Source organism: Microcebus murinus, unplaced genomic scaffold, assembly GCF_040939455.1.
Source record: "Microcebus murinus isolate Inina unplaced genomic scaffold, M.murinus_Inina_mat1.0 scaf027_hap2_Mmur4.0, whole genome shotgun sequence".
NCBI lineage: Eukaryota > Metazoa > Chordata > Mammalia > Primates > Cheirogaleidae > Microcebus > Microcebus murinus.
The window spans coordinates 154,671-225,558 of record NW_027438973.1 but is presented as its reverse complement, the minus strand read 5'-3'; the positions used below and the strand labels follow the sequence as shown (position 1 = coordinate 225,558).

Below are 70,888 nucleotides of genomic sequence, written 5' to 3'. Positions count from 1 at the left end.
CAGCTCCTCATAGTAGGTGAGGCCCAGGGTGGTGACGAGAACATAGGAGTGGCCGGCAGGATCCACTTCCTTCACATCCACGCCAAAGACCATCTGCATGCACTCGGACGCTTTCATAAAGATCTCAGGGAAGTGATCTTGGTAATCATTGAGGACAATATTCAGCATTTCTGCCTTGGTGATCGGATCCTTGAAGCGATACTTGAGGAGCAGGAAATGAACCAAATCAGACATCCTCTCTTCTAGTGCCTCTTGCAGCACGGACGCCGGGTCTGATGGATCCTCAGGAGTACTCTGCCCCTCCTCTTCTTCGCTGCTGGATCCCTCATCGGAGTGGTGCTCTGGACTGGAGGCCGGGTCCGATGGATCCTCAGGAGTGCTCGGCCCCTCCTCTTCTTCGCTGCCGGATTCCTCATCGGAGTGGTGCTCTGGACTGGAGGCCGGGTCTGATGGATCCTCAGGAGTGCTCGGCCCCTCCTCTTCTTCGATGCTGGATCCCTCATCGGAGTGGTGCTCTGGACTGGAGGCCGAGTCTTCTGGATCCTTGTAAGTGCTTGGCCCCTCCTCTTCTTCACTGCTGGATCCCTCATCGGAGTGGTGCTCTGGACTGGAGGCCGGGTCCGATGGATCCTCAGGAGTGCTCGGCCCCTCCTCTTCTTCGATGCTGGATCCCTCATCGGAGTGGTGCTCTGGACTGGAGGCCGAGTCTTCTGGATCCTTGTAAGTGCTTGGCCCCTCCTCTTCTTCACTGCTGGATCCCTCATCGGAGTGGTGCTCTGGACTGGAGGCCGGGTCCGATGGATCCTCAGGAGTGCTCGGCCCCTCCTCTTCTTCGATGCTGGATCCCTCATCGGAGTGGTGCTCTGGACTGGAGGCCGAGTCTTCTGGATCCTTGTAAGTGCTTGGCCCCTCCTCTGCTTCACTGCCGGATCCCTCATCCGAGTCGTACTCTGGACTGGAGGCCAGGCTAGTGGGGGAGGACGAGTCTCCCTCAGGACTCCCGGGAGGACTCGGTGTTTCAGCAGCACCAGCCTCCTCCAGGATGCTGGGGATCACAGTAGTGGAGGTAGCCACCTCCTCCTCCTGAGCCCCGGGAGCTTGTGCACCTACCAGGCCCTGAGCCACCCTTTGGGCCTGAAGGCCTTTCTCAAGACTGCCGCACTGATTTCTTTGATCATCGTGGTGGTGAGGCATGATGGCTCTGGTCAGGTACAGCACACAGGAGTGTGGGCAGGAGATGGGTGATGGAGACACACAGGCCTGAGAAGAGAGGGGGCATGTCAGCGGCCTCAGTGAGAACCACACCCTGGGGACTCTAACAAAGGCCAGTCTACAAGCCTTCTCCTTAGGTGATGCTCTGGGGCCTCCCAGGGCTCCTCTCCTGGTCGGCTTGTCTCCTGAACGTCTCAATGAGGAAGCAATATGGCTCCCAGAGGGCAGCAGGCCGGCAGAGCACGAGGCTCCAGGGCTGACAGTGGGTGGGTGATGGGGTCAGGCACTATTGGGTCCCCTGTGTCCTGGGAAAGGCAGGGCCTCTGGCACACATTCAGGGTGTGCGCCTCTCACCTTGACTCCTGACACTGCCTGGGCCTCGGTGACCTGCTACACTGCTCGGTGACCTGAGGACACTGCCTCAGCCCAAGGTCTCACTGTGGGCTCCTGAAGCCCATGTAAGAGGAAGTGAGTGGCCCAGAGGCTGCAGATACACACACAGTCCTGGTTCCCTCAGTGCTGTCAGGAGCTTAGGCTGGGCTCTCTCGGGTCCCCACTGTCCTGGGGTACATGGGCCCTTTTGTGCTGACTCAGTTTTCTCATCTGTTGCCTCGAGGCCCCTAGACCCCCACCCCTCTAGTGGCCTGCAAACTCTCAGAACAGGAGCTCACATCCCTGATACGGAGCAGAAGGCAGTGAGTGGGCCCCACATCTGGCCACGGCTGCCCAGGGCCTCTGAGACAAGACAGCAGGTGGTGGCCAGATTCAGTGGGGTCCGTATGTCCTCGGGGAGGAAACTGCTTGGTCCTCACCTTGCTGCCTGCCAGGGACTGGGACCCTCCCTCTGCTGACCTGTGTGTAGCCCCCTCAGACCAAGGCCTTCACCTCCCTGACAGATGATCCAGATATGAGAGAGGGGACCTCAGCCTGATAGCTTTGTGCAGGGTTTCCAGGGCTGTCAGCAGGGCCAGGGCATATTTCTGTAGAGCTCCTGGCAGTGTTCTAGGCTGGGGTTAACTTCAGTCCTCACTGGCTAGGGTGCACACATGGGGCCTTGTAGATCCTGGGACTCCTCCCTCTGCTGACAGTCCTTGTCCCTCTGACCCAGGCTGTCACCTCCCTGAGACCCAGGAGACAGGAGGGAGGGTGCAGCACACAAGGACACCCTGTGTGAGGTTTCCCAGGCTCACAGAAAAAGTGGGTTTCCGGGGGGACGGGCCTCGTCTGTCGACAGTGTCCTCAAGGTACTCATATTTACCCCTCACAGGGACTGGACCTTTTCCCATCGGCTGACCTGCAGATGCATCTTGCAGACCAAGGCCACCATCTCCCTGAGAACCCAAGGAGGAAGTGTGGGGCCACGTCTCTCCCCCACAGTCCTGCCCCGGGCCTCCCAGGGCAGAGAGCAGGGGCAGGTTTTCCATGTCTGGGATGGGGGACCGCCGAGTCCTCGCTCTGGACCCTGGGACTGCTCCCTCTGCTGAACTGAGGCCCCACACCTCTGACCAAGGCCGTGCCCTCCCTGACACCACGAAGGCAGAAGCAAAGACACACCGCATCTGGCCACGCTGCCCAGGGCCTCCCAGTGCTGAGGTCCCCCTCTGTACTGGGGGATAAGGTCCTCATTGTCCTCCCTCTGCCTCCTCCCATTGTCCCCTGGCAGGGCCTGGGTCCCCACCCCTGCATCCTAACCCATCAGATTCCCAAGGCTGAATTCGGGAGGCATCTCAGTCTAAAGTCTGTTCAAGGCCTCCCAGGGTCACAGAAGGGACAGGGGTGATTCTATGGGGTCCTCAGTATTGCCTGGGTGCCCCTACACCAGGGCTTCCCCAGACTGACAGCACGGACAGAGCTGGATTATTCGGGGCCCCTCAACCTGCGTGGGGGCCCCCTCAGTCCACCCTCAGCATCTCACCTTGACTTCTAACAGAGCCTGGGCCCTCTCCCCTCAGCTGACCTGGAGTCTCTACCTCAGACCAAGGTCCTTGCCGCTATCAACCCCCTGGAAGGAAGTCGGTGGACGTCACATCTGGCCCCCCTCATCACCCGGGGCTTCCCAGGGCTGACAGCAGGGACAAGGATGGACTGTGGGGCCCCCTATAGGGGTGTAAGGGGGGGCTCTCTGTCCTCCCTTAGGGCAAGACCTTTATGCTGCTGAGTCAGACACCGGTGACACCAGGCTCCGACTCCCAGAGTCCCATAAATCCTAAGGGAGAGGGGCTCAGCCTGACACGTCTGTGCCGCGGTGGTCCACCGCTGGTAGCAGGGGCACAGCTGGAGTATTTGGGGACCCTCTACCTGGGGCGGGGTCCACTCAGTCCACCCTCATCATCTCACCTCACTCCTAACAAAGGCTGGGCCCTCTCCCCTCCGCCAACCTAAAGTCCGAATCTCAGACCAACAACCTTCACCTCCCTCAGGCCCCCCAGTCGGACGTCGGTGGATGTCAGATCCCGCCCCACCCCAACAATCGGGGCTTCCCAGGGCTGACAGTAGAGGTCGAGATGGATTATTTGGGCCCCTCTACATTGGGGTCGGGCCTCCTCAGCCCACCCTCGTCATCTCACCTCACTCCTAACACAGCCTGGGCCTTCTCCTCCCGGTCTACCGGAAGTCTGGACCTCAAAGGCCCTCGCCTCAGTCAGCCCCCTGGCGGACGTCGGTGTATGTCACATCCGGGCCCATACCAGGGGCTTCCCAGGGCTGACAGCCAGGCAAGGATGGACTGTGGGGCCCCCTATCGGGATGTGGCCCAGCCTGGATCCCCCCTCTATGGACCGTAGTCGGCCTGGGTCACACCAGGCTCTGACCCCCAGAGTCCTCTGAGGAATAAGCTGGGGGAGGGGCTCAGCCTGAGGCGTCTGTCGCGGGGGTGGTCCACCGCTGACAGCAGGCGGGGAGCTGGATTATTTGGGGACCCTCTACCTGGGGTGGGGCCTCCTCAGTCCTCCCTCAGCGTCTCACCTCTCTCCTAACAGAACCTCGGCCCTCTCACCTCTGAGCACCTGAAGTCTGGATCTCACACCAAAGGCCTCGCCTCTGTCATCCCCCCAGGCGGAAGTCGGTGGACGTCACATCCTGGGCCCGATATAATGGGTTTCCCAGGGCTGACAGCAGGGGTGGAACGGGATTGGTGGTGGGAGGCCTCAGTCTCCCTCAGGGTCCCGCCCCTGATGCCTGGCAGGGCCGGGGCCCCGCCCTCTCTGGACCTGACAGGGCCTCGGGTCTCACGAGGCTCTGACTCCCGGAGTCACCTGAGGTGGCCGTTGGGGGCAGTGGTCAGGCGGGGGACATGCCGGGTGTCCCAGGGCTGCCAGCAGGAGCCGAGCAGGACCCTGTGGGCCCTCTCTGTGGGGCGTGTGGACCCTCTGTCCTCACTCCTGAGGGTCCTCATCGTGGTTTCCTGCTCTTTGATTAAGTGCCCGGCGAGCGGTCCCTGTCCCCGCCACCCCTGAGCATGGGCTCAGCTGCAGCCCTTGCCGAGAATGTCTGCGGGTCCCAGGCCGGATGTCGGGTGGGGGCTGCAGCGCCCGGGATTGCAGTGGCCTGTGGGACAAGACGGGCACCTTCCCGCCGGGCTCTTCCCCGGCCACACGTATACTTTGAAACCTTGTGTTCTAAAGGATTGATTTTATTTTATTTTATTTTGTATGTATATATGTATGTATGTATGTATGTATTGAGACAGAGTCTCGCTTTGTTGCCCAGGCTAGAGTGAGTGCCCTGGCGTCAGCCTAGCTCACAGCAACCTCAAACTCCTGGGCTCAAGCGATCCTGCTGCCTCAGCCTCCCGAGTAGCGGGAACTACAGGCATGCGCCATCATGGCCGGCCCAGGACTATATTGTTTCTCTATATATTAGTTGGACAATTAATTTCTTTCTATTTTATAGTAGAGACCGGGCTCGCTCTTACTCAGGCTGGTTTGGAACTCCCGACCTCGAGCAATCCGACCGCCTGGGCCTCCCAGAGTGCTAGGATTACAGGCGTGAGCCACCGCGCCGGCCAGGATTTATTTTATATAGGGAAGAAAGCTGAGCAGCTGGGGGCGGGAGGGGATTTAAGGAAGTTCTGCCTTTTCTTTTTTAAGTTATCTGACATTTTTTTTCTTTCGCTCTGTCGCCCCAGGTAGAGTGCAGTGGCGTCGTCATAGCTCACAGCAACCTCAAACTCCTGGGCTCAGGCTATCCTGCCTCAGCCTCCCAAGTAGCAGGGACTACAATCTGGCGCCCACCCCCAACCCCCCACCCCACCCCAGCTAATTTTTTTCTAGTTTTAGTAGAGACGGGGTTCTCTCTCTTGCTCAGGCTGGTCTTGAACACCTGAGTTCAAGCGATCTTTCTCCCTTGGCCTCTCAGAGTGCTAGGATTACAGACGTGAGCCACCGTGCCTGGCCTTAGCATTTTCACCATGAACTCTTTTTACGTTTCTTTCAAAGAATTTTTCTGTATCCATGATGGGATTATATGTTTTTCTCCATGATCTTGTTAACATAGAGAATCACAGTTGAAAGTACTTTTAAATATCAAATTGTACTTTCATTCCTTGGATGCATCTGTTTGCCCACTTAATACACTGCCATGTTGAATTTGCTATTGATTTGTTTAGAATATTTGCTGCTCTGTGAGTGATTCTGGCTTCAGTGTTCTTTTCATGGTGAGGTCCTACTCTGGTATTTGAAAAAGGAATACTAGTCTGGGAAAATAAATTGCACAATTGCCCGTCATTTTTTATAATTTGAAAGGGTTTGCTAAGGATGGCAATGAGTTCTTTCTGCTGATTTGGTAAAAGTGGCCTCCAAAACATCCTTTTCCTGGATCATTTGTAGGTAGGTTGGGCTGAGACTATAGTTTTGGTTTGTAATGCTCAGTTAAAGTGTTTTATTTCTTTATGGATCAATTTGGTCAATCTTTTCCTAAAGTAGAGGCCATTTCCCTTAAGATTTCAAATTTAATGGCATGATATTTATAATAGAAACTTTTTATTACAGAATGTCTCAAACATGTAGGGAATAGTATGATACACCAAACATACCTGATATCTAGTGTCAACAATCTTCACTGCATGGCTAATCTGGGTCCAACGCTACCCCTACCTCCTGCACTTGTCAAATGCTGGAATGATGTAAAGTAACTCAGTAACCTGGGATAGGACCCTGCATCTGATATGTCAGTTGATGGCACAGTGCAGCCAAACTGTGTCTCAGGTAGCCTGTGGCCAAAGGATGGGGCCATACCCAGTACCTGGCTCACAAGACCCTCCAGACCAGCCTCCCTAGACCCCTGCTCTCTGCTCCAGGGCCCTGAGCTACTGCAAGCTTTTGTTCTCTTGTAGACACTTGCTCCTGTAATACTGCTAGTACTCCTTCCCAGACACCCTTGGTCTCTCCCAATGTCCTCTCTGTGAGGCCTGCTACGAGTACCCTTTTTAAAACTGCAATTGCTCCTGTCATCCCGTTGCCAACACTCCTTACTCAGTTCTCTCTCCAGATTCAATTTGTTTCCATAGCATTTACCACCAGGAAAGTCACTTCCAATTTCTGCTTTGTCTCCTCATTCATTGTGTGTCTGCCCCTTCCCCACCCACCAGCATATAAGCTCCACAGAGGCAGGGCATTTGTTCAATGCTGTGTCCTCAGAGCCTAGGGCAGTGCCTGGCACACGGGACATGCTCAGGACTCATTTGTGGAATGAATGAAGGACTGCCAGCTCCAAGGTCCTAGTATTTGGAGCCTCTCTGCACTAAAACCTCGCGGCATTTTCAACTCTCTCAACCACCCAAACAGCCACAGTTTGAACGCTCCCCACCATCCTCCAATTGTTGGAGTCTGGACCATATAAGCAACTGAGTTTAAAGGGGACTCCATAGACCTGCTTTCCCAGGCCCTGTTCTCTGCTCCTGGCCTCCTGGGGAAGTCAACATGGGAGGCCCTCCATACCCACGGCTGGCTGAACACTCTCCCCTCTGAGAAAGCAGCTGCAGCCTTTGCCCTGATGCCCTGGTCCTCTTACCATTGCACTTTGATCCGAAAGTCAACACACTAGTCCTCACAAATCAGAATTCAACAGTCTACACGGCCCTGTTGGGATTGAGGGTTTCCGCCTTCCGGAGTCCATCCAGAGATAGGGAATTGGCAGGCCCTGCTTGATAAAGACTCCTAAGAAGCAAATCAAGGTCTCTGATAAAACAGGAGGTGGTGGGAAAGCCGGCCAACACCAGCTGGAACCAAGATGGCCACGAAGAACGACCTCGGGTTACTCTAACCGTTCATTATACCCTGCTTGTAATGTATTAGAACAGTAAAGGAAACTCTCACCAGTGCCATGACAGTTTACAGATGCCATGGCAGCTCCCAGAAATTACCCTTTATGGTTTAAAAAAGAGGAAGAAGCCTCAGTTCCGGGAAATCTCTACCCCTTTCCCAGGAAACTCATGAACAATCTTCCCTCCACTTAACACAAAATTAAATAGAAGGTACAAAATAAGACCCCAGAAACTCACAAAGTGCTACTCTCTGTTGCTCTGAGAGATAGCCACTGCCCTGTCCATGGGGCAGCCTCCCTTTTTCCCTTACCTTACTTCAATAAACTTGCTTTTGCTTACTCTGTCAGCTTGCTCTTGAATTATTCATTCCCTGTGCAAAGCCAAGAACCCACTTGGCCTTCAGACTGGGCTCCACTTTCCAGTATCAATCCCTGAGACTTCATCACCCCTGCTGCTGTGCCCGCACTTGCCCATACTCTCCTGCAGCTGACGTCAGTCTGCCACTTGGAGCTTTGTCCTTCCTGTCTCTTCACTACATCTTCTCGGGAACCGTGCTGGGGCTCACGTGCAGTTATCCTTATTTGACATTCCCTAGGTAGGAAGACCCCTCAAAGACATTGTGGTTCCGACAGAACTGGCAGCATATGATGTAACCTTCTTAGTGTTTGGTAAATAATGATGATTGCTATGTGAATGACTGACAAATTGCTATGCTTGTGAGGTACTATTCAAATGATCCCCCATGTAATGCCCGGACTGTAATTAAACTAATCACTTTGTTAAGGTGCCTATGAAATTCCTCTTTCTGAAGTTGATTCAGAATGTTTGAGCAAGACAGGACTGTTTTGTCAGCTACCCAAAGAGCCAGCAAGGACCTCGGTGTCCCCAAACAGGAAGTATGAGCAGACTAACGCCTGACGCAGATTGTGCAATCAGTGGTCATTAGGATACTCCCCCAGGTGCCAGAATATCCTAAAACCAAATTAGGATTTGGAAAGAGCCAGGAAGGAGAGGGCTTTGATGTCCCTGAAGGATGTAGGCTATGATGAGGTTGGAGAGGTTTAAGGAGGATCATATGCTACACCCATCCAAACTGCCCTAGGCTGGCCAGGGACACGCGTAGAAGTAGAATGGGCTGCAGGTCAGCTTGAGCCCTGCACCATGTCATGAACCAGACGTTCCCAGGACAGTACCCAAGGTAGACTCCTTCATGGCAATCCAGGATGGAAACAGGGACACTGAGCCACCTTTCCCAGAAAAAAAAAAAAATACGACCAACTTGGAGATTGTCCTGGGGCAGGAAAGGACTGCAGGGCTGCAGCAGCTAGGGCACACGCCCTCCACGGCCTCCCCTGGAGGCATTTCCAGGCCCCAGCAGCCTTCACGGCAGCCTCCTGGGTGGGCACACGCCACTCAGGTATGAACCAATCCTGACCGGGGCAGCGCAGAGCAGACAAGAGCCTCCCCATGCCCAGCCGTGGGAAGGTCCCGCGGTTGTCTGGATGGCCTCAGCCTGCCCCCGGAGGGGCTGGTGGGAGGCCTCTCAGGAGGTTCCTGCTCCCCTGAGAAGCCTCCTTGTTCCAGCACTCATGGCTGAAGCCCTGCTCTGAACTCCAGCCTCCTTGGCAAGGGGCTGACTTCCTGCCTGGCTCTTGCCAGCCCTCCCCTATGGCAGTTACCCCTGGCAGGTGTCCTGTGGTCCTTCCTGAGCCAGTAAGGGCTCCCAGGTCTCCTCTCATTTCTAAGTCCCTGAGCTGGGGCTTGGCATCGGGATAGCAGGGACTGGCGGCAGGGCGCAGGGTGTGTGCAGCCAAGGGAAATCCACAAGACAGCATCAGGGGGCACAGTTAAGGTTGCCCAGCATCCAGACTGAGGGTCAGTCCAAACAAGTCCCGCAGCTACTGACACCCACATGGATGCAGTGGGAGTGCTCATGTCCCGTGGGTACTCTGCTAGGTCCCGCTCGCCCCACCGTGTGCCTGATGGTCAGCCTGCTCAGGGACCTGGCTCGCAGGAGATGAATTGGGCCACCCAGCTAGCTGGGAATACAGGGGACCAGGCCAGGTAGGTATATGAGAGTGCAGGGCCCACACCTGAACATCAACACAGCCTCTGCAGGACTGAACCTCCAGTACCCAGGTCCAAAGGGCAGTTGTAGCATCACCTGGACAATCACACTTGGGCCCTGAGCTGCAAGGGTGCCTTGGAGGTCAAAGCAGGTCTTCCTGGAGACTGGGCTTTCTCGAAGTCCTAAACCTACTGCAAGCTCCACCATGCATCCTTCTCACTGGTTTTATCCTTGGGCCACCGGAGTCTTATTTGTGTGTAGTACTTTCCATCTTGCCATGCTACATACTTCCTTGTAACCTACCCAAAATCTTTTCCTGAATAAACGTTTTGGAAATCATGAGTAAGGCGCTCTCTTTTTCACACTCAACTCCTTAATGTCCTCACCCCATCTTCATGCCTCTCTGAACCCTCAATGCACTTTGAATAGAGCAGAAGCTAAATGGGGCTTCATGAACCACAGCCCACCTGGAGCTCCCAACTTGGAAACTTCTCCATCCTTACACCCTTCCTCCTAGGCCCCGCCTCTACTTGAGGGCATTTGTCTCCACGTCAGATGACGTGCTTAGGAAGCTAATAACTGAAATTCATTAATCTTACCTTATCACCAATTTTGAATGTATGAAACCCTCCAATTAAAAGTCAGAGATTTGGAGAATGTGTTAAAAAACGTTTTGTAACTATATATTGACTACAAGAAATACACATTAGATTCAAAGACACAGACAGGCTGAAAAGTAAGTATATGGCAAAAGGTATTCACATACAATCCATAACCAAAAGAGAGCTGAGGTGGCTGTACCAATATCAGACAATAGATTTTCAAATAAAGGTTGTTACCATAGACAAAGGAAGACATTTTGTAGTGATAAAGTTTCAATCTATCAAGAATACCAAACATTATAAACGTACATGTACCTCATAACACAGCCCCAAAATACACGAAAAAAACACCAACAGAACCGAAGAGAGAAATAGACAATTTAAGGAGAATAACTGGAGAATTTAAATCCTACTTTCAATAAATATATAATGACTATATAGAAGATCAACATGGATATAGAATATTTCCACAACTTGCACCAACCAGAGCTAACCTACAGCTATAGAATAGAACACAACACCTGAAACAGCAGAATATTCCTCTCAAGTACACAGGGAACATTCTCTAAGATAGACAATATGTAAGGCCACATGACAAGTCTCAATAAATTTAAACGGATTGGAATTATACATGGTATTTTCTCTGCTCACAATGGAATGAAATAGAAAATCAACAGCAGAGGTAAATTTCAGAAATTTACAAATTTGTGCAAATTAAACAGCATACCCCTAAGCAGCCAATGGACAAAAGAAAAAGTCACAATGGAAATTAGAAAATACTGTGAGTTAAACAATAATGAGGATATTCATACACACATGCACATGCACACTAGTTTATCACATGTTCCAGTTGCGTTAGCCTCCACTGTTTGTTACAGTTTTAGAAATACATTGTGATGGCCCATATTTTGCCACTTCCTAAGAGCAGATATGCTATGCAATTAACCAAAACCCACTAACGTATGGGCATGCAAGTTGGAATCTCTTCTGAGTTTATAGCTAAACATATCTAAACTAAAACAGACACAAAATCCTAAAGAGTACAGATATATCTGAAGAGGCAAAGTGGCAAGGTCTTGCACAGGAACAATTTCCTCCAAAAAGATGAACAATGGCCACCACTGCCAATTAAAACTGTGTGGATGGTCTACCTTCTGAGGTAGGGAAAGCAATCCTCTTATATATGTGCTTACCAGCGTCAAGCCATAGATTACAAGGCAGCAAGGGCAACTCAATCAGTGACATAAGGTCCCCCTCAAGAAAGGACTTGTTGCACACCTTCAAGGAGTGTGATTAGATGACAGCCTCTTATGTCTTTCAGAGGCTGACTCTATTATATAGCTGAAGTCACAATCTTCCGGTCAATGACTAAGCAATGAGGTTGTAATCAAGGCCACACGCTTCTCAGGGAGGCCACCAGACAATGACTGAATAAATCAAAGGTAAAATGGCCTATAAATTTCCACAAATATTCCTCCTACGGGCAATCTTTGCTTCAGATCTCCCCTTTGGGCTAGCGGAGACTTTGTTAGACCTTCCCAAAAGATGAGAGGGAGAAATTGGGTATATATTGTTGTAAGTTTTTTATACTGCATGTGAAATAATATATTATTTGAAGGCAGATTGTGATTAATTAAAGTTTACATTGTAAACTTTAGGGCAACCACAAAAAATATTTCCAGAAGAGGTATACATAATTAGGCAACCATGAAGATCAAATGGAATAATAAAAAATATTAAGTGCTAACAAAGAAGAAAAAAGAAAAAAAAAATAACAGATGGGACAAATAGAAAACAAATAGGTAGAGAGTAGGTTTTAATTATTTTTGATAATTACATTAAATATAAAAGGGCTAACGATATCAATTCAATGACAAATAAATGCTCGGATTGGATAACAAAGCAAGAACAAAATATATACTTCTGCAAGGTACCTATATCGAATATAAAGACATAAATGGCACAAGAGTAAGTGGTTGAGAAAAGATATGATGCTAACACTCATGAAAGGAAAGCTGGAGTGGGTATATTAAAATCAGACAAGGTAGATTTTAGAGCAAAATATTGTCAGAACTGACACTTATCTCAGCATAGTTTTATCATCTTAAGTAATTTGCTTGGGTTCTTCCATAGTTCATCTGAGAACATGTATGTCAACAAAGTGGATGCTTTGGTGTTCTGCCCACAGTCTGCTTTTGGTACCAGGGTGCACATCTCTCCAGCTTCTGAGATTCGATAGGTCATAAACTGAGAGCTCCAATCTGAATCTATCTCCGAAAATTGCACTTTCTGGAAGGGAACTGACTCAGTCCTTCCCCCAGGGAAGCATCTAATGACTGACCAGTGAGGTAGTACAAAGCCTGGCCCATTTTCCTCCATTCTGGGCAACACTAAAGGTGCATCTCAGCTCTAGAACTCACCAATGGAACGGCCATTGCCACAGTGGAAACTTCTCCCTCCAGCTATTCCTAAAAACAGAAAATCAAATCAAATAAAAAGTAAGTTTAAGGAAGGAAATTAAGAATATAAGTACAGAAATAAAGGACACTACAAAAGTGGAGAAAATTAATAAAACCAAAAGCTGGTTTTGTAAAAGATCAATAAAATTTGTGCTTTAACTAGACTGACCAAGAAAAAAGGCACACATCACTAATATCAGAAATAAAAGAGGGGACATCATTACAGACCCTGCAGAGAATAAAAGGAAAATTGAAAATATTTTGAACAAATTTGTGCCCACAAATTCAAAAACTTATATGAAATGAAAAATTCTCCTGACAGACACGAACTGCCAAAACTCACTCAAAAAGATAGATAACTGATAACCTGAATAGACCCTAACCCTAGCCCTTTATCTACTAAAGAATTTAAATTTGTAGTTAAACACATTGCCATAAAGAAAACTCCAGGTCCAGATGGTTTCAGTGGTGAATTCTACAAAACTTTTAAGGAAACACTAATACCAATTCTACACAAATTCTTCCAGAAAAGTGAAGCTTAAGCAATTATTCCCAACTAACTCTATGAGGCTAGCAGTACTCTGATACCAAATACAGATAAAGGTATTAAAAGAAAACTGTAGACCAATATCCTTCATAAACAGAAATGAAAAAATCCTAGACAGACTGTTAGCCAATCAAATCCAGCAATATATATGTTTCCCTGTTCACTGGGTGGTCAGGCTATGCCACAGACTTAAGTTTGGCCAAGGTTAAAAGGCAGGTAACTGCCACGTAGGGAAGAAACCAGTGCAGTGAACGGAGGTAGCTGAGAACAGACAACATGCACACCAGGCTCAAGTGGCACAGCATTTACTTGCAGCAAGGGGAGAGAGAGTATGCACAAGATCCAGCACCTAGCAATGAGTTTACCATGCCGCCCCCCGTCCCCCGTGGCCAGCAGATTTGTTCTACAGCTGAAAGGGACAGTGTGACAGCATACACCTCATTTCATACTGTAATGGAAGCATGCCAACCCTCCCCTATGTGGGATCTGAAATACAGAAAGACGGATGGCAGCCTGAGGGCCACAGATGCATGCACTTAAGCAGAGCAAAGGAGTATGCATCAAACCTGGAACAAGGAAAGATATTCACCTTCAAGGCAATAATGGCAGCACAGGCTGTGAGAGCTCTTTATCTCCCAGTAAGAAAATACTCCAGGTAGCAGGCCCATCTTTATGCAGCTGAGCAGGTTGGTCAATGGATTGCACATGACTGCCTTTCCCAACAATAGAAAAAGAGAATATTCCGTTATTAAGTGAGATTTATCTCAGAAATTCAATACTGGATCAACACCCACAAATCAAACTCTTAATTAACCATATAAACAGACTAGAGAAAAATGCATTTGATCGTATTCAATATTGCTTCATGACACAAAGTCTCAGAAAACTAGAATTAAAGAACAAATACTTTGACCTGGTATAAGGGCATCACACACACACAAAAACAAAAACAAACAACAAGAATACAACCCTACGGTTTACATCACACTAAATGGTGAAAGATTGGGGAAAAAAGCCAGGGTGTCCATTCTGACCACTCCTACCATCACCTTTGCGGAAATCCAGGCCAATGCAATAAAACAAGAGCAAGAAATAAAAGGCATACAGATAGGAAAGCCAAAAAATAAGGCTATCTCTATTTTTTAGATGTCATTGATGTTTACCTAGAAAATCCCTAGGAATCTAAAAAAAGTCTCCTTGAGTTTAGCAAAGTCACAGGACACAAGGACAATATAGAAAAATCACTTCTCTTTCTATACACTATCATTGCTGCTCAAATTGAAAATTGCAATTAGTGCCATTTACAATAGGACCAAAAAAACCATGAAATTAAATCCTTAGTATAAATCTAACAAAATATGTATGAGATACATATGCTGAAAACTACAAAATACTGATGAGAATAACCAAAGAAGAGATAGGTAAATAGATTAAACATTTTCATACATCCAAAGACTCAATATTATTAAGATGTTAATTGTCCTTACCTTATTCTACATATTCAGCACAATCCCAATCCAGTCCCAGCAGGAGGAAAGCAGTTCAGCAGTTCCTCGAAAAATTAAATGTAGAATAACCATACGATCCCTCAGTTCCACTCCTAGGTATAGACCCAAATAAATTGAAAATAGATAAACAAGTGCATGCACATGCATGTTCATAGGGGCATGGTTTACAACAGCCAAGAGTTGGATACAGCCCCAATGTCCATCAACAGATGAATGGATAAACAAATTGTGGAATATCCATACAGTAGACTATTATTCAGCCATAAAAAGGAATGAAGTACTGATACATGCTATGCATGGTATGAATGAGTCTTGAAAACATTATGTTAAATAAAAGAAGCCAGACACAAAGGTCAAATAGTGTATGATTCTGTTTATATGAAATATCCAGAATAGATAAATCCATAGAAACAGAAAGCAGATTGGGGGTTGCCAGGGGCTGGGGACAGAGAAGGGATGGAGAGAAACTGCTTAATGGGTAAGAATTTTCCATCTGGCGTGATAAGAATGTTTTGGAACTAGGTAGAGGTGGTGGTTGCACAACTAAATACCGTTGAATTGCACACTTTAAAGTGGTTAACTTTATGTTATGTAAATTTTACACCAATAAATTATTTTTTTTTAAATCCCAGCAAGAAGTTTTTGTAGAAATTAAAAAGTTGATTCCAAAATGTATATAGAGAGGCAAAAGAAATAGAATAGCCAAAACAATTTTGAAAAAGAAGATCAATATTGGCGGTCTCACACAACCCAATTTCAAGACTTACTCTGTAGCAGAGGCTGGCAATCTTTTTGTGTAAAAGGACAACTAGTTAACATATTTTAGATTTTGCAGGCCATACAGTTTCTGTTGTAATTGCTCAACTCTTCTGTTGTTGTGCAAAAACAGCCATAGACAAAATGTAGATGAATAAGCACCATTGTGCTCCAATAAAGCTTTCTTTACGAAAATAGGTGGCGGACAGGCTCTGGATCATGGGCTGTAGTTTGCCAATTCCTAGTGTTTAGCTATCCAACCAACACAGTGTGGTATTGTCAAAGGGATAGGCACATATCAAATGAACACTCGAGTGTTTATAGCAGCACAATTCACAATTGCAAAGTTGTGGAAACAACCCAAGTGCCCATCAATTCATGAGTGGATTAATAAAATGTGGTATATGTACACCATGGAATACTATTCAGCTTTAAGAAACAATGGTGATATAGCACCTCTTGTATTTTCCTGGATAGAGCTGGAACCCATTCTACTAAGTGAAGTATCTCAAGAATGGAAAAACAAGCACCACATGTACTCACCAGCAAATTGGTATTAACGGATCAACACCTAAGTGGACATATAGGAATAACATTTATCGGGTGTTGGGCAGGTGGGAGGGGGGAGGAGGGGATGGGTATACACAAACACAATGAGTGAGATGTGCAACGTTTGGGGGATGGTCACGCTTGAGGCTCTGACTTGAGGGGGGAGGGGGACATGGGCAATATAAGTAACCATAACACTTGTACCCCCATAATATGCTAAAATAAAAAAATGGGTATTCTAATAGCACATTTCTAATGAGGTTTTTATGAAGATTAAGTAAAGCAATGCTAATGTAGTGGTTATCATAGCACCAAGTATATAGTCAGTGTGCAATAAAAGTTTGCTGTCTTAGCTATCCAAAAAACAAAAAAAAGAAAGAAAGAAAAAGAAAGTCTAGAATATACTCCCCAAGAGTTGCAAATGCAATCCAAATGGTTCTAGAACAATTGGACACCTATATGCAAAAAAAACAAATTAAAAGGAACCTCAAACCATACCTCAAAACAGAAGATAGACTTAATTGTAAAACCCCAAACTATACTATTTGTAGAAGAAAAGACAGGAGAAAATCTTTGAGATCTTGGGTTATGCAGAGATTTCTGTGAACTTTATAAAGTGAATGTGGGATGATTAAAATGTTCTAGAATTAGTGATGATAGTTATAAAACCTTGTGCATATACTGAAAAACACTTGAAGTCCTACATTGTAATAGAGTGAATTTATAGCACGCAAATTATATCTCAATAAGTAAAAACTGCCTGGCATACATGGGATCTTTAATAAATGGCAGGGGTTTTCTATTAATATATTATTTTTACACCATATGCTACCACAGTCTCCTTTGGGAATTACTTGTGTTATCGAAAGTATCTAAGAGCATATGGAGCTCAATAGGACATATAATACCAAATATTGTAGCTTCAGAAATAAAGTTCAATAAAATTTCCCACCTAGATCACCTATTATTGAATTTGCATGTTTGGGAGCCTTCTACAGCTGGATGCAGCTCAAAGTTCCTGGAATTGGAGTTAAGGACCAATTCATTCCCTTCCTCCCACCTGCTTTTCCAACGAAATCACTGTTTTCATTCATTTTACCCCCACCCAAAATCTAGCCTTTGATGACCTGTGGTCTCCACCTCAGACAAAGCCTCATCTCCCCAAGACCCCACTCCTACCCCACTGCAGAAAGGATAGTGTGCCACAACTCTTGCCCCAGAGTTCTCCTAGGGCTGACAATAGGCAACGGCCAGAATCTGGAAGGTCCCCCCTTTTTTAATATTAATAAAAGCTTTATTGAGATATAATTCACATGCCATACAGTTCACTCATTTAAAATGTACAATTCACTGCTTTTTAGTATGTTCATAGAGTTGCACAACCATCACCACAGTCAATTTTAGAGTATTTTCATCACTCCCAAAAGAAGCCTTATAGGCATGGGGCATATAGAACAGAACCATCAAGAACTCCATGCATTGAACCTTGTGTTAGCATTCTCTCTCTGGAAGGCCCCTTTCTATCTGGAGTGTTGAGTTCCTTTTAACTTTACTCTTATAGGGTCCACTCACTTCCAAAGTTACTTAGGCCAGGACTTTTTCTCTCAATGTTCATTAGAGAGATTGTTTCACATATTTGTAATATAGTCAGATTGTTTCGTCATGTTGCCCATTCTTCCCTCGGGTTTTCAGACCTCCTAATTTAGGCGTCACTCGTTGTGCTGTAAAGTGCTGTGCATTTTGACGAATGCATACTGTCATGTCCACCATTACAGTATTGTACAGATAGATTAGTTTCACCACCCTCATTAACCCCCTGTGCTTACCCTATTCAACCTTTCCCCTGTCACCTACCCAGCCCCTGCCAGCAACTGATTTTTTTATTTTACTGTCTCTATAGTGGGGTTTTTGGTTTTGTGTTTTGTTTTGGTTTGTTTTTAGAGACAGGGTCTCACTCTGTTGCCCAGGCTGGAGGATGGAGTGGAGTGCAGTGGTGTCATTATAGCTCACTGCAGCCTCCAACTCGTGGGCTCAAATGATCCTCCTGCCTCAGCCTCCCTACAGGCATGCACCACCATGCCTGGCTCATTTTTGTCTTACTTTTTGTAGAAACGAGGGCTTGCTATGTTTCCCAAGCTGGTCTCAAACTCCTGGCCTCAAGCAATCCTCCTGCCTTGGCCTCTCAAAGTGCTGGGTTTATAGGCCTGAGCCACCACGGCTGGCCTACTGCCTCGATACTTTTGTCTTTTCCAGAATATCCAATACCTGGGAGCATATACTATATAGGCTTTTCAGATTGGCTTCTTTCACTTAACAATAGGCATTGAAGATTCATCCATGTCTTGTGTGGCTTTATAGCCCATTTCTTTTTATTGATGAATAACGTTCCATTATGCAGTTGTACCATAGTTTGTTTATCCATCCACCTATTGAAGAACAACTTACTTGCTTACCGTTTTCTGGTAACTATTAAATAAGCTGCCAAAGCATATGCAAGATTTTTGTGTTGACATAGAATTTAAAATTAGTTGGGTAAAATCCTACGAGTGTGTTTGCTGGATCATGTGGTAAGACTGTGTTTAGTGTTGTAAGAAACTTACAAATTGTCTTCCAATGTGACTATACTATTTGTATTCCCACCAGCAATTAATGAGAGTTCCTGTTGCTCAGTATCCTTGCCAGAAATTGGTATTGTATTTCTTTTATTTCAGATACTCTAAATATGAAATTATTATAGCCACTCCAACTTTCTCTTATTAGTGTTAGCATGTTATATCTTTTCCAACCTGTTTGCATTTAACCTGAGTCTTTATAATTTACAATGAATTTCTTACAGACATCATGTGCTTGAATATTGTTCTTTTTTATTCATTCTGACAATCTCTGTCTTTTAATTGGTGTATTTAGACTACTTACACAAAAAGTGATCAGTAATACAATTGCATTAATATCTACCAGGTGTGAATGTTTCTATACATTTCATGGGTTCTTTTCTCCTCTTCCTTTTCTTCTTCCTCTCATTTTATAGAGCATTTAGTACAATTCGATTCTATATCCTCTCACCATACAAAATAGACCTCTTTTTTAAAAATATTGCTTGTCCTAGAGTTTACAATATATATTTAATATTAATAATTCTACCTTAAAATAACACTATACTGCTGCACATGTAGTATACATGCTTCATAAAAGATTATACTCCACTCCTCCCTTGCGTGGCTTCTAACATTGCTGTCAGATCTGGAGGCAAGATGGCGATTGAGAGACACCACCAGCCAGAGCATCTCTGCAAGAAGGAGAAATTTTCTTTTCTTTTTTTTTTCTTTTTTTTTTTTTTCAGAAACAGCACTTCCCAAAAAGAAGGAGAAATTTTAGATGAAAGAGATAAAAACAAACAGACAGACAAACATAGATCGAATGAGGGACAGAAGGAAGGGTGCCTGAACCTACAGGAGACTCCATGGGAAGAGGTTGCGGGGCAAAACTGCAAGGAAAAGGCATTGGTGGGGATTAAGCCCCGAGAGGGTTGTAGACCAGTGAGAACGGTAGATGGAGCAGTTAAAATTCCCCTCACTTGCATCCCGGACTGTTGGTGGGCTCCCAAGCTACTGGAGAGACCAGCTGAGACAGTAGCCCAGAGACTGCTGCCGCCACCGAGCAGGGAGCTTCTTGCGGCAACAGGCTCTCAGCTCCCCAGGCGCGCCTCTCACCCCACAGACCTGAGCCAGTAGGCAGGCGCCATATGGCTTCTCTACACACAGGGCACCCTTGTCCTCCCTGGGGGGGGGGCTCAACCCCTCAAGTTCCGTCTTGCTTGTCCCCACACAGACATTGGCCCAGACTGCAGGAGCCCCAATTCTGGCCCAGACTGCAGGAGCCACAGGGGTCCGGTGGGTCCCAGGTGCTCTGCGTGACTCCAGAGCCTGGTCCTTCTGGGCAGACTGACTCCCGGAGAAAGGGTTGGAGACGACCCGTGTGCAGACCTTCCTCCACCTAGACCTTTATTTTCCCCTTCCTTTCCCCTACCTGCAGCTGCCGAGAGAGACAACGTAGCCACCACACAGAGGCATCCACAGGGAATGGGGCTCAGACCTCTCCTTTTGGGGTCCTGCAGTGGACTGAAGAGTGCTCAGACTATGAGCTCCCTACATGCTGGCCCTTCCTGGTGCTGCCTACCCAGTGACTCTAGCAGAGCAGGGCAAACTCCAAGGTGGAGGGACATTGAGCCAGCTTGGGCACCCCGTGGGTGACTTGGGACCAGCATTCTTCTCCCTGGCATGGATAGGGATTGCTCTCTGGGGCCAGGGGACAGGCCTACAGGACAGATCTCCTACACCCAGTGTTAGGGACCGACCTTCCACAGCCCCACCGGACAGAAAAGCAGAGACATCGAGGATGTAATTACACAAGAGGAGGTTTATTTTCTGGCTAGCCAGGGTCCAAGCCCTAGAGCACCAACGCAGTGGCCACTCTTGCAGGCAAGGACCCCGATTGGGGTTGCAGCGTGCCTTTTATCCCTATGGTGCATACGCTATGCAGTGGCTGATCACGCGTGGATCATGCATTGACCTTTAACATGATTGGTTGGCTGGTAGCCCCACTATACAGGGGTTCAAACAATGCAAAGTTGGCGCAAACAAGCAAGCAAGCAATGGTTTCCATGGCAAGCAAGCAACAGTTTCCAGCAGCCGGATGTTAGTTCCGGCTTCACTGGGGTGTGGGCCTTGCAGGTATGCAATGTCTCGACCCCTCACATTCCCCCCTTTCTTTAGAAGCTGGTCGAGCACTCTTGCTCGTCTCTTGGGTCTTTTAAAGGTTTTAAGTCTGTGCTACCTGACCAAAGCCTCTGATACTACTGCTGCAACACTAAAAGCTGTACTGTATTAACCCTTTTTTTTTAATAAAGGTTATTATCTTGTTTAATATGCAGGGTCCGAATGTAAAGACTAAGAGCAGAATTACTAGTGGTCCTAATAGCGTTGAGATAAGGGTAGTTAGCTAAGGGGAGCTGTTAAACCAAGATTTAAACCAACCTGCCTGCAGCTCGTTTTCCCGCTTGTGGCGGGCAAGCCCTTTTCTAACTTTAGCCATAGATTTCCTGACAACTCCTGTGTGGTCTGCATGGAAACAGCACTCTTCTCGGAGGGCAGCACATAGTCCCCCCTGTTGAAGGAACACTAGATCTAGCCCCCTCCGATTTTGTAGTACTACTTTGGACAGGGAGGTCAGAGACTTTTCCAGATGGGAGATAGACTCTTCTATTCTTGCAATGTCTTCATCAATGGCTGCTCTCAAGGTGCTGAACCCTCTCTGTTGCATCGCTAGGAAGGAGATACCAGTCCCTGCTCTTATTGCCCCCAAGCCAAAAAGTGTGGCCAGGGTAATGGCTGCAAGGGGTTCTCTTTTTCTCTGGAAAATTAGGTTAGTGACCCCTTGGCCTGCCCTGCTGGTGTATATGGTCTCTACTGTATGGTATATTATTTTAGGGAACACTAACACCATAACACAGTATTTTTTTAGATTTATTAAAAACTGATAGGCTAAGGCAAGGGGTTAAACCGGTTTTGGAGCAAATCCACCATTTACTTGGCCCGGGAATGACCCATTTTTTTTTTTTTGATTGATTTATTACTCTGTTATCCCCGGCACAGAGCTGTGCATGGCTGGGTGGCACTGTTCCCAGGCAGGTCCCCTTGCCAAGAACTGACTGAAAAGTGAGACCAGGGCCTTTACGGTCCCATTGACATGACCTAGGGGAGGCTTCTGTGGAGAGGTTGAAATTGACGGCCATTCCCACTGCTTCGTAGAAGGGAGGCCGTATGTCATAACACAGCCAACAGGCCTCGGTAGCGTTGGGATTGGACCGATTTAGGGCCTCGTATGCAGCTGTCAACATCTTCCACAGAGGATCTCTAAGTTCTACTTCAGGCACCGTGCTTACGGGGCTCCCTAGAGTGAGTGAGTTTGTCCCTAACTTTATCACTGGTTTGGGGTGCGCCGTGGCCGGCCGTGGGTGCAGCACCGGGTTGGGCCCTACTGCCACCGGGAGCGGGGAAACTTTAAGTTTGATAGCTATTAAAGAGCAGAGGTACGGCTTTTGATAGAGGCATACTCTCCATGAGAGTCCTGTTACCCATCGCTTGTCTTTCTTCCCTTCTTTTGTGAATTTTATTTTCACTAGGTTGCAGTTTGCTACGTATTTCTCTTTTGTGCAGGGTTGGATGTAGGACATTTTAATGAGGAAAGGTTGGACCTGCCATTTTTATTTCCCGTCATTTGTGGTGACACAATCCCACTTGGCACAATAATGGTTAACAATTCCCCCACAGCGGTGGTTTTCTTTCGCAGGCCAGAATCCTGGGCATGCGAAGAAACCTGCTCTACTCATGCCTATCCTTTGCTGATAGTTATAGGGCACCACCGATCTACCGGCCGGGAGACCGACCACAAATGGGGGCCTCCGAGGGCCGGGCGCCCCTGGGGGCACACTCACGCTGATGGGGCTTATTTTTTCTAGGTTAAACATAAGGTCTGGCCACCATCCGTTTACGGGGCCTACCCCCGAAGTCACATTCTAGACTTTATGAGTCTCTTGATTGGCAATCTCTCATGTGAGATTATGAGGTTGATGGGGATTGCTATTTATCACGGCTGCCACACTCCTGCCCACAAGCAAAGTAACCCCAAAGCACCCACATAAAAGATATAAAACAAGCCTAGCATGCATCTCTGCGATGGAGTCCAACCTCTAGGTGCTACAGTCCCAAGTCCGACTCCAACTAGTATGACCAGTACTCCAAAGAGGACTGGAGTCACTAAATTCATCTATGCTGGTGTCACTCGGGTCAGCCTGGTCTTTAGGGGGTTCTCTGGATCCACCGTTGCCTTTCACTGGCTCTGGCACTGTTCTTGGTCGCTCTTGCTAGCCGACTTCACGTGGGAGTGGTGTATCCAGGTTGATATTCCATCCACCTTGAGGGCAGTGGGAGTAACAAGGATAACTTGAAAGGGGCCCTTCCATTTAGGCTTGAGGGTTTTGCTGTTATGTCTTTTTACCCATACCCAGTCTCCCGACTGGTGTGGGTGATAAGAATGTTCAGCACTACCCACCCCCAGCTCTGTGGCCTGGTATATGGTGCGGAGGGCCGGCCACACTCGGCTGTGAACACGCTGCAGAGCTTGTACAGCTTGCAACACGTGTTTGGGGTGTTTTGGGAGAGCCTCGGGGCTCACCCTGGGGACCACGGGCGGAGGAGTGCCATACATGATTTCAAAGGGGGTTAAACTTAAATGATAGGGGGTGTTCCGGGCTCGGAACAGGGCGAAGGGAAGGAGGGTCACCCAGTCCCCGCCAGTCTCTAGGGCCAATTTAGTCAGGGTCTCCTTTATTGTTCTGTTCATTTTCTCTACCTGCCCTGAGCTCTGGGGGTTATAGGCACAATGCAGTTTTCCATTGGTCCCCAGAGCCTGGGCCAGTTCCTGACTGACTTGGCTGACAAAAGCAGGTCCATTATCTGATTTTATTTTTTCTGGCAGTCCATACCTAGGAACTATTTTTTTAAAATATTTTTTTGGCTACCGTTAGAGCAGTCTCTTAGTGGGGAAAGCCTCTACTCACCCGGAGAACGTATCCACCATAACTAGCAGATACCGGTACCCATATTTCCCAGGCTTTACTTCTGTAAAATCTACTTCCAAGAACAGCCCTGGCTGCCTCCCCCTTTCCCTCGTACCTGCGTGGGTCCCTTTGACCCTCCCCGGCTGCATGACTTGACAGGCTTGGCAGTCCCGGACGATGTCGCTCGCCACTCGTCCCTGCGACATGAACCTAAGCTGGGCGGTGTTTAATAGTTGTAGCATTTTTTTCTTTCCTAAATGTGTGGTCTGGTATAGGTGCGTTAACAGGTGACGTCCCAAAGTCTCTGGCACTATCAGACGGCGTTCTTCATCTTTTTGCACATTTAGCTGTTTTGTAGCCCAGGCTTCATCTGCGCTGGAGTAGTCTGGCAGAGGAGGTATCTGTCCCATGCCCGGGGGTGGTAGGCTTATATGCAGAATGTGGGGTGGCGCAGCGCCTTCTGCTGCTCTTTTAGCCTTGGCATCTGCCCTTCGATTGCCCCGTGCCCCCAGTGAGTCTCCACCCTGATGTCTAGGGGTGTGGACTACCGCCACTGCCTTTGGCAGCAAGACAGCTTTTAGCAAGTGGAGTATTTCGGGCTTGTGCTTAGTCTCCTTCCCTTCTGCTGTGATGAACCCCCTTTCTCTGTAGAGGGCTCCATGTATGTGCACAGTACCAAAAGCATAGCGGCTGTCAGTATATACTGTCAGCCTCTTCCCTCGGGCCCGACTAAGAGCTTCTGTCAGTGCGATCAATTCTGCCTTTTGGGCAGATGTCCCCTGTGGAAGGCATGCCGCCCAGACAAGTTTGCCTTGATCATCAACTATGGCCGCCCCCGCATACCTGTGTCCATTGCGGACGAAACTGCTCCCGTCCGTGAACCAAGTTAGGTCGCTGCTCGGAAGGGGGCGGTCCTGCAGGTCCTGCCGAGCCATCTGGGTCTCAGCCAAGATCTCGAGGCAGTCGTGTTTAGGCGTGGCAGAATCGGGGTTTAGGACAGTGGGGGTTCGGAACTCAACTCGGGGTGCGTCCAGCAGGAGCCCTTGGTAATGGGTCAGCCTTGCATTTGTGATCTATCGCCCCGGCGGCTGCTTTAGAACTCCTTTTATAGCGTGTGGCATGGTGATTAACAGTCTCTGCCCCAAAGTAAGCTTGTCAGCGTCCTTGACCAACAGGGCTGTGGCTGCGATTATTCGCAGGCACGCAGGCCACCACGCCGCCACTGGATCTAATTTTTTTGACAAGTATGCCACTGGCCTTTTTCAGGGCCCTAGGGCCTGTGTGAGTACGCCCTTAGCTATTCCCCTCTTCTCGTCTATGAACAGGTGAAACTCTTTTGTCAGGGAGTGCTAGGGCCGGGGCTTCCAGCATGGCTGCCCTCAGGGCCTGAAAAGCGTCTTCCATTTGCACAGTCCACTCTCATGCTCGCCCCACCTTACACCCTTCATACAGAGGTCGAGCCTTTTAGTCCTTACACCCCGGTTTTTTCACCGGCAACAGGGGGGTGTTCCAGGCCGACTGGCATTTCCGGAGAATCCCACTGTTCAGGAGTCTCTGAATGTGGGGCGTAATTTCCACTCTGGCTTCCTGGGACATGGGGTACTGTTTGACTCGGGCTGGCTCGGCTCTGGGTTTTAACTCAACGTAAAGAGGCGGCCGGTGTTTTGCCCATCCTGTGCCCCCTGTCTTGGCCCACGCCATGGGAAATTTATAGAGCCATTGTTCCATGCCTTTTTTTCTGCTTTTTATGGGCTGGTACAGTCTATATTCATTTGCCTGTGTCAGGGTCAGGATCTGAGTGACCCGGGGCTGTTGATAGCCTTAAGCTTGGTAAGGATGTCTCTTCCCAGTAGCGGTGTGGGGCACTCAGGGATGACCATAAAGGCGTGACTCACTTGTCCTGAACCCAAATTTAATCTCCACCGTGTGGTCCACCGATATAGTTTAGCTCCTGTATTTATGAGGAAGCTGACTGGGTTCCCCTCTACTTGCAAAGTTACCCTAGGTTCAGGGAGGGGGACTGAACCCCGTCTTCCCTATTCATCTGTCACCTGTCCTGCAATCATGACTTTTTCAGGACCTCTAAGTCTTCGCCCCCCTTTCTTTTGGGGGCACTCTCGGGCCCAATGCCCATGCTCTTTGCAATTGGCACATTGATCCTTGCCTACCCTCTTCCACCGGGGCCTTCTCTCTTTTTTTTTTTTCTGACTTTATCTGCCCCCCTCTTGTGGTGGCTAGCAGGATTTTAGCCATTTCTCTGTTTGCTTTACGTGCCTCTCTAGCTTGGAATTTCCTATCTTCTATCCCGATCCTCTCTAACCTCTCTTTTGGCGTTTCTCTATTGTTATAGACCTTTTCTGCCACTTTTAACAGGTCCTGCAGAGTCTTCTCGCCTAATCTATCTATTTTCTGCACCTTGCGCCTGATGTCTGGGGCTGCCTGATTAACAAACGCCATCATAACAGCGGCTTGCTGTCTTTTATAGTGGGATCTATGGGGTGTACTGCCGGAAGGCCTCTATGATCCTCTCTAAGTATGCTGCCGGGCTCTCCTCCGGCCCCTGATGAACATTTTCTACCTTGGCCAAATTGGTCGGCTTTTGCGCCGCCATACGGAGACCGGCCATCAGAGTCTGGCGGTAGACCCAGAGACGCTCCCTACCTTTAGCCTCATTGTAGTCCCAGGGTGGCCATTCAAGGGGGAAGGTCTGATCAATGGTCTGCGGATTCGTGGCAGGTCTGCCATCTTCACCCGGGGCCAGCTTCCGTGTCTCCCCCTGAATTCTTTCTCTTTCCTCCGTTGTGAAAAGCACCTTAAGTAACTGCTGGCAATCATCTCAGTTGGGCTGGTGAGTAAAAAGAACAGAGTCTAAAATATTAATTAGGTCTCTCGGATTCTTGGAGAAGTTCGAGTTTTGAGATTTCCAATTATAAAGATCACTGGTAGAGGAGGGCCAATATTGGAATGTCTGTGCTCTGTCCTTCCCCAGGGGTCCCACTGCTCTCAGAGGGAGCGCCTTTAAGGGCTCTGGGTCTGGGGCCCGGCCAGTCCGCTGTCTGGTCTCATAGGCCGGCCCTGCTGCCGGTGGTCCCGCGTCCTCCTGGGCCGGGGGAGCTGCAGAGGCTGCCCCGGGGTTATAGGGTGGAGGCGTGTTTCATTCGAGACCTGTCAGGTCTGGGTAGAGATTGGAGCCCGGCAACACTGGTGTCCCAATGGACCTCGGACTCCGTGCCCCCCCCCCTTTCTGACTTCTTTAACTGCCAGAACTTCCGCCTTTTCCCTCGGGGCAGGTAGGGGGGCCTTTAGCCAGGATGGCGGGTCTTGAACCCAGTCTTGCCAGACCACAATATAGGGGATCTGATCAGGGTGTCCGTGGTGGCCAAATACCACCCCTTTTACCTTTTTGATCAAGGAGGCATCAAATGAGCCCTCCCTGGGCCACCCCACTCCAAACGTGGGCCACTCGGCCTCACAAAGGGTAACAAACTTTCCCTTCTTGACCTCTAGGGACAGGTTGTGTGCCCTTGTCCTGACATCCTTAAAATGGCTCACCAGGACGGACAACGGCGTTGTTAGAGCCTGTCCCATGGCTGGTCAATAATAGGCAGATGTGCAAACCAATATTCCGCAGTTGGGGCACTGGGGACAAGGATCTGAATCCCTAGCCTTTCACACTCCCTACGGAGGTAACGGCCATGCCCCTCCCGCACTAGCCACTCCTGGCATGGGCGGCAGGAGATACACTGTGTGCTGCCAGCCCATGCAGGGGAATACTCACCTGGAGGTTCTAGTCACCTCTGCGGATCTTTTCGTGGGTCCCCTGATTCCATGGCCCCAGCCCGAAAACCCATGCAACCCTGATGGGTTCTCGGGCCGAAACCACAGAACCCAGAGACTCCAACAAGCCAACGAGAGATGTCACACTCACTCACACACACACAGAAAGCCGGCGACAAACAAAGCAGACAACAGACAAGTGGACAGTGAGGTAAACAGACAACCTAACCTGGTCCGGACCTACTCCCCGGTCTCCTCCTGACCGAGCCCTTGGCTACAAGGTCAGCTCCAGCTCCTCCTGACCGAGCCCTAGGCTACAAGGTCAGCTCCGGAGTCCCAACGGGGCCAGAGGACGTCTCCGCCTGGCTCCGACCGGCGACTCACCAGCACGTCCGCCTAGGTCCTGTGCCGGTGTCCTGATCCGGGGTCCTGCAAGGGGATTCCGCGTCCCTTGCCCAACACCACACCCGGCTAGTCCGGGGTGGATTTTCACACTCCTCCCTCAGCCCTGAATTCTATCCGGTAGTCTGTGGGGAAGGCAAATCCCGGACGAGCCCCCAAATGTTAGGGACCGACCTTCCACAGCCCCACCGGACAGAAAAGCAGAGACATCGAGGATGTAATTACACAAGAGGAGGTTTATTTTCTGGCTAGCCAGGGTCCAAGCCCTAGAGCACCAACGCAGTGGCCACTCTTGCAGGCAAGGACCCCGATTGGGGTTGCAGCGTGCCTTTTATCCCTATGGTGCATACGCTATGCAGTGGCTGATCACGTGTGGATCATGCATTGACCTTTAACATGATTGGTTGGCTGGTAGCCCCACTATACAGGGGTTCAAACAATGCAAAGTTGGCGCAAACAAGCAAGCAAGCAACGGTTTCCATGGCAAGCAAGCAACAGTTTCCAGCAGCCGGATGTTAGTTCCGGCTTCACTGGGGTGTGGGCCTTGCAGGTATGCAATGTCTCGACCCCTCACACCAGGTCTCCATCACACTGCCTGGGGGCACAGAAGGGACATGTGTGAATTAGTCTCCTCTTGTGGGGAGGTGTGGGTGCCTACAGTGGAAGATCAGGGATGAGAGTGCAGAGTGGGTCCGAGCCGTGTTGCACATGCAGGCCCCCCCTCCCATCCACCACCCTGCCCATGAGAGGGCCATGCTCCCAGCTCAGGCTGGGATCCTGGGCAGGGAGCCTCCCAGACCGCATCACATTGCTGGGGGAAGCTTGTCTGGCTTGAGGTCCTGCCTGCTGGCAGAGGCCCCGGGAGAAAATGCAGAATAGGGGAGGGTGGAAAGGAGCAAGGCCTGTTCCAGACTGCCACATTGTGGGTCTCAGATAAGCCGCCTCCACACCCAGACTTTCTGGTTGAGTGGGGGGCCACTTCAGCCCTTCCCTGGCAGTTTGCCCAGAGGTGGGGAACAGACCTTTGATGCCTGCTTTTGATCCCTGCTAAAAGCATCTGTGGGGCATGAGGGCAGGCTCACCCAACCCAGCCCCATCCATCCTCACTCCCCTACCTGCCCCTGCTGAGGTGAAGCAGAAGGATACACCTGGCAGTTCAAGGGCCCCACCCACCCCTGGAGCATTAGAGTGCTTCTCCTGAGGAACTAGAGCTGGTTGCAGACCCAAAAACAACATTGCAGCTTGTTTCTCCTGGCAAGCACCACCTACTCACAGGGAGGTCAATTTGCATGCCTTTCTACTGCATTTACTGACTCATCATACAGGGTGTGTTGGATTCCACAGAGGTTTTACTAATTTGCAGTCCTGCCAGCAAGGTATAAACATTCATTTCTCTCTGCAGCCATGCCAGCATCTGTGGCTCTTGGACTTTTTAATAAAAGCCATTCTGACTAGGGTAAGCCAATACCTCCTTGTGGTCTTAATTTGCATTTCCCTGATGATTAGTCACATTGAGCGTTTTTTTCATATGTTTATCGGCCATTTGTTCTTCTTCTCTTGAGAAGCTTCTGTTCATGTCTTTTGCCCACTTTTTAATAGGGTTGTTTGTTTTATTCTTGCTGATTTACTTTAGTTCTCTGTAAATTCTGGTTATTAGTGCTTGATTGGATGTGTAGCCTTTACCTTTCCCCGCCCCCTTTTTTTTGAAGAAATAAAACCATCTTCATTTGCAAATGTCATTATTGTATACATAGAAAATTCCAAGAAATTTACTAAAAACAAACAATTAGAACTAACAAACTAGTTCAGCAGTGCTGCAATGTACAGGATCAATATATAAAAATCATTTTAATTTCTATGCATCAGCAACGAACACTCAGAAGTGAAATTAGGAAAATTGTGTTTATATAATAGTAGCATCAAAAAGGATAAAGTGATGAATTTATTACCTTTCCTTTTCATAGGAGTTGGAAGGGGGTGGACCTGATATTTTGATTTTCTTTATATAACACCAAAGAAAGAAAAAGAATTTTGCTGTTTGATAATTTAAAAAAAAATAAAGCTGGAGTGACTATAGTTTGTAAACTTTTTTTTTTTGACTTTGTAAGAAGAAAAATTACCATGTATAAATAGAGACATTATGCAATAATAAAAGAGTCGATTAGCCAAGATGGCATAACCACCCTACCTGTTTATTCACCTGAAAGCAGACCTTCGGAATGCATGAAATCATATCTAATTAGAACTGAAAAGAAAAATAGTTGAATCTCATATTTGGAGATGGCAACACTTCTCTCTGAATAAATGATAGAAGATTTAGACAGGAATTCTGCATGGCTATAGAAGGCCAGGAAGAGCACAATGATCCAACGTGAGGTGATTGGCTTTTACTAAACACTCCACAAAACAGCAGCAGAATATACAAGATGTTCAAGGGTATGTGGAAGAGTTACCAAAATAGACTATAAAGTGACCCACAACAAATTTAAAATAATGAAAATTATACAAAGTATCTTCTTAGATCTATAATGGGATAAAACTAATATATAACAAAGGAGATGTCTGTAAAGTACCCAAATATTTTTAAAACAAACAACACAGCTTTAAGTAATCTATCTTTTAAAAAGTTTTGAGGAAAATTAGAAAAACTTTCAAATGAATAAAAATAGAAATATGGTGTATTAAAATTCATAGGATTCAGTTAAGTACTACTTAGAGCAAATTTTACATCATTAAATGCTTATATTAGAAATTTAAAAAGGACTCAAATCAAAAATCTAAACTTTGATCCTAGATAATAAAAAAATTAATTAAACCTAAGGCAAGCAATGATATTGAAATTTCACACACAAAAAATGATATTGATGGAAACAAAAGCTAGTTCTGCTGGTCGGATGGCAATCTGAGACACTAGAGAAAAAAAGTGTTCTTCAGTAGCAATGGCGTTGAACCCAGCTAGAAGAAGAGGCCACTATGTGCAAGCTGTAATTTGGGATGGCAGCCACACTCTTCATTTCTTGGAGCAGTTTCTGACAAGATCAGACTTGCCTTGAAATACTCTGAAGTTTTAAGTGCCTACTATGTGGCAGATGCTGGCAAATCCTTTAACCCATCTGATGTGAAGGCGATCATGCAAACGTCAGCAGGGAGGGTTCACCTTCCTCGCTCACTGGCATTGTTCTGCACTTCCCTTTGCAAGACCATCGATAATCTCAGGAGGCTGAGGATTTTCTCCTTCCATTGGATGCAGGGGCAAGATCCTAAGCTGTGAGTCTCCGAGCATGCCTGAACGCCTGTACAGGTGCCATCAGGAGCCCTGAAAACCAGTCTTTTCCAGTGGGGCAGGTGCCAGACAGGAGGCAGTGGAGAGCTGGCTAATTATTTTCGCTTCCCAAATTCGAGCCAGCGTGTCCACCAAGGAACCATTTTTCACCTCCTGGGAGGATTCCAGGGCTTTTGAGAATTCAGCTTCAGTAGATGGCCGCTGCCCACCTACCACTTATGAGGGGGTTTGAGTGCTGACCACCTAAAGCAGCCGCTCATTCATCTGTTCCTGTGTTCCGTTCCCGGCTTCAAATGAAAAACTTGTTAAGATGCCACTGCAATTATCCCAGTGGCTTCAGCAGCCCTCTGTCTACCCTCAGGTTACAGCCCCAGGACCAGTAGATTGTGTGCCAGTCTGTCCTGCCAGCCCAGTGGGAAAACAGAGGGTGTGCTGAGGACTCCCAGGGAGGGATGAGCAGGTGTCTAAAAATCACTGTCCTGAGGGAACTCCTCTGTCAAAGGGGTTGTGGCTATCAGAGGGGACAGGAAGGAGGGGGCGCTGTGGGAGAGCCAGGGGGCTTCTGCAGGGGCTAGGGATGCTCTGTGTCACAGGGAGGACAGTGATTCTGTGCAGCCTCCAGAGGAGGCAGCAGGGAGGTTCCAGGGTCAGGAGGGAGGCCACATGGGAGCCACCAGGGGAGGGGCTCTGTGATGTGGGAAAGTGCTGGGGTGGGGTGGGACAGCAATGCTGGGACTGTACTGGGCCCACGTGCCCAGGAAGGAGAGGAGGGCTAGGAATGCAGGAGCATCAACTGTGACAGAGCAGGAGCTTGACACAATGCACCTTGCAGAGTCCCTCTCCAGGAGGCAACCACAGGAAACCCCCGAGGGTGTGTGGTCCTCATTGCCACCTTCTGTAGGCCTGCCTTGGCACCTTGGCCTCAGGGGCCTTCTTCCCGAGCCCCTCCTGAGAGCTGTGATGCAGTGCTGTGAGGAGAAATGGAGTGGAGCCAGGAGGTCTGCCTCTGGCTGGGAGGAGTGGGAACAGTGTGGGGGTGGGGAGGATTCAGGCCAGGCATCTAGTCCCAGCCCTGTCACTTACTAGCGCTGTGATCCTGGAACATGACCAAGCCCTGTGAACATGGGGTTCTTCACCTGTGACACGGTTTCATAAGCCCCATCCAGTGGGACTGTTGCAACGTGCGCAGTGTATGTAAAGCGCCTGGCACAGCGCCTGGCGTGTGCTGGATCTGTAATGATTGGCAGATCCCTGTTACTTCTGGTATTCTTTGATCCCGGACCCTACCACGCCGGGATGTTGTTGTTGCTGTTGTTCTCCAAGATATGTCACAGAATATGCAGCTCCACAGGACAGGGAATTGTTAATTAGCCCCAAAGGAAGTTTCATAAATAATACTCAGTGAGTATTCCCTCCTGGAGGATATACATCAAAATTTGGGGGTGCCCGAAGTCCTCCACAACTGGATACAGCTCAAAGGTCCTGGAATTTGAGTCAAGGAACAACTCCTTCCCTCCCTCCCAGCTGCTTTTCCAGCCCAACTGCTATTTTAATTCATTTTATCACCACCAAAAATCTAGGCCTTTGCTTGATGGGGCTTAGGGACCCTATTTCTGAGGTCATGGGAGGGGAATAGGTGAAGCAATGCTGCCTGAGCAGGAGCCGGAGATAAGAGCAGAAATTAACTGTCTAGTTGGGGGACATTCCAGTGATCTGGGAGTACAGCAAAGCAGACTCGCTCCTTAAAGCCTGAGGGGCGTCATGCCTAAAAAGCCACGGAGCAGCTTGATATGAAAGCCATCCATGGCTGTAAAGGAAGATTGCTAAATGTCAGCCTGGGAGAAGGGACCCAGGCTCCAATTCTTAAAACCCCAGGTTGAGCTCCTTCCCTCCCCTTTTTCAGTAGAACACCTCAGTTAATGGGGAGCTAACCTCCCAATAAGAAGTACTAATCTCTCTGTTCCTCAATCGAATGGGCTAGAGCTGCTGAGTTTAGAGACACCACCTGTACATACCTTAAGGCAGGGATCCTCAAACTTTTTAAACAGGGGGCCAGTTCACTGTCCCTCAGACCGTTGGAGGGCCGGACTATAGTTTAAAAAAAAAACTATGAACAAATTCCTATGCACGCTGCACATATCTTATTTTGAAGTAAAAAACAAACAGGCAAAAACACCTGCATGTGGCCCTCGGGCCGTAATTTGAGGACGCCTGCCTTAAGGCGTAGTTGTGCCTAGTAAGGAGGTATGTGTTCCTAATTCTATAGATAAAAGAGTAATTAGCTAAGACATCTTGAGCCTCTTAGGGAAGACTTGAAACTTCTACACACTGTAACCCACGAGCTTTTCATGTGAAATCATTGTAATCTATAGCATGAAAAAGAGAATAAAAACGTGTGCTAGATTTCAGTCAGTGCCACAGGGCTCACGGGAATGCTGGTGATCCCCTGATCTTCCCCGCACCCTTTCACCTGACTTTTTGTGCCCATGACTTTGTCTCTCCCATCTCTTGCAGCCCATACTGCCCGGAGACCCGGTTATATCAGAGGCGTCGCAAACCCCTGATATTTGCTTACAATTGGCCAAATTACACTTGAGATAACTTAATTAAAATGTCATTTTAATAGAGTCGTCTCTGGTTCTCCCAGCCAGGCAGATGAATACCTTGCCAGTACCCTTCCTGGCCTCACTTCATGGGAGATTCACCCTTATCTCTCAGGAAATCCCTGCAGAGGATGATTATCTAGCACCTGGTTCTTGCACTGTGCTCAGCCACAGTGGGACAAGAGCACGGGACACCTTCCACACCTGCCCCAGGGGGAGATTCCTCTCTGCTTCACTCACCATGCAGAAGGAACTGCTCAGGGCAGTTCTCCCTTCCAGGCTTTGTTCTCAGCCCCTAAGTCAGGAGTCACATGGTCTGAGAGCCCAGCCCTGCCACCACCCAGCTTCATTAAAACCAACTCCCACAGAAGGAACTGCAGTTTCCCAAAGCCCCAAACCGCCCTGGCTCAGAGCATCCACACCCCACTGCTCTCACCAGAAGCACCACCCTTCAACCCTTCCGTCACTAGTTCTTTAGGACTTAGAGGGCATCTCACCACCTTAATTATATGACTGAAGCTCCTAGACTCTCTCATTCTATGGGCAGGGGCGGGTCTGGCTCACCCTAGTGTCTCCGTTAACCCAGGGCCTTCCAAAGAGCAGGTGCTCAATGAATACTTGGGGAACAAATGTGCCAGGGAGCAGGGGCTCTTATTTCTTTATTTTTTTCTTTTATTTATATAAATTTTTAAACTTCAAAATATTATATATGTAGATTAAAATTTCCACTACATTCTCAAATAATCCAATTCACATACACATATATATTTTAGTTGTATAGAAAAACAGATAAAAGGGGTAAGAAGCCAAGAAATAACTGTCTTTAAATTTTATTTCTCTATTTCATAACTCCATATATTTAAATGCAATGTTCTTTCACATTGCCAAGAAAATCCTTATTCCAATGAAATTCCAATTCCACCTTGTTCCAAGCAGAAAAATGTAATGGAAGGTTTCTCCATTTGTTTTACAAAATAACAGACTCTTTACTTTTGATAAGCAAAATGACATGTGTGGTAAATATCATTCACCAACTTAGATGCTGAAGTTAATTAAATCTTCTATGGAACAAAACAAACTTTGTAAAATTCCAAAAGGAAAACAAAGATCAATTTCTAAGTCACCCAAATGTAACGGGAGCACAAAATGTTATGCACTGGTGGTTTCCCCAACCTTCTTGGTCCCTCCACTACCTTAAAGAACTAACCGATCTCTTCAAACACAGAGTAAAGAACAACTAATTTCTCATGGGGCAGGAGAAGCTGCTTGAAGGGGACCTGGATGCGAACTGGCCCTGCCTCCCTCATCAGCCCTGGCTGCAACTCCTGCTCACATCCCTTCTTCCTCATCTCTCAAAGCCTCTTCATACAGGAGTGGGAAGGATCTTGGATCACACCCATTGACCTTGGCCACATACTCCAGGACTTTCAACTTGCTCGTTTCAGCATGGGCCCTGGGACCCCACAGGAACTCATAACATGCAGGATCACTGTTGGCCACCTGCCGGTACTCCAGGTACCCTTCCCGCACCCAATCCTGGGTGACGAGCTTCCGGGGTTCCCCGTACATTACATGCTCCATCCCAGCATGCACCCCCATCACACCCAGCCCCTCCCAGATGACCTCCTCTGGGGCACAATCTCCCTCCAAGAAGATCAAGCCAAGGACAATGATCAGGAGGCCGACCTTGGGAAAGCGCTGGTCATCATTCAGTTCCTCATAGTAGGTAAGGCCCACGGAGGTGACGAGGATGTAGGACTGGCCTGCGGGGTCAACTTCCTTCACGTCGACTCCAAAGACCAGCTGCATGCAGTCGGAAGCTTCTCGGAAGATCTCAGCGAAGTGATCTTGGTAATCCTTGATGACAATATCCAGCATTTCTTCCTTGGTGATCAGCTCCTTGATTCGATACTTGAGGAGCAGGAAATGAATCAAATCAGATATCTTCTCTTCTAGTGCCTCTCGTTGCACGGACGCCGGGTCCTGGGAGCTGCTTGGCCCCTCCTCTTCTTGGTTGCTGGAGCCTTGATTGGAAGCCAGGCCAGTGGGGGAGGAGGAGGCTCCCTGAGGACTTCCAGGAGGACTCGGTGTGGCGGCAGCTGGCACTTCCTCCAGGGTGCCCGGGGTCACAGTAGAGGAGGAGGCAGCCGCCCCCTCCTCCTCAGCCCCGGGAGACTGTGCACCCACCAGGCGCTGTGCCTCTCTTTGGGCCCGAAGGCCTCCCTGAACCCTGCGGTGCTGACTCCTGTGATGGTGGCGGTGGCGGCGAGGCATGATGGCTCTGGGGGGGAAGCAAGCAGGAATGTGGGCAGGAGCTGGGTAATGGGGACCCATAGGCCTGGGGAGAAAGGGACTGTGTAAGTGGCATCAGTGAGAACCACAGCCTGGAGGATCTAACAAAGATCAACCTGCAGGCTTTCTCCTTAGGTGATGCTCTGGGGCCTCCCAGGGCCCCTGTCCTCCTGGAGGGCCTGTCCCCCTAGCACCTGAAGAAGGAAGCAGCAGGCCAGCAGAGGGCAAGGCTCTAGGGCCGACAGTGGGTGGGTGGGGCCGGGCGCTGTGGGGTTCTCTCTGCCTTTGGGTGGATGGTCTCTACTGTGCTCACTAAAGCTCCTCAGCTGTCAACTAGAGGGCGCTAGACCAGACCCCTCTGCTATCCCGAGAAAATCTCAGAATAAAAGCTCACATTCCTGATACAGAGCAGAAGGCAGTGTGGGCCCGAAATCTGGCCCCATCTGCCCTGGGCCTCCCAGAGAGGACAGTACCATTGAGTGGGGTCGATGTGTTCTCGGGGAGGAGCTTGCTCGGTCCTCACCTTGATGCCTGGCAAGGCCTGGGAGGGAGGGTGGACCTGAGGCCACCTCCTTAAACCAAGGCCCTGTCTCCACCAGACACCAGAAGAGGAAGTGAGGGGAGGCCACCCACGCACTGTTCCCTGTGTCTTTCCCAGGCCGACAGGAGGGGCAGGGCAGGGTTGGGTCTTGTGTGTTGGGTGAGTAGGGTCCCCTCAGTCCTGACCCTGACTCCTGGCAGGGCATTGGATCCTGCCTGTGCTGCTGACCTGAGTGCAGCCTGCTCAGACGATGGCCTCCACCTCCCAGAGACCAGTGATCCAGATATGAGAGAGGGGACCTCAGCCTGACAGCCCTGCACAGGCATTTCAGGCTCTCAACAGAGCAGGGGCGGATATCTGTGGGGGCCGGTCTGTGTCTGGGCTGGGGGTGCCTTCAATCCTCCCTCAGGGTGCTCACTTTGACTCTTGGCAGATTCTGGGACCACTGTGTCTGTCGACCAGATGGGGTTGACTGTGTTGACCTGATGCCACCCTGTCAGAACAAGTTACTCACCTCCCTGGGAGCCCCGAAACAAAAGCAAGGAGGTGCCATATCCCATCACCCCTGCGTGGGGTCTCCGGGTCTGACAACAGGGGTTTGGCCCGTCTGTTCTGGCGTGGGGCCTCCCGTAGTCCTCCTCTAGGGGCCTGCCCTCCTCACCCCATCCCGCCTGACATGGGCAGACATCCCCCGTTTAGACCAAGGCCTCATCTTCCTGAGGATTCCCCAACTTCCTGACCTGGCAGAAGTGTACTGGCCACTTAGGGTCACCCCCGATCGGGTCCAGGACAGCTGGAGTTTGCCGGGTCCCTATTATCTGGGCTGGGAGTACCTTCAGTCCTCACCAGGGTGCACACCTCGGGCCTGGCATGTCCTGGGACTCCTCCCTCTGCTGGCTGGCCTCACCCCTCGGACCAAGGTGCTCACCTCCTTGAGACCCCCCACCCCCAGCCACGTGGCAGAAAAGAGCAACGCCACATGCCACCCCTGCCCTGGGCCTCCAGGGCGGAAAACAGGGATGCCAGACTCTGTGCGAGCCCCCTTCTGGGGAGTGCGGAGGTACCTCATGCCTTTAATCTCACCAACTTTCTTCCCGTGATTCACGCCGGACCCTAGACTCCGCCCTCTGCTGACGTCACAACTCCCCTCGGACCAAAGCCCTCCCCTCCCTGCGACCCCGAAGACAGAAGCCACGACGCACCACATCTGGCCACCCTGCCCAGGGTCCAGGTCTCCCTGTGTACTGGAGAGTAAGGTACACACTGTCTTCCCTCTGTGTCTTCCCCTTGACCCCGGCGGGGCCTGGGCCCCCATCCCCTGTTGACCAGCGTCCTCACCCCTCAGATTCCCGAGGCTGAATTCGGGAGGTGTCTCAAGGTGAAATTTGTTCTGGGGCCTCCCGGGGTCACAGCAGGGGCAGGGGCGATTCTATGCGGCCCACCATTCTCCCTCAGCATCTCACCTTGACTCCTAACACAGCCTTGGCCCTCTCCTCTCCGCCGACGTGAAGTCCGCCCCTCAGACCAACAGCCTCGCCTCTGTCAGGCCCCCAGGCGGAAGTCGGTGGACGTCACCTCCGGGCCCCATACCCGGGGCTTCCCAGGGATGACAGCAAGGGTGGAATGGGATTGGTGGTGGGAGGCCTCAGTCTCCCTCAGGGTCCCGCCCCTGATGCCTGGCAGAGCCGGGGCCCCGCCCTCTCGGGACCTGCCAGGGCCTCGGGTCTCACGAGGCTCTGATCTATTTCTTTATAATTCCAGTTCTTCTGCTCATGACTGTTATATACATGTGACTGCTGGTAGTATCTGTTTATGCTTGCAAAAATACGTATGTCATTATTGTGTAATTTTTTAATTCATTTTCAAAAAGTGAAATTTTATTTTTTTATTTCAATAGATTTAGACGGTAAAAGTGTTTTTTGTTTGTTTTTTTTTTTGATGTATGGGTGAACTGTATAGCTGTGAACTCAGGAATTTTAGTGTACCCATCAGCTGAAGTGTGTAAATTGTGCTCAATTGGTAATTTTTGATCCCTCACCCCATCCCCTTTTGAGTCTCCAAAGTCTATTATACCACTCTGCATGACAATGGTATACCCATTGCTTAGCTCCCACTTGAAAATGAGTACGTGTGTTATTTCTTTTTGCACTCTTGAGTTACTTCATTTAGGATAGTGTGTTCCAGTTCCATTCTAGTTGCTGTGCTGCAAAAGAAATTATTTCATTCTTTTATATGGCTGAGTGGCATTCCTTGGTGTGTGTGTGTGTGTGCGCATATGTATGTATATATTTCTCTCTGTGTGTGTATACACACACACACATATATATGTATATATATATGTATATATATATATATATATATATATATCAATATCACATTGTCTTTATCCATGCCTCAGTTGATGGGCACTTAGGTTGATTCCATTGATTTCATACCTATACAATTGTGAATCGTGCTCTGATAAACACATGCGTGGATGTGTATTTTTGATAAAATGACTTAATTCCCCTTGGGTACATAAAACTGTTGGTTCTTTTAGGAATCTCCTTATTGTTTACCATAGAGTTTGTACTAATTTACATTTCCACCAAGAATATATAAGCAGGCCGGGCGCGGTGGCTCACGCCTGTAATCCTAGCACTCTGGGAGGCCGAGGCGGGCAGATTGCTCGAGGTCAGGAGTTCGAAACCAATCTGAGCAAGAGTGAGACCCCCCTCTCTACTATAAATTTAAAAAACGAAATTAATTGGCCAACTAATATATAGAGAAAAAATCTGCCGGGCATGGTGGCGCATGCCTGTAGTCCCAGCTACTCGGGAGGCTGAGGCAGCAGGATTGCTTGAGCCCAGGAGTTTGAGGTTGCTGTGAGCTAGGCTGACGCCAGGGCACTCACTCTAGCCTGGGCAACAAAGCGAGACACTGTCTCAAAACAACAACAACAACAACAAAAAGAATTAAAAAAAAAGAATATATAAGCATTCACTTTTCACCACATCCATGGCAACATCTGTTTTGTTTGTTTTGTTTTACTTTTTAATAATGGCCATTCTGACGGCGTAAGGTGGTATCTCATTGTGGTTCAAAGTTGCATTTCCCTGATGATTAGTGATGTTGAGCATTTTTTCATCTTTCTTGGCCACTTGTTTCTCTTCTTTGGAAGAACATCTGTTCATGTCTTTTGCCCACTTTTTAACAGGGCCATTTGTTTTTTTCTTGCTTATTTATTTGAGTTCCTTGTCAATTCTGGATATTAGTCATTTGTCAGATACATAGTTTGCAAATATTTTTTCACTTTCACTTTCTATTTGCTGTATTGCTTATTTATTTGCTGTGCAGATGCTTTTTAGCTTAAGTCCCATTTATTTCTTCTTGGTTTTGTGGTATTTGCTTTTGGGATCTTAGTCACAAATTCTTTGTCTAGGCCAAGGTCCAGAAGAGTTATTCCTAAGCTTTCTTCTAGAAAGTTCTTCCTGATTAAAGCGTATGACATTGTAAATTTCCAAAAACTTACTCATTTTCTTTAGATTTTCCAGTTTGTGTGTATATGGTTGTTTGGAGTAGTCTTGGATGATCTCTTATATTTCTGTGCTATCAGTTGTGATGTCTCTTTTTTCACTTCTGATTGATCTTATTTCAGTTCTCTCTATTCTCTTCTTGGTCATTCTAGCCAGTGTTGTGTCAATTTGGTTTATCTTTTTATAGAACCAACTTTTTGTTGCATTGATCCTTTGTAGTGTTTTTTGTTGTTGTTTCCATTTTATTTAGTTCTGCTCTGATCTTTTTTATTCCTTACCTTCTCCTAGCTTTGAGTTTATTTTTTGAGTTCCCTGTGGTTTGACATTAAGTTCTTAATTTGTGATCTCTCAGTTTTGTTTTTCTTTTTTTTTTTTTTTATGTAGTCAGTTAGTGCTATGGACTTCCCTCTTAGCACATCTTTTTCTGCAAGATCCCAGCGATTTAGGTAGCTCCTGTTGCCATTATCATTCAATTCAATTGTTTGTGTTTTTAACCTCCACCTTGATTTCATCATCAACCCGAAGCTCATTCAGGAGCAGGTTGTTTAATTTCCACATATATGTGTAGTTTTGAGACTTCTTATTGAAATTGATTCCTGGTTTTTAATCCAGTGTGTTCTGACAAGAAATATGGTATAATTTTGATTTTTTAAAAATTTGCTGTGACTTGTTTCGTGGCCTAACATACATCGTCTATCTTTGAAGATGTGCCATGTACAGATGAGAAGAATATATATTCTAGAGTGCGGAGATAGAATATTCTGTAAATGTCTCTTAGGTCTATTTGTTCGAGAGTCCCATGTAAGTCCAGTGTTTCTTTGTTGATTATCTGCCTTGATGATCTGTCTAGTTTTGTTAGTGACATGTTGAAGTCCCCCGCTATGATAAACTTGCTGTTTATTTCCTTTCTTAGGTCGAGTAGTATTGCTTTTATGAATCTAACAGCTCCAGTGTTAGGTGTGTATATATTTAGGATTGTTACAACTTCTTGTTGAATTGATTCCTTTATCAATGTGTAATGACGGTCTTGGCTTTTTTAATTTTTTTTTTAATGCGGTTCACGTAAAGTCCATTTTATCTAATTTTAAAATAGCTATTCCTGCTCACTTCTGGTTTCCATTTGTGTGGAATATTTTTTCTCCTCTGTTACCTTGAATTTGTGGCTCATTTATGAGTTAAGTGGGTTTCTTGGAGACAGCAGATATTTTATTTTTAATCCATTCCACCAATCAGCATATTGTAAGTGGAACATTTGGAAGGTTTACGTTCAATGTCAATATTGATATGTTAGACACTGTCCCAGAAATCATGTTTATTTGTACCTACTTGCTTTTTATTCTCCCTTGTCTTACTGTTTTATAAGAGCTGTGAGTTTTTACTTTAGCGTGTTTTTGCACAGGTGAGTATCGACTGTTCTTTTCGCTGTGTGGAGCACTTTTAAGCATTTCTTATAGGAGGTTGTAATGGTGAAAAATTCCCTAAGTGTTTGCTAGACTGGGAGAGAGTTTATTTCTCCTTCGTTTATGAAATTTAGTTTTGCCAGATACAAAATTATTGGCTGACAGTTAGTTTGCTTCAGAAGATTAAAGATGAGACCCCAGTCTCTTCTGGCTTGTAAGATTTCTGCTGAGAAGTCTGCAGTTAGTCTGATGGAGTTTCCTTTGTAAATTAGTTGATGCTTTCATCTCACAGCTTTTAGGATTTTCTCTTTCACTTTGACTTTGGCCAGACTGATGTTGATGTGCCTGGGTTATTTCCTATTTGCAGTGAGTCTTCCAGGAGTCCATTGACCTTTTGGTATCTTGAAGTCTAAACCTTGTAGCAAGTCCAGGGACGTTTTCCTCCATTATTCCCTTAAATAGGTTTTCCATGCTTTTTGCTCTTTCTTCTTCTCTCTTGGGAATACCTATGATTTTCATGGTTGGGAGTTTTACATAATCCCATATTTCTCGATATCTTCTTTTCATTTCTCTTGATTTTCTTTCATTTTGAATAACTGCGTTAATTCAAAAGCCTTGTGTTCAAGCTTGGAAAATGCTTTCTTCTGCTTTTTCTACTCTATTGTTAAGAATTTCCACTATATTTTCAAATTCCCTAAATAAGTCTTTCATTTTCAGATATTTTGTTATTTTTTTATATCAGCATATTATGGGGTTACAAATGTTTAGGTTACATGTATTGCCTTTGCCCCACACAAATCACATCTTTAAGCATGTCCATCCCCCAGAAGGTGTGCACTGCAACCATTAGCTATGAATGTACCCCGCCCCCACCCCCGCTCACCTGCCCAACACCCAGTGAATGTTACTACTCTATGTGCACATAAGTATTGATCAATTAATACCAGTTTGATGGTGAGTAGATGTGGTGCTTGTTTTTCCATTCTTGTGATACTTCACTAAGTAGAAAGTGTTCCAGCTCTATCCAGGATAATACAAGAGGTGCTAGATCACCATTGTTTATTGTGGCTGAGTAGAACTCCATGCCATACATATACCACATTTTATTAATCCACTCATGTATTGATGGGCACTTGGGATATTTCCACATCTTTGCAATTATGAATTGTGCTGGTATAAACATTGAAGTGCAGATGTGGAAAGTAATATGGAGATATCTCAAACAACTAAAAGTAGAACTGCTATTTGACCCAGCCTTCCTATTACTGGGCATCTATGCAAAGGATAAAAAGATATTCTGGGTTTTTTTTTCTTTTTTTTTTTTTAATATCTACCTCATTAGTGAATTTTTCATTGGCATCCTGATGTTTGTTTGTTTGTTTGTTTGTTTGTGTTTGTTTTCAGCTTTCTTGTCGATCCCACTGAGCTTGCTTGCAATCCATATTTTGAATTCCACATCTGACATTTCTAAAAATTTCCTTTTGGTTAGAATCCATTCCTGCAAAGCTAGTGTGATCCTTTGGGGGAGTTTCAAAAGGGCCTGCTTTTTCATATTTCCAGAGTTCTTATGCTGGTTCCTTCTCATCTGGAATCACTTTCCTCAGCTGAAAACAAATAACTTTGTGATTCACCTTTTCTCTTCTGCTGGGAATGCTGTGTGTTGCTCAGTATAGGGAGGGACAGGTACACTACCTTTCAGCTCCTGCAGATAGGTGCCCACTATGGTGTTGCTGGCAATTTGGGTCAGCTAGACCTTAGACCCCTAGGAGAATGGTCAGGTGCCAACGGTGGTGGACTAGGTCAGGCAATCTCCAGTTCCCGGGCACCTGGATAACATTCCTGAGTCCTGGGGGACCAGATTGACACCAGGCTGAGAAACTTTTCCTCAAGCATCCCTGGGTTCAGGTGCTGGTTGTGATAGTGATGGGTGAGGTGATCTCCTGCTGCAGAAAAATGCTCGAGCAGAAGAAGGGTGGGCAGGGTGGATGCACTGTGAGCCTGTGACAGAAGGGGTGGGCCCCTATTTATGAGATTGGTAGTAGCAGGTAGCTGTGGGAGGCACAAGCTGCTGATACCTCCCTCTCTCAGTGGTGGAAGCAGTCTTTGTCCTCCAGTGCGCAAAAGTGCCCAGAGTCCCAGCTCCCACCCTGACCCAGCTGAAGCAGAGGGGGTAGAGCCAGCTCAACCCGCTGTGTCGTTGTGTGAAGGGCCCCCAGACTGGCTGTGGGCTGTGGCTAAAATGCTGCAGCAGAGGTGAACGTGTGCTTGTGCCAGAGTCTTGCCTCCAGAGATGGTAGGCTCCTCCCCAAAGAGACAGGAAGCTCAGGGGGAGGGCTGCTAGCCCCACCCTCCCTCAGTGGAGGTGGTAGCTTTTGTCTTGGGACATACTACAGCATGTGCTGCCACTTTTTAGAAGGAAAGGAGTGAGCTCCAAGCTCTGTAGAATCCTGGGTGTGATAGGCCCTCTGTCAGAGGTGAGGCAGCTGCTCACAAGTGCCCTGGCTTAATCGTCCCCTGTGGACCCCTTGCCCATAGCAGATGGACACAGCCATAGCTGTGGGGGAGGTGAGGAGGATAAGGCCCCAAATGGTGGGGAGCTGATGCCCTGGTCCCCATGGTCCTATGTGACCCTCTGGTGTGCTACACTCTCATCTCAGCTGGAAGCAGCCTGTCCTGAATGCCCATCCTCTGGGAGACCCTCAGTTTCTCCGTGACCCACTGGTCCTCCAAGGGTACTGCAGTCTGTGTGGGTGCTGGGGGGTGTTGGCTGTGGATCCAGCAGGGTAGAGACCCAGAGGCTAGATTCTTGTTGAGCCAGCTGTAAAAACACTGCCTGTCTGTGAAGAGAAGGAAATGAACCCCAGCCTGTGTGCATAAACCGGACTCGGTGAGCACAGTCCTGTTTGGGGTGGGAAGAGGGACGGACTCCAGAGGCCTTAGCCAGGGCAAGAGGCTGGATTTGGAGGCTGATGGGAAGGACAGAGTTGAGGACGGTTCAGGAATGTTGGGTTCACATTGCCTAGTGCTCTGTGCTTGTGTTGGGTTTCCATTTTTGTCCTTTTTAAAGATATTCATGACCCTCCAAAGATTTCTTGCATCCCTTCAATTTTCACAAATTTCCCCAGACTTTATTTTGAGCAATTTTGGATTTATAGGAAAACTTCCAAGCTGGCACAGAGAGTGCCCACATACCCCACACACAGTTCCCCGTTATTGATATCGAACATCAGTATGGTACGTGCATTGCGATTAAGGAGCTAATATTGAGAATTATTAACTAAGGTTCACACTTTATTCAGATTGCCTGTTTTTAATGTCTGATGGCCTTTTCTGCTGTTCCAGGATCCCATGCAGGATACGACAGTACATTCAGTTGCCACGTCTTCTTAGGCTGCTCTGGGCTGTGACCGTTTCTCAGAAGTTCCTTGTTTTGATGACCTTGATGGTTTTGAGGAGGACTGTTCAGGTATATTGTAGGATGCCCCTCAGTTGGGATCTGTCTGATGCTTTTCTCATGATTAGACTGAGGTTATTATGGGTTTGGGGGAGGAAGACCACGGAAGTGATGTGCCCCTCTCATCAGGTAATAATATCAAGGGAACCAATAATGAACTTGACTTACCACCGTCGACGCTGACCTCGATCATCTGGCTGAGGTAGTGTCCGTCAGATTTCTACACTGTAAATCCACTCTCTGAGTTCCCCTTTCCACACCGTACTTGAGGAAGGATGTCACTGTGCTCAGACCACACCGAAGGAGTGGTGAGTTGTGCCTCACCTTCTTGAGGGAGGAGTATCCACTTAAATTAGTTTGAATTCTTGTCCAAGTTAAGTTTGTCCATTCTCATTTACTCATTTATCCACTTCTCTCAGTTTGGAATCAAGGATATTTGTTTTATTCTTTTCATTATAACCCAATACTGTTTTATTTAACTTGTTGCTCTAACTGTTTCAACTTTGGCCATTGGGGCGTCCTCTCCATTAGCTCCTATGTCTCTTTGACATACCCTTGAAGTGTTTGTGTGTGTTTGTGTGTGTGTGTGTGTGTGTGTGTGTGTGTGTGTGTTCATGTGCGTCTTACTACGTCCTTACTTTCCAGTACGACAAGGTGTTCCAGGCTCATTTGCATATTTCCTGTCCTAGAATCACCCATTTGTTTTTGGATCCCTGGTTCCTTTTCTTGCAGAATGTTTTTAGAAACCAAGATCTGTGTGCCAGGGGTGCTCATGGCTACTGGGGTGTTATTGCTCCTAGACCCTGTCAGCTGATAGAAAAATAAATATATGCACTTGTACTACCCCCTGTGTGCAGCACATATTTATAAATATTTCTATGTGTAACCACGCATGTCTACATTAGGCTAAACATCTGTTCATACTGAAGACCCTCCTCATTACATGTGCCTCCTCCCCTTGCCTCTAAGTAAACTCCCACTTCAACCCTGAGAAAGCTGCCTCCCAGCATTCACTGTTCATTTTCATACTTATTCACTTCAGGTATACCTGAATAGCAGTATCAGAATTGTTAACTTGGTGGTTGTTAACTTCATGGCAGAATTGTTGGTCAGCAGCCTTATGAGCAAGCATGTGATGGCTGTGTAGTTCCCTGTGCCTTTAGTCTTACAGACTCTACTCACTTCCAAAGCTACTTAGGTCAGCACCTTTTCCCTCATCCATCCACTGAGGTTGTTTCATACTTTTGTAGTGCATTTAGATTCCTCTGGCAGACTCCGTTTCTTCCTGGCATTCCTCTGACTTCCTGCATGATTTTTTAATTAATTAATTAATTTTTTTTTTTTTTAAGACCGAATGTCACTCTGTCACCCCGGTGAGAGTGCAGTGGCATCATCACAGCTCACTGCAACCTCAACGTCCTGGGCTCTAGTGATCCTCCTGCCTCGGCCTCCCGAGTAGCTGGGAGTATAGTTGTGCAGTAGCTAAGTTTTCCATTTTTAGTAGAGATAGGTTCTCACCCTTGCTCATGCTGGTCTCGAACCTCTGAGCTCAAGCAACCCTCCTGCCTCGGCCTCCCAGAGTGCTAGGATTACAAGTGTGAGCCACTGTGCCCTGCCTCTGCATGATATTTTTAAATGTGTGTTTTAAATGTGCATGCATTAAGGTTCACCCTTTGTTCTGTAAAGGTCAGTGGGCTTTGACAAATGCACAATATCAGGTATCCACAATTACAGTGCCATTCAGAATCCTTTCACGGACCTAAAAAATTGCCTGCCCTCATCTACTCAACCCTTCTTCCCTTGCCCATGAAGCCCTGTCAATCACTGATCCTTTTATTATCTCTATACTTTAGCCTTCTGCAGAATGTCATAGAACTGGAATGGTACAGTATATAGCCTTTCAGAATGACGTCATTAATCTCAGTCTCCTTTCTTTTTTCTTGGTCAGTCCAGCTAAAGGTGGGTCGATGTCTTTGACATTTTCAAAGAACAAATTTTGGTTGCATCCATTTCCTCTACTGTATTTTGTTCTATTTCATTTATTCCTTGTCTGTTATTTCCTTCTTTGTGCTTGTTTTGCATTGGTTTGCTCTTTCTAGTTTCTAAATGATGAAAGTTAGGTTATTGATTCGAGAGCTTTCTGCTTTTTTAAGTAGGCGTGTACAGTCCCTATTTCTCAGTGCTGCCGCTGCCGCATCCCATAACTGTTGTTAGGTTGCATTTTTGTTTCTGTTCCTTTCAAAGAATTTTCTAGTTTCTCTTGTGCTCACTCCTCTGACCCGTTGGTTACTGTTATGCACTGAACTCCTAGTGCCCAGTACCTCAGGATGTGAGTGTATTTGGAGAGAGGGCCTTTAAAGAGGTAATGAAGTTTAAATGAGGTCCTTAATCCAATCTGACTGGTGTCCTCATCAACACAGGAGTTTAGGACACATAAAAAGAGACAGCACGGGTGCGTATGCACAGAGGGACGGCCACCATGAGAAGAGGCAGCAAGGGGACAGCCCCTGCAAGCCAAGGAGAGAGGCCTCAGGAGAAAGCAAGCCTACTGGCACCTCAGTCTTAAGAGTTCCCGCCTCCACAAGTGTGAGAAAATAAGTTTCTGATGTTGAAGCTACCCCATCAGTAGTATTTTCTGTGGCAGCCCTAGCAAACTAATTCAATTATTCAGGAATGTGTTGTATAATTTCTGTATTTTTGCAAATTCCCCACATTTCCTTCTGTTATTGGTTTCCAGTTTCATTCCCTTTTGGTCAGAGAGCATACGTCGTATGCGTTCAATCCTTCTGAATCCTTTAAAGTTTACTGAGAGGTGTTGTACGGTGTAACAGATGGAGAAAGAAACATACCCTGGAGAAAGTTCCATGTACGCTTGAGAAGAACATGGATTCTGTTGTTGTTGGGTGGAGTGTTGTATAGATGTCTGTTAGGCCGAGTTGTTTTATTGTGTTGTTCGAGTCTTCTATTCCTGTACTGGTCTTCTGTCTCGTTGTTCTGCCCAGTATTGAAAACGAGGTGAATCTGTCTGCTAGGGCTGCCCTAAGAAAGGACCACAGACTGGGTAGCTTAAACAACAGAAATTGACCTTCTCACAGTTCTGGAGGTGGATAGAACCAGGCGATTCAGTTTCTGATAAGGCCACCCTTCCTGTTTTGCTGACAGCTGCCTTCTCACTGTGTCTTCTCACGTGGCCTCTTGTCTGTGAGAGTGCAGGAAAAGAGAGGTATCTGGTGTGTCTCCTCTGCTTATAAGCACACCAGATGTGTGAGAATGGCCTCCCACCCTTATGACTTCATTTCACCTTCAATGACTCCCTAATGGCTCCAATTCCAAATACAGTCTCACAGGGGGTTAGGACTTTAGCATATGAATGGGGGAGGAGACAAAAATGCAGTCCACAGCAGGGGGGTATTGTAGGATTGTCTCTTTCAATTCTGTCAGTTTTTGCTTAATCCATCTAGTGTTCTGTCAGTGGTTCTCAAGAGATCCCCTTGACCTCCACCAGCTATTGGATCTGGACCAACAGGTGAGGCAGATGTAACCACCCGCCACCAGGGGACAGAGTGGGGCTCCCTGGCTGGTAGATGTAGCCCTGCTTGCACCCCGCACTCAACTCACCCACCTCTACCCACCCCATTCTTGTGGAGATTTGTGAATGGGCCCATTTGCATCACCCTTTCTCCCTGACAGCCAAGGGGTTCTTCCCCTGCCCCCTCCACAGACCCTCTGCAGCCTGTCATCTTCTGTTGGTACACACTTTCTCCGTCTGTGCTCTTCCAGGCTCCCTGGCGCAGTGATTCCACAGCTCCCTGCCCTCATCTGGCAGGCAGCTGGGACACAGCTCCTTTCCAGAATAAGGAGCAGCTGTCATTTAGTGAAGTCTCTGTGCGATGTCATGCTGAGTCCTCATGGCATTTCTGAATGTGGGTATGAAACCAGGCAGCCCCCGAGGGTAGCACGGCAGCAACTGACAGAGGGGTCCTGCACCCGGGCTGAGCTTCGGCCTCGACACTCACTGGGGGGATCTGGGAGCCATCATCACCCAGGACACACCGTGCCTTTGTCCTGAAAGTCCCAGGCTTTGATGGAGAGAGTAAGTGCTCCACATAGTGCCTATGCACGAGAGCAAGAAGGTGTGGGACACATATTGGAAAAGGACCAGTGAGAGAGGTGCATGTGAAAAGGTTGTGCCCTAACCGGCTTAAGTGCTGGCCATCCGGGGAATATTCATTTCTGCCTTCCCCAAAATGCCTGTGAGGTGCCCTGGCTCACCTCCCTTCTAAGGAGCCAAGAGTGCTGGAAATGTGAGCTGGCTAACTCAGATATGCTGGACAGAAGCCCTCCTTTCTCTGGCTAGGAGGGGCTTCTGTCAACCAGCGCACGGGCTGAACATCTCAGAGCCAACTTCTCGCACTGATCTAGGGGTGGCACACCTTCAGCTTCACCTCCTGCCTCCATCCTCTGGTTAAGTACTTACTACTGGTCGCCTCGCTTGTGGGCCTCACCCTCACTCAAGCAGGAAGGTGGAGTCACTGACATCGAACAAGGAGGGTAAGAGTGTAGGGCTTTGAACCTCAGTCAGCAAGCACACACAGGCTGCCTGGAGCACCTTGGTAGATCCCTGAGTCACAGGGCAGTTAGGAAAAGGAAAGGCTGCGCCCCCGCTCCCCAAGTGCTTTCTTCCCAAGAGGTCTGAAGAGCCTACTTTGGGGCATACTCCCTAAGGCGGGCTCAGGGGATTCAGGAGCTTGTGACTGGCTGGTTCCAAGTACCCGTTGGTTCTGCCCATTCACCTGGGGCAGGGGAGGTGGAGATTGGCACATGGCTACCGCGGGGCCTGTCCACAGGGCTTACTGCGAGCCTGGCAATGCATGTCACCCAGGTCTCCTCTCAGCCCCGTGAGTGCCTCTCCCCGCAATGACCGAACGCCAGCACCATCAGGAGGCCAGAGGTGCCGAGGAAGTTGTGGTGCTGCAGGAGAGTAGCTCAGACTAGGGTCGCTCCAGGAGGGAAGAGGCTCTGGGGTCGGCACAGGGCCCCAGTGAGGCAGCTACTGGCCCTGCCTGCCAGGGCCTGGTCTGCGGTGTGTCTCTCTGGCAATACGAGGCCTTCCCTCCGTCGGCCGTTTCTGAGGCTCTCCCCTGTCTACATGCTGTGAGCCTGAACCCAGTGCTCTGTACTTTGTCCTCAGGCCAAAGAACCTGATTGTGTTACGGGAGGGGTGTGTATGTGGAAAAGACCGAGACTGTGGCCTGTACCCAGGGCCACCTGCCAGCGGGTGGAGCTTTGAGTCATTCATTTCAAGGCCTCTCCTCGGGAAGGGTCACAGCAAGGCCAGGTTGGTTTTCTTCCACAGGGAGCTCGCCCACCAGAGTAGCAGGGAGGGTCGGTCCCAACAACCAGCTAAGCCAGGTTTGGTCCAAGGGCTTGACACTGTTCTTCTGCAAACCCGGTTTTAAATTTTAGCTGGTGAATTAAGAATGTGAGAGTTTAAGAATTTGAGACAAAGCTAAGAATTTAAAATTATGAAATGTAGCTAAGAGCAAGGAAACAGGGCGATTCTTTGTCACCTGCAATTTCGCTGCTTCATGAGAGCTGTTAAGACTTTTGAACCTTCAAATCCTGTGTCTTCAAGAGCCCAATCCCTCTCCCAAGCAAAGTGCCTATCATTGGGCCTGATTCTATGACCAGGGTTACCTGAACTGTCAGGCTTACCTGATTTCATGATCACATTTACCTGAACTTCTTGATTGTTGTTTACATTGGGGAGAGGGAGGATGGATTGTTTTCTCTCAGTTCAGTCCTGCCTGGGAAACTGAGTGCATGTGCATAGTATCCAGTGGAAGGATGAGGAAAGGTGAGAGAGGTGGGGACGCAGGTTGCGCTCTTGGGCAGGTCTGTCTCCCATGGACGGCACTGCTGCCCTTTGGGGCTGGCCCGTTCTCTGCGCTGGGGGGTGGTGTCCTGGGCATCGTAGGCTGCTTGGCAGCATACCTGGCTCCTTTCTACCTGTTAGAAACCAGGAGCAACAGCCAGGTCACGGCAGCCAAAAATATCGCTAAGTTCTTTTGAAAAGAAAATAACTCACGATCACATTTTGAAAATCTGCATCTTTCTATATAGATTTACACATAAGCAAGGGCCACAGGGGTGTACATTTTTAGGAAAGAGGTTTGTAAGCAGCAGGATCTCTGCATGATTCAAGATCAGTAGGCATATGTAAGTCCAAGAAAGAGATGAGAAAATTGTACTTCTTGAAAGTTAAGGAGCTCGCAAATGATGAATTTCAGAAAGGTGATTGGCACCCATTAGTTAATGAGCACCAGTTTATAACTGGGCAGGCCGAGACAGGGGGATCCACCTACGGACCATCGCTAGGCTCTGGATTAATCCATGTCCATGTTTTCATTCTCTCATCGACTCTCCCTACTTCTCACAGGACTCTGTCTCTCCACGTGCTGCCAAAGTAGAAATAAAGGCAAGGGATGCCACTGGGTTCTGGTGCATCGGTGTCCGGGCTCTCTCCACGACCTGATTTCGGAGGTCTGTTAGCCTCTATACCCAATTATTTCTACAGGAAGAACATGAAAGTTTATGTCCTGTGATCATTCAGACAAACCACACTTTATAGAGGCTTACAGAAACGACACCATGTGTTCTAAGTTAGACGCCCCAAGTGACCAGACAAAGTTGCTTCGTAAGTGGAAACGTGACATCCTTTAAATGTTGGGCTCCAAGAAAACAAAAAGAATGAAGGAAAAGAGGAGTAGGGTGGGGGGCGAAGGAAAGAAGAAAGAAGCAGTCACCAGACCTAGAACCTGGCATAAGGGTCCAACATAAATCCTGTAACCCAGACACCATCTAGCACCCTGTAGAGTGAAAACCCCAAACCCACAGGACTCGCTGGCAGTGTCTGTCACCTCCACAGCTAACCATTAGGGCAATTTTAGCACATTCACAAGTGAGACTTGATCTCACCTGTATGTAAGGTGAAGATCCTGCTATATAAAGGCACCACTACGACAGGGAATTGTGTCTGGATAGCCAGGAACACGGGGTCACTGTGAACACTCAGCCACCAATGCTCGGTCTTTGTACTTGCCGAGCATTTCAAGGTAATTTTTAATGAGTGGAGGCAGGATGTCTCAGGGGCTTAATAAAACCCAGACCTTGCTTGAGTATCTACTGGGTACCTGCGTTAGGCCCGGGAGGGCTGTTACACTGAAGTCTTTGTCACACACGCAAAAGACATGGGGTGGGGGTGGGGGGGAGTACCTGACTGCAAAGAAAGAAAACCGGCAGAGACCGAGAACACTGTGCAGACAGAAAACTCCTCATTTTCTGATAGGTTTCACTGACCAGCACATGTTCCCACCCAGTGCTTGCCTTTATATAACTGTGGAGGTCGGCATAGTCTGGGTACACCTGGGGCCCTTCGGCAGCTGGCACGTACTCGGAGACACAGCAGCAGTTGGGACAGCAGTGGAACAAAGTCGGGGGACGAGGGAACATGGCCACGGAGGCAGCAGGCCCAGCAGCCATGACGGGCACAGGCACCCAGGCATGGTGGGACGGCAGCAGTCCAGGAAATGGGAGCTGTGCGGAGTGCACGGGGACGATCTAGGAGGCACGGCCTGTAAGGGTTCATCCGGGTGGAAGGTACGGCAAAACAGACAAAGAGGAACTCTGCAGGCACAGTGACATCTGCCGCTGTGGTGACACGCGCCTGGACGCCCTCTGGCTGCTCTTCAGCCCTCGGGCTACTGGAGGTCGTCATTCCTCAAGGGGGTTGCTGGCGGAGCAGACTCGCTCCTGATTTGCCTAGTGGGGCCGTCAGGGTCTTGGTTCTTTGGTACCTCCTGGCTGTCCTCATTCAGACGTGTTCGATCTTCTAGGTGCTCGGTGGTTGGGGGTGCCAGAGGGGATTCTGTGGCTTCTGGCTTGCTCTCCCTCTGCCTTAATGCAGATGTAATGCCCACTCTTCTCTCCATCCTCCCAGTGAGGTGAGGGAGTCTCTTATGAAGTAGAGATTGCAGTAGCACTGTAACTGCGGTTCAAAGTTTAAAAAGAATAGGAAACTCCATGTGACAAGTTAACTGCCACTACCCACGATCTAGGCCCCGGTGCAGTAGAACTCTAGTGGCTCTGGGACACAAGGTTAAGTCCCAAAAGGAAGTTGTGGACCCGTTTTACATCTTCAACATGCATCAATTTGTGACGAGCATTTCACCCTTGGAAAATGCCTAAAAATGGCAAATTTGGAAGTGTACACGGCCAAGGGAAAGGGACTTTGAAGTTGCAGCCTGGGAGTGAAGAAGATTCTGGGCGTCTCTAATGGAGTGTCAGCTGGAAACAGAATAAACCCCTGGCTGGGAGACCAGGGCACTGGCTCTTCCACACCAGGGGCCCGAGGACCAAGGCAAGCAGGCATGTCTATGCCACCTTCGGCAGGCTCCCTTAAGTGCCCTCGGTTTAGCTCTTCTCCAGATGGCAACTAGGGGGACGCTGATATTTTAACACCAACAGATGCCCACGCCTACCTCTGTTACAGATTAAAGCACTATGGAGTCATGGGGACACATCACCTGCCAGGTGACATTCTTTTTCTCCAGAGGAGGAGGGCATGCAGATCGAGTGACTGAACAGCCCTGATACACGGCCTGGCACCATTCTCAGCCCTTTCCCCATGTGACTTCTTACTGAGTTAATGTCACCACGACCCAGAGGGGGAAGCAGGCACAGGAATGGCTCCGTACCCCACCCCAGGTCACCCAATTTTCATGAGGCAGTCCTGGGACTTTCCCCCGACCTGACCCCAGAGCCCACTGCCGTAGGCCTTCATGAGGTTTCTCATCTGCTTCCTCGCTCACGACACAGACTTGGTCTTTCTTCAGTGAAAAAGTTGGCAAGGCAGAGGGAAGTGTGAATGTCCTGACACCTTTTGCTGAAGCTGTAGAGGTTTAGCTGGCGGAGAGGCTCTCCATACCATCTGTTTCAAACCCTTTGTTGGGGCCATTCCTTTCCAGCATTTCCTTTTGAAACGGCTTTTCACTGATCCCTACACCAGTGCCACCGTCATCCCACCCAAACTGATTGCTGTGGACGACCCTCCACAGCTTTTGTTGGAAGGGGAGGGAGAGGAGAATCCGTCTCCCATTGATGGGGTGTCATAGACAGGGCACGGTCGTCTCAACAAAGGCTCTTGGGCCAGAGCTCAGAAAGCAGTTTCTTCAAGCAGCAGCCTGATGTCAGGGCACCCAGTGGACGTCCGGTCGTCCCAGGCACAGGACGGCTCTGCTGGATGGCGGTCCTTCTCTGCATACCTTGGGGGAGCCCTTGCTTCTGGAGGAAAAGGCACCGCTGGGAGCTGTGCCCCCGGCGCTACTTTCATCACATCTCGCCAGAAGTGATGCTCGTCCTTTGGTCACGTCAGCCCGGGAGTGTGGCGCAGCCAGCAGCACCCCTGGTAATAACGCAGCTCCGGGCATTGCAGAGGGGCTCAGGCTGCTTGGGGTGACGTCACAACACACCCAGCGCATGATCGAATAAAGGGCCAGGCCAGGCCAGGCCAGAAGAGTGACCTGTCAGCGTGTGAACTTTCTGGTCCACGCAGAGTCATTTCGATGGGAAAGATGACGTTGGTACACACTAGTGTTTCCGGTGACCTGCTGTACCGTAGGTGCAGATCGTGAACTGTCTCCTTGGCGACGTGTCCTAGAGGTCTTGGGGCCAGGCAGAACCACAGTACAGCACTGCCTAAAGACGTCAGGGCCCACTCTTGGGGACGCTGGCCCACACCCCACAGCATAGGATTGATGCTTTTAAGCACGGAATCAAGTCTAGCATGGACCCCGTGGTTCCGGCTGCAGCCGCACCATGCTTTTAACAGCACCCTGGGATGTCCTCCACAGAGATGTTCCTAACACACCCATACTGCTGGGCAGGAGACAGCCAATGGCAGCTGGCGGCCTTCTTCCCACCTGCCCTCAGCCTGCACTCATACGGGCCCTGCCCCCCAACCCTGGGCCTTCGTGGTCACGCCGTGACAGGGCATCTGGCCACCGGCCTTCACACACATTTTACTTTCCTTATCCGACATGCGTGTAGGTTTAGACCCCCGAGTTCCATCTCTGCCATCCTTCCTCTCGGTGTGGTGCCGGCAGGTCAAGGGAGAGGCGTCCATCCAAAGCAGCCTCTGCGTCACACACCGTCCCCACATACGGGGCCACCTGTCCACAAGCTCCCGCACTTGATTCTGGGCACCGAGCTCGATGATGTTGATGTTCCCCCACCCCCGCTAGCCTCGGCTGCCTGCGGCAGCTAGAGATTCCCTTTGCTCTGGCTGACAACAATTCCGATTTCCCGGACCACCAACAAAAGCACATGCGCACAGTGCCCGTGTAAAATGAAGAGCCAGTTTATTGAACAGCTTAAGAGAGTAAAAACAGTGGATTTAGCTACACTTTTTACACACTGAGCAGGTAAGGCTACCACTTTCCGTTCCCCCTTACCCCAAACAGAACAGGCTCCCTGGAGGCCCGTTGCAGGGCGCAGGCCTGTATGTGCGGGACTGGAATTAAGCCGACTTAGGCCGGTGAGCAGCTGCCCACGTTAACACTGCACACCCCTCTCCCGGCTGAGTATATCGACGGCCCCCTTTTACCCTCTTTTAAATGAACGACCGATTTGGTTTCAGGCAGCATGATATCACACTTGTAGCAGGTGACTCACGACTGTACCCGCGGTGCCTGGAGCTTTCACGTGTCAAAGCATCGCGCCTCGTCTAAAGCCTCCTTGTTGCTGGCAGACAGAAAGCTTGAGCCTTAACACGGACGCCATTTCTGCTCTGGGCAACATCCTCCAGTGTCCTGGCATCCAGTAGCACCTTGCAGGTTTTCGGCTAGCCAGTATTCCCAGCCCGTCAGAAAAGCGTGAACCACTTCTTGCTGGCTGTGGCTGTTCCGGCAGTAGCAGCTACCGAGTACCTGGAGGAATTCCAGGGCGGAAAGAGCAATGTCCAGTGAAGGCGTGGCACCCCGCTGGGGTGGGGCAGGCGTGCCGCCAGCTTCTACTTCTGCAGCAGAACACCTCGTCTCCAGCACAAGCTTGTAAAAAAATACTTTCACAGACTATACTGTACAGAACTAGGAGTTAACACCGTCTATTACGATGCTAAAACATCTGTATAAATACTATACACGCATGGAGTGACTCCATTAGAAAGGGCTCACCCGTGAGGCTATTAAAAACTGCTGTCAGCATGCCCAAAGGGAAACTACTCCCACGGTAGGAACAGGAAAAAGGAGGACTGCGCTGTGTCTACAGTCTACACTCGCAGTGCCTTAGAGACATCGTTACAGTTCCTACTGACTACGCCAAGACCTGGACAACTGGTAAGCTACACATGGGGGCTGGCCCTGTGGGAAAATATATTTTGGAACAACACTTTGGATCAGAACTTTTAGCACTTTGAAAACCAGCCATGTAGACAGATGTCCCTTCTGCGGGTCTGGTCATCTGGCCACCCCCTGGGTCCGACGGGGACCACCAGACGCCTTGGGCTCCCACCCAGACGGATGTAAATCGCTGCTCCCTCTCCCACTCTCCCTGGCAGCCAGGTCCGCTGACACACACCCTGGCTGGTCACCTGCCACCTCTGCGTCCCTTGGTGCTGAGTGGCTGATAGGCGTTGGATGCAAAGAAGGCGTTGGATGGACGTACCTGGAGACCCAGCTCCAGTTCCGGGGCCGGGCTGTGGGTGAAGAGGCGGCAAAGGGAGGTGGAGAGAGCGTGTGTCCCCGTCCACTTACGTGCTGTCCCCCAAGGTGGCGTTTAATCGGGCATTTCGATGTTTAATTTGGGAGGGGGCAGCACATACTTTCCAGGGCTCTGCGTGATGACCACCCTGGTCTTCTTGCGAAACACAGGAGCAATTTTAGGAGGTTCCGGAACTGGGGTTTCTTCAGTTTCTTCATTGTCTTCGTGATGGAGATCGTAGGAAATGTTTCCGTATTCTCGCAAAAATGGGAAGATTTCAAGCAGAAACTGACAGAAATCTTTGCGAATACCAAACCACCCTGAAAAATAAGAATGTTCTTTTTCAAACGCTAGGCCCAAGTGACTTTCACGTTACCTTTCTTTCCTGAACAAGAAGTCCATTTTCTCCAGAGAGTTCACTCAGAAACGAAGACTAAACAGGGCCTCAACTCAATAACGGGCCAAACAAAGTACGACCTCTGGCTCCGGGGTCCTCAAAGCGGGGTTCCCAGACCGGCAGCAGTACCATCCCCAGGGCCTTGTTCAGGATGTGATTCTCGGGCCCTAGCCCTGACCTCCCGAATCAGAAACTGTAGGTTGGGCTGGTGTAGGCTGAGGCCACCCACTTTTCCTGCCCTTAAGGGATCCTGTTGGGGGCTCAAGTTCGAGAACCACTGCCCTAGTGAGTCTCAAATACCTGTGGTGCCTAGACCACGCTGCCTTCCTCTAATCTTCCATGCCCAGGATAAGCTCTTGGATGAGAAAGAGTGTCATGCAAGAAGAGGATTTCTGTCACCCTGTGGAATCTGGGAAGGTGGCAGGCAGGTGTTGGTCCAGGCCAGGGGCCACCCTAAAGCTACTTCCCCGAGGCCTGCCCCTCCTCTCTGTGCACCACCCAGCCGTCGGCTCCGTGCTGGCTGGCTCTCCCGGGGCACAGGCAGCAGCAAGCATGGCCTGGGCTGCGGTCTAGGCACTGCTCCCACCCCACTGGCTTCCAGAAGGCCAGTGCTCTGGGGTTCCATGCGATGGAGCTCACAGCCTCGTGAGGAAGGGACCCTCCTTACAGATCGTTTCAAAACTGTGTGGCACTGCATGCAAGTAGAGAGGAAGAGAGGGCACACAAGGTGCACCTGACAACACTCACTGATGTCAGCAAGGACATGGGGGAAGGGGAGGGCAAAAAGGGACCTAGGATGATCTCGGGGCTCAAGTGGGAGATGTGGACGTTTCATCCACTCCTCACAAGCCCTGGAAGGAAGTATCTTGATCCCAATTTTGTAGAGGAGGAAAGGGGAGCTGTGAGAGGCTGCTTGTCTTGTTTGTTCCTCCCTCAAATCACGGGGAGCACTTGGAGGAAAGCCGTGGTGCAGGCCAGGGGACAGCTCTCCCTTCCCTTGGAGGGCCCTAGAACGTCCTCAGCCCTTGCTTTCCCGCATAAACTTCTAACTCAGGGTCCTCAGACTCATCCTTTCATAGTTCGGGACCCCTGCACCCCCACAGACACACACATGAAGGGCTTCTGACACGCCGAGTACGTACAGTGGTTTCCTCCCTTCTGTCCAAACGTGGTTGCCATCAGTGTGATCAAGGAGAGCCACAGAGGCACGAAGATGGGTATGCAGGAGAACGCATTGTGGCCATCCAGTTTGTGAACCGGCAGAATCTAAAGAGAGAGACACAGACAAGGTCCTTTTGACACAACGACAGAAAATGGACAACTTTGGAAGCTGCACCTCATCAGACGGCCCCTGCCCGCTGAGCTGTCAGAAGCGGGAAGGTCAGCACCTCAGGTCTCGGCCAAAGACCACCCATCCTCAGGGGCTGCCAGGAGATGAGCTTTTACCTCCCTCTCTAGGGTTAAGCAAAAGTCCCTCCACTTGAAACGTTTCCGGCCCCAGGAATTTTATGGGAATCTCCTCCAGGTGTTTGTTCAAAGGAGTCAATGGCGGCCACTCCAGAATTCTCCACACAACTCAAATCCGAAAATCCAATATCCAACTCGCCCTTTCAAAAACTAGGACCTCAAGACATACAGACGCATCCGCACTGGAAAGGTGCACTCCTCGCCGCCAGCCCCTGCCCGCCCCCCAAGAGAAAGAAAGGACATTCTCTTTGGACACACGTCCTATCCTGGAGGTGTGCTCTCACTGCAATTTCGAGGGATAGCAGGCTGCCTTTCCAGGTAGGCAGGAGGCTGTTGCAGGGAAGGGTGGGCCTTAGGGGCCGGAGAGGCTTCCCGTAGGTAGAAAGCTCACCTCAAAAGTGAGAAGAGGCACGACGATGGTCATCCAGCTCAGGGCCATTGTTATGTGAGTCCTGCGCTGCTCTGCAATCACGTCCATGGAGCGCAAGAACAGGACGGACCACACGATGTAATAGAGGACCACCAGGCACAGGAAGGACATGAGAATCCACAGGGGAACACACACGACCTGAGGCAAGGAGGGGAGGAGTCTCTTTAGAGCTTCCAGCCCAGCTTCCGGTGGAAGGCGTTGTCCACACCGTGCTGGGTCTCCCCAGCTAAGACAGCGCCAGCCTGAATAAGGGCGGTCCCTCCTCCCACGACTGCCAAGCGGACAGCGTGGGAAAGAGAAGGTACACTCTGCTTGCTATAGGGCCTGATGCTGGGGAAGCACACGTTCTGTCATCAGTCAGTCCCTCCTCCTTCCATGACAGCCTGCATCTGGCCCCCACGCCTCTGCCTTTCCCGAGGTCCCTCCCCCTTCCTCCTTCCTCCACTCACTCAGGCTCTGCCCTGCTCACTGGCATCACACCCCACCATACCCGCTTCTCAGGAAACATTTCCACAACCTGCCGGAGGTACTTTGGTGAGACACTTGGGAACGGGTCCCCAGAAAGTTCAGCTGCCAGGGCTTCTAGGGACCCCCGCTGTGTTAGTGAACTGGGCAGACTGACGCTGGGCACACAATGCTACCCCGTCCCTGCCACCATGCTCAGGCGAGTTCTGAGTATGTCACTGTCCTACCAGAAAGACCTTGTCTCACCCGCATGCAAGCCCAGAGGATAAGCCCTGGGGTGTCACCTGGCCTGGCTCCCTTGTGTCATCTCTTCTCCCTCCTGCCCTGCCTCCCAGTTCTCCCGTTTTCTTTTACTAATTATGGTACAGTAAAAGTGACTGTCTTCCTTTGCCATACAGTTCTATGAGTTCAAACACACGTGTAGATCCTCACAGCCACAGGCAGGAGGAGCTCTCCCACCCGACACCCTCGGCTGTCCTCCTTCCGTAGTCACACCCTCACTCCACCATAACCCCTGGCAACCAATGATCTGTTCTGTCACTATACTTTTGTCTTTGCTAGAACGTTACATAGATGGAATCACACAGCATGCAGCCCTTTTGAGCTGGCTCCTGGCGATCAGCCTGCTGTCTCTGAGATTCATCCACATCGTTCCCTGTGTCCACAGGTTGTTCCCTTTCATTGCTGAGTGGTATTCCACCGCATGGGAGGCTATAGTTTGTTTCCAGAACCGTCCATCAAAGGTGGTTTCCAGCTTTTGGTTATCCCAAACGAGGCTGCTACAAACACTGGAGTATGGGTTTCCAAGTGGCTGGCTGTTTTCATTTCTCTAGGGCAAACACCCAGGGGAGTGTTTACACTCTGGGTAAACACCCAGAGTGACTACTGGGTCACACGGTAAGTGCACCTTTAAATGTATCAGAAACTGCAAAACCGTTTTGCAGAATGTCTGTGCCCTTGTGCCTTCCTGCCAGGAATGTGGGAGCATCCCAGTTCCTCCGCATCATTCCCCTACCTCCCCGAACCTGGCCGTGGCAGTGTTTTTGAGTTTCACCATTCTGGTAAATGTGCCGGGGGAACCCATCCTGCCTGTCCCTGATGGGTGATGACGTTGAGCATCTCTTCCTGTGCTTACTCCCCATGTGTATATACTCTTTGTGAATTGTCTGTTAAGCCTTTTGCCGGTTTTTAAACTACGTGTTTGTTTTCTTATTTTTGAATTCTCTGTATGTTTTAGGTACTTGTCAATGCTTTGATATGTGCTTTGCATATACTTTGTCCCAATCTGTGGCCTGCCTTCTTGTTCATTTCAATTTTGAGGATGTCTAGATTTATTTATTCATAGATTTTATTCCAGGATGTCTAGATTTATTTATTCATATATTTTATTCCAGGACTGGGGCAAAGAAAATACAACATGAACTTAATGTTTTGCGGTGCCAGAAAATAAGGAAATGCTTAAGAAATGATGAGAAATATAAAAAAGACACAGGAGGTCCCAAAGGGGAAAAGGGCTCCCCAAAGCTGGGAAATATCAGCAAAAATGTCAACAATGATAGTATTGAATTATAACCAATAGAATAAAATAATGATTTTGAGTTTTCTGATCTATGAACTTGTTAATATGTCTCTGTTTATTTAGGTCTTCCTTAATTTTTCTCACCCATCTTTTGTAGTTTTCAATGTACCTTTCATTAAATGTATTGCCAAATGTTTTATGTCTTTTGATTCTATTGATAAGGTAGTTGACTTAGTGTCATTGTCATGCGTTTGTTGTTAGCATAGAGAAATACTACTGATTTCTGTATGTTGAACTTGTGTCTTACAACCATGGTATGTTCACCTGTCAGTTATATTTTTGGTCCTTTTATAGAATCCTTAGGATTTTCCACATTGATCTTCATGTTGTTTGCAACAAAGAAGTTTTATTTCTTCCTTTTAAATTATTATGCCTTTTATTTCTTTCCCTTATTCTATTGCAATAGTTTAAATGTCTAATAGAAAAAAAAACTGAGCAGAAATGTGAAATAATGTATTTTTGCCTTGTTCCTGGCCCTAGGTGGAAAGCATTCTATATTTTACCATTGAGTGTAATCTTAGCTCTTGGTTCTTTGTAGATTTTCTTTAACTCATGGAGATATATTTCTAGTTTGCTGGAAATTGTAAAAAATGAAACGTATTGAAAATTTTTAAATGATTCTCTGCATTTAATGGCCATCAGATCTTCTCTGTTCTTACACATTTTCTGTCTATTTTGTTCCAACTATTACTGAAAACTTATATAGGTTAGAAACTTGGCCCTACATAAGAAAGGACATCAGAGAAGGAATAAAGGAAGGTAAATTAAAAGGTTTCTTATTCTTAATGGATCAAAATGTAACTGTTTAGATTAACATAGTCGCCGTGTATTAGCTGATTAGTGCATATGGATAATTGAAATAAATGACATCAATGTTATTTTTAATTTTTTCCTTTTTTAATTTCAGAATATTATGGGTGTACAAACACTTCGGATACATATATTGCCCTCTCTACACCCATGTCAGAACTACAAGCATGCTCAACACACAGACATCTTGCACTGTATCCATCAGATGTGAATCTATCCATTCCCTCCTCCTCTCAGCTGCCCAACACCCTGTCAACGATACTTCCATATTTGCACATAAGTGTTGATCAATCAATGCCAATTTAATGGTGAGTGCATGCGGTGCTTGATTTTCCATTCTTGTGATGCTTCACTTAGATGAGTGCGCTCCAGCTCTATTCAGGATAGTACAAGAGGTGCTATATCACCATTGTTTTTGTGGCTCAGTAGAACTCCATGGTATACAGATGCCACATTTTATTAATCCAATGATGTATTGATGGACACTTGGGTTTTTTCGACATCTTTGTAATTGTGAATTGTGCTGGTGTGAACATATGAGTGCAAATGTCTTTTTTATAGAATGCTTTTTGTTCCTTTGGGTATATATCCAGTAGTGGGATTGCTGGATCAAAAGTATAGTTCTCTGAGTTCTCTCCATATTTATTTACATAGAGTTTGAATTAGTTTGTTGTGCCACCAGCAGTGTAAGAGTGTTCCCATCTCTGCTCATCCATGCCAAAATTTGTTATTTCATGTATTTTTGATAAAAGCCATTATCAATGGAGGTAAGTAATATCTCATTGTGGTTTTGATTTTCCTTTTCCTGATGATTAGAGATATTGAGCAATTTGTCATGTGTGTTGGCCACTAGTTTGTCTTCTTTTGAAAAGTTTCTGTTTATGTTCTTTGCCTTCTCTTTATAGGGTCATTTGATTTTTTCTTGTTGATTTTCCTGAGTTCTATATTGATTCTAGTTATCAGCCCTTTATCGGATGTGTAACATGTGAATATTTTCTCCCATTCCATATTGTCTATTTGCTCTGATGATAGTTTCTTTGGCAGTGCAGAAGCTTTTTAATTTGATTAGGTTCCATTTATTTATTTTTGTTGTTGCTGTTTTTGCCTTTGTGGTCTTTTTCATAAATTCTTTTCCTAGGCTGATGTCTATAAGAGTTTTTCCAACATTTTCTTCTAGAATTTTTATGGTTTCATGCCTTAGGCTTAAGTCCGTTATCCATCATGAGTTGAGTTCGGTGAGAGGTGAGAGGTGCAGATCCTGTTTTATTCTTCCACATATGACTATCCAATTTTTCCAGCATCATTTATTGAATAAGGATTATTTCCACTAGTGTATGTTTTTGTCTGCTTTGTCAAAGATTAGATGGCTGTATGAGGATGGTTTTATATCTGGGTTCTCAGTTCTGTTCCATTGGTCTCTGTCTCTTTTCTTGTGCCAATAAAATGCTGTTTTGGTTATGATAGTCTTGTAGTATAGCTTGAAATCTGGTAAATTGATGCCTTCCAATTTGTTCTTTTTGCTGAAGGTTCCTTTTCCTATACAGGATCTTCTCTGGTTCCATACGAAGTGTGGAATTATTTTCTAGATCTGTGAAAAATTACCTTGGTATTTTAATAGGGATTTCATTGAAACTGTAGAGCACTTTGAATAGTACAGGCATTTTAACAATGTTGATTCTGCCAATCCATGAACATCGTATGGTTTCCCAACTGTTTGTGTCCTTGGCTATTTTCTTCTTCAGTGTTTTGTAGTTCTCCCTGTAGAGGTCTTTCACCTCCTTGGCTAAATATATTTCTAGGTATTGTATTTTCTTTGTTGCTATTGTGAAAGGTATTGAACCTTTAATTCAGTTCTCAGTTTGATTGCTGTTGGTGTATAGGAATGCTACTGATTTATGTACAGTGATTTTGTAACTTAGGACTTTGCTTTATGAATCTGGGTGCACTCCAGTTAGACGCATATTTAGATATTTAGAACTGTTATGTCTTCTTGTTGAATTGTTCCCTTTACCATTATATACTTACCATCTTTGTCTTTCATTACTTTGGTTGATTTGAAGACTAAGATATCTAAAATGAGAACTGCTACACCACCTTTGTTTGGCTTTCATTAGTGTGGAATATTATTTCCATATCTTCACTATAAGTATGAATGAATCCTTATGGGTTAGATATGTTTCCAGAATTTAGCAGAAACTTGGCTTGTATATATTTATCCATTCAGCTAGTATATGTCTCTTCAGTGCGCAGTTCATGCTATTCACATTTATTGAAAGAATTAATATTTGGGGTGGATTTCTGTTTATCCTGTTGAGTTGAATTTGGTTGCTTTGTTTCCTGTTTAGAGCCACTTTGGTATCTGGCCTTTGACCTTTAGGTTTTGGATGACTTTACACTGGTGAGTGTCTATTGTGCTGATGTGTATGTAATGCTATTCTGAATACTTCCTGGAGGGCAGGTCTTGTCTTGATGAATTCCCTCAGTGTTTGCTTGTCTGAGAAGGTCTTTATTTCTCCTTCATATAAGAAACTTAGTTTCACAGAACACAAAGTTCTAGGCTGCACATTATTCTGTTTGAGATGACAAAGAATGGGGCCCCAGTCCCTTCTAGCTTGTAAGGTCTCAGTTCAGATGTTTGCAGTTAGCCTGATGGGTTTTCCTTTGTAGATTACCTGTTGTTTTTACCTGTGGCTCATACAAGGGCCTTTTTCATGTTTATTTTGGCCAGTCTGATGACTACTGTGTTTCCCCGAAAATAAGACAGGGTCTTATACATATTTTTCCTCAAGAAGACACCCTAGGGCTTATATTCAAGGGGTGTGTTATTTTCCCCTCAAAGCCTCAGCTTGCAGCATGCACAGGATGGCCAGGACTTGATGGGGGAGCCAGCCTTGTTGGTGGGGCTGCCTGCACCTTTCCAGTCACCTCTGGGATAGTAGCTATCACTATGAGGCAGATGAGAAGGACTGCTTGTATTCTTTACTGCTCCATGACAAAATGCATTGGTTGTGCAGATACACTGCATTGCCACGCCCATCACTAGGTCTTATTTTCGGGGTAGGGTTTATATTGCGCAAATGCTTAGAAATCCTGGTAGGGCTTATTTTATGGGTAAGTGTTATTTTCGGAGAAACACGGTGTGTGTCATGGTGTTTTCCTCTTTGCAATGAATTTCCCAAGAGTCTTGTGAGTTTCCTGTACCTGAATATCTACATTTCTATCAAGGCCAGGGAAATTTTCCTCCATTATTCCCTCAAATAGAGTATCCAAATTTTGTGTATTTTTCATCACCCTCAGGGATGTCTATGATTGTTATGTTAGGCCTGTTCAATAATCCAATATTTATTGTAAGCTTTGCTATTTTCTCTTAATTCTCTGCTCTATCTCTGAGAGTGACTTGTATACATGAAAAGTGCTGTCTTCAATCACTGAGATTCTCTCTTCTCCTTGATCTAACATATTTTTGAGGCTTTCCACTGTGTTTTATAATTCCTTTAAAATGATTCATTTCCAAAAGTTCGTTTTGATTTTTATTTAATATTTCAATTTCTTTAGTGATTTTTTTTATTCATTTCCTGCATTATTTTTATGGTTTCTTTGTGGTAGGTTTCCATTTTATCTTTCATTTCATTGAGTTTCCTTTCAATCCATGTTTGAAATTCTTCATCTCTCATTTCAGTGTTCTGATTTTTGTTGTTATCCATTGCTAGAGAGCTGGTGTTTCTTTTTTGGGGTGTCCATTCAGTTTGATTCTCCATACTTCCAGAGTCTTTTGCTGAAATCTTTCAATCTGGAGCACTTGATGCTAAGAATGGGTACAGGAAAAGCCTCTGAAAGAAACTGAATGCAAGTTCCAATTAACAACTTTTAGCAAACTAAGATTAAAAGGAACGTCCACTTCCTAAAATTGGCACCCAACGTACTTAAATGTGAAAAGTTAGAAGTATTGATCATTTATGTCAGGGCCAAGTCATTAACGTATGCTCTTCGACTACTGTCCATAGCTGCAGTGGAACCCAGAGCCAGAGCTATGTATATCAAGATGACAAACAGGAATATTAAAAGGGAATAATATACAATTTTTATTGAAAATATGATTATCTATCAACAAAATTCAAAGGAATAGGCACATGGAATATTTGAATGAATAAGAGACTTCAGAAAACAGCATATGGATGATCACGACAGCAAAATCAAGAGTCTTGCCTCACAAAACATACAATGTAAAATAGAAAACAGATCATTCACAAGAGCAAAAAACTACAAAATTTAACAAAACAGCAGCCCAGCAAAAATATACAAGATCCTTATGGAAGTAATTATACAAGTTTCCTAATAGATTGAGGGGGAAAAATTGCAAATACATGCAGCAGAATATCATATTCATTGATGGAGAACAGGATAATACAAAGATCTCTATATTCTGATTAAATTTCTTACAGAATTAGTACCTTACCTTTATGGCAAAAGGACAAACAAGCTCGAGCTACTGTGTTCTGCTCCCAAAATCAACCCTGAAAAACTCTGGAAAGGGAAAAAATAAATATCAAGCAATAAAATATAAACAACAAAACACTAGGAAGCCCTGGGGGAGACTGAAGACAATGTTGAACTGATAGGTGTGTTTGGGGGATAGGGAGTGGCAGGCAAACTGGGTAGGTCTGTGTCCTGCACAGATGGCAGATCACACAAAACATAGGAGGAAAGTTTTAAGCTCCTGCCCCGATCTTATTGCAAAATCTGAGGGAGCACTACACGCTGCAGATGTCAGTAGCCCTGGGGTAATATTAGGACAGCAAAAAAATTGGGTTGATGGGGACACTGTGGCTCCAAGGTCCTGCTAATAACCACCTGAAACCTCCTTAATTAGGACTGGACTTCCAAAAATCTATTATTTTAATGGAATATAAAGAGTGAACTAGAAATAGAATAACAAGTATAACAGTGAATCACATAGCAAAAGTAGACATTTTTTACTAAAATAAATATAGTATACATATACAAATGTATAAATATATAAGCATATACAATTATACATGAATGTGTATACATACACATACATGTTTATGAAAACATCAATATATATTTCTTTGGCATATACCATATATATATGATGGACACATGCACTTGCTGGAGCTCTTAAATATATTTCTTACTATGAATGAGGATTAAAATAAGGAATCACTAAACTAGACTGAAATGTTGGATAACTTGAAAAAGCAGGAATTCACCAAATACCCTGCTGCTGTTCAGCCTCTTCAATATAAAAGCAAATCTTCTGGAACACAAGGTTTCAAAGTCTACGTGCGGCCGGGGAAGAGCCTGGCAGGAAGGTGCCCGTCTTGTCTCGCAGGCCACTACAATCCCGGGCGCTGCAGCCCCCACCCGACATCCGGCCTGGAACCCGCAGACATTCTCGGCAAGGGCTGCAGCTGAGCCCATGCTCAGGGGTGGCGGGGACAGGGACCGCTCGCCGGGCACTTAATCAAAGAGCAGGGAACCAGGATGAGGACCCTCAGAAGTGAGGACAGAGGGTCCACACGCCCCACAGAGAGGACCCACAGGGTCCTGCTCGGCTCCTGCTGGCAGCCCTGGGACACCCGGCATGTCCCCCGCCTGACCACTGCCCCCAACGGCCACCTCAGGTGACTCCGGGAGTCAGAGCCTCGTGAGACCCGAGGCCCTGTCAGGTCCAGAGAGGGCGGGGCCCCGGCTCTGCCAGGCATCAGGGGCGGGACCCTGAGGGAGACTGAGGCCTCCCACCGCCAATCCCGTTCCACCCCTGCTGTCAGCCCTGGGAAACGCATTATATCGGGCCCAGGATGTGATGTCCACCGACTTCCGCCTGGGGGGGATGAGAGAGGCGAGGCGTTTAGTTTGAGATCGGGACTTCAGGTGCTCAGAGGTGAGAGAGCCGAGGTTCTGTTAGGAATCAAGGTGAGATGCTGAGGAAGGACTGAGGAGGCCCCACCCCAGATGGAGAGTCCCCCAATAATCCAGCTTCCCCCCTGCTGTCAGCGGTGGACCACCCCCGCGACAGACGCCTCAGGCTGAGCCCCTCCCCCAAGATGTTCCTCAGGGATCTCTGAGAGTAAAAGTCTGGTGTGACCTGGCGGAATAATGTCCCTAAAGGAGGGGATCCAGGCTGCGCCACATCTCTATCAGGGGACTCCACAGTCTACCCTTGTCCCTGTTGTCAGCTCTAGGAAACCCGGGGTATGGGGCCTGGATGTAACGTCTACTGATGTCCGTCAGGGGAGCTGACAAAGGCGAGGCTGTTGGTCTGAGGGACGGACTTCACGAGGGCAGAGGGGAGAGGGCCCAGGCTCGGTTAGGAGTCAAGTGAGATGATGCGGGGGTACAGAGGGGGCCCCCACCCCAGGTAGAGGGTCCCCAAATAATCCATCTTTGCTCCTGCTGTCAGCCCTGGAAAGGCCCTGTTTGGGGGGGGGAATCGGATGTGACGTCCACCGACTTCCGCCTGGGGGCCTGACAGAGGCGAGGCTGTTGGTCTGAGGGGCGGACTTCACGTCGGCGGAGAGGAGAGGGCCAAGGCTGTGTTAGGAGTCAAGGTGAGATGCTGAGGGAGAATGGTGGGCCGCATAGAATCGCCCCTGCCCCTGCTGTGACCCCGGGAGGCCCCAGAACAAATTTCACCTTGAGACACCTCCCGAATTCAGCCTCGGGAATCTGAGGGGTGAGGACGCTGGTCAACAGGGGATGGGGGCCCAGGCCCCGCCGGGGTCAAGGGGAAGACACAGAGGGAAGACAGTGTGTACCTTACTCTCCAGTACACAGGGAGACCTGGACCCTGGGCAGGGTGGCCAGATGTGGTGCGTCGTGGCTTCTGTCTTCGGGGTCGCAGGGAGGGGAGGGCTTTGGTCCGAGGGGAGTTGTGACGTCAGCAGAGGGCGGAGTCTAGGGTCCGGCGTGAATCACGGGAAGAAAGTTGGTGAGATTAAAGGCATGAGGTACCTCCGCACTCCCCAGAAGGGGGCTCGCACAGAGTCTGGCATCCCTGTTTTCCGCCCTGGAGGCCCAGGGCAGGGGTGGCATGTGGCGTTGCTCTTTTCTGCCACGTGGCTGGGGGTGGGGGGTCTCAAGGAGGTGAGCACCTTGGTCCGAGGGGTGAGGCCAGCCAGCAGAGGGAGGAGTCCCAGGACATGCCAGGCCCGAGGTGTGCACCCTGGTGAGGACTGAAGGTACTCCCAGCCCAGATAATAGGGACCCGGCAAACTCCAGCTGTCCTGGACCCGATCGGGGGTGACCCTAAGTGGCCAGTACACTTCTGCCAGGTCAGGAAGTTGGGGAATCCTCAGGAAGATGAGGCCTTGGTCTAAAGGGGGGATGTCTGCCCATGTCAGGCGGGATGGGGTGAGGAGGGCAGGCCCCTAGAGGAGGACTACGGGAGGCCCCACGCCAGAACAGACGGGCCAAACCCCTGTTGTCAGACCCGGAGACCCCACGCAGGGGTGATGGGATATGGCACCTCCTTGCTTTTGTTTCGGGGCTCCCAGGGAGGTGAGTAACTTGTTCTGACAGGGTGGCATCAGGTCAACACAGTCAACCCCATCTGGTCGACAGACACAGTGGTCCCAGAATCTGCCAAGAGTCAAAGTGAGCACCCTGAGGGAGGATTGAAGGCACCCCCAGCCCAGACACAGACCGGCCCCCACAGATATCCGCCCCTGCTCTGTTGAGAGCCTGAAATGCCTGTGCAGGGCTGTCAGGCTGAGGTCCCCTCTCTCATATCTGGATCACTGGTCTCTGGGAGGTGGAGGCCATCGTCTGAGCAGGCTGCACTCAGGTCAGCAGCACAGGCAGGATCCAATGCCCTGCCAGGAGTCAGGGTCAGGACTGAGGGGACCCTACTCACCCAACACACAAGACCCAACCCTGCCCTGCCCCTCCTGTCGGCCTGGGAAAGACACAGGGAACAGTGCGTGGGTGGCCTCCCCTCACTTCCTCTTCTGGTGTCTGGTGGAGACAGGGCCTTGGTTTAAGGAGGTGGCCTCAGGTCCACCCTCCCTCCCAGGCCTTGCCAGGCATCAAGGTGAGGACCGAGCAAGCTCCTCCCCGAGAACACATCGACCCCACTCAATGGTACTGTCCTCTCTGGGAGGCCCAGGGCAGATGGGGCCAGATTTCGGGCCCACACTGCCTTCTGCTCTGTATCAGGAATGTGAGCTTTTATTCTGAGATTTTCTCGGGATAGCAGAGGGGTCTGGTCTAGCGCCCTCTAGTTGACAGCTGAGGAGCTTTAGTGAGCACAGTAGAGACCATCCACCCAAAGGCAGAGAGAACCCCACAGCGCCCGGCCCCACCCACCCACTGTCGGCCCTAGAGCCTTGCCCTCTGCTGGCCTGCTGCTTCCTTCTTCAGGTGCTAGGGGGACAGTCCCACCAGCAGGAGAGGAGCCCTGGTAGGCCCCAGCGCATCACTTAAAGAGACGGCCTGTAGACTGGCCTTTGTTAGAGTCCCCAGGGTATGTTTCTCACTGAGGCCACTGACATGCTCCCTGTCTTCCTAGGCCTTTGTGTCCCTATCACCGATCTCTTGCCCACAGTCGTGCCTGCTGTCCCTAACCAGAGTCATCATGCCTCACCACCACTACCAAAAGAGAAATCAGTGTGGCAGTCTTGAGGAAGGCCTTCAGGCCCAAAGAGAGGCTCATGGCCTGGTGGGTGCACAGGCTCCTGGAGCTCAGGGAGAGGGGGCGGCTGCCTCCTCTACTGTGATCCAGGGCATCCTGGAGGAGGCTGCTGCTTCTACAACACTAAGTCCTCCTGAGAGTCCTCAGGAAGCCTCACCCTGCCCCACTAGCCTGGTCTCCAGTCCAGAGCACCTCTCCGATGAGGGATGCAGCAACCAAGAAGAGGAGGGACCAAGCACCTTGAAGGTTCCGGCCAACCCAGAGTGCATGCTGCAAGAGGCACTAGAAGAGAAGATGTCTGATTTGATTCATTTGTTGCTCCTCAAGTATCGCTTCAAGGAGCCTATCACCAAGGCAGAAATGCTGAATGTTGTCATCAAAGATTACCAAGACCACTTCCCTGTAATCTTCAGGGAAGCTTTGAAGTGCATGCAGATTGTCTTTGGCGTCGATGTGAAGGAAGTGGATTCTTCCAGTCACTC

At 48.3% G+C, this 70,888-nt stretch overlaps 3 protein-coding genes across 3 annotated transcripts in view; all 3 read right to left on the bottom strand.

Annotated features, from left to right (window-relative positions):
• LOC142868166 (uncharacterized) overlaps nt 1-4,279 on the bottom strand; it is a 5,202-nt gene extending 923 nt beyond the window's left edge. Inside the window, exons 1-2 of the mRNA XM_075999887.1 lie at nt 4,208-4,279; nt 1-1,260 (exon numbers count right to left, since the gene is read on the bottom strand). The exon at nt 1-1,260 is cut by the window's left edge and continues 923 nt beyond it. Of these exons, the coding sequence (XP_075856002.1) occupies nt 1-1,194 (1,194 nt within the window). The 5' untranslated portion in view covers nt 1,195-1,260; nt 4,208-4,279. The remainder of the gene's footprint in view (nt 1,261-4,207) is intronic.
• Nucleotides 4,280-34,352: 30,073 nt separating this feature from the next.
• Nucleotides 34,353-38,049, bottom strand: LOC142868165 (melanoma-associated antigen 11-like). The gene is made up of 2 exons (XM_075999886.1): nt 37,943-38,049; nt 34,353-35,927 (listed from the first exon to the last, which is right to left on the bottom strand). The coding sequence occupies exon 2, from the start codon at nt 35,918-35,920 to the stop codon at nt 34,976-34,978; it is 945 nt and encodes a 314-aa protein (XP_075856001.1). The 5' UTR covers nt 35,921-35,927; nt 37,943-38,049; the 3' UTR covers nt 34,353-34,975.
• Nucleotides 38,050-55,241: 17,192 nt separating this feature from the next.
• LOC105857525 (transmembrane protein 185A) lies at nt 55,242-59,195 on the bottom strand. Its single transcript, XM_012739935.3, has 3 exons — nt 58,861-59,195; nt 58,145-58,268; nt 55,242-56,925 (listed from the first exon to the last, which is right to left on the bottom strand). The coding sequence occupies exons 1-3, from the start codon at nt 59,008-59,010 to the stop codon at nt 56,681-56,683; spliced, it is 519 nt and encodes a 172-aa protein (XP_012595389.1). The 5' UTR covers nt 59,011-59,195; the 3' UTR covers nt 55,242-56,680.
• Between the last annotated feature and the right edge of the window lie 11,693 nt (nt 59,196-70,888).

Bases quoted from the DNA above. Each gene is read 5' to 3' on its own strand.
- LOC105857525 (XM_012739935.3), bottom strand. From the start codon at position 59,010: ATGTCCTTCCTGTGCCTGGTGGTCCTCTATTACATCGTGTGGTCCGTC. The intron at 58,269-58,860 runs GTGAGCTTTCTA...CTCTCTCTTTAG, and splicing joins TGCCTCTTCTCACTTTTGAG to ATTCTGCCGGTTCACAAACT. The intron at 56,926-58,144 runs GTACGTACTCGG...CTTATTTTTCAG, and splicing joins ACAGAAGGGAGGAAACCACT to GGTGGTTTGGTATTCGCAAA.
- LOC142868165 (XM_075999886.1), bottom strand. From the start codon at position 35,920: ATGCCTCGCCGCCACCGCCACCATCACAGGAGTCAGCACCGCAGGGTT.